Source organism: Clinocottus analis, unplaced genomic scaffold, assembly GCF_023055335.1.
Source record: "Clinocottus analis isolate CAN_PGR_092001 unplaced genomic scaffold, fCliAna1.0.p SCAF_2, whole genome shotgun sequence".
NCBI classification, from domain to species: Eukaryota; Metazoa; Chordata; class Actinopteri; order Perciformes; family Cottidae; genus Clinocottus; species Clinocottus analis.
In genome coordinates this window covers 15,544,528-15,616,616 of record NW_027175931.1, presented here as the reverse complement: position 1 = coordinate 15,616,616, position 72,089 = coordinate 15,544,528, and positions in this window count along the sequence as shown.

Sequence of the window (72,089 nt, the reverse complement as noted above, 5' to 3'; positions counted from 1 at the left end):
ACCGTCCCATCATGGGTGTCTGTAGAGGTTGTTTTTGCTTTTGAGTTTGTCGCTCTGCCAACAAAGTTAGTAAAAAAATCATGTCATGTGCTCTCTTCTACCATGTATTCAAATCAAGCTGCTATTGTCTGTGCCAGTGGTCCATTAAAATAGACCCGAGTGAACATTAATAACAAACACTGAATGATGTGGCTGCCTGTGTAAATATTTCCTGACTATCATAAATTGTGATAAAAAGGTGAAAAAATACCAACCACTAGAACTTGCTGTCGCTTTAGTGCGTCATCACTTTCTATTCACTTGGTATGAAAACCATACATATTAAAATACATAGTAATACACCACACAAGTGAACAGGGAAGATTTAGTGCACAGATAGGAGCCCTCGCCAAGTTGGATAAAGATGACATATTTTCTTGTCTTCTCCATGAACACGTCAGTCTAAACCCTGGAGGAGGAGTCATCAGTTAGTGACAGTAAGTGGGTCATTCCACTCTGCAGGGTGCATGGGTGGGCGTCCAGACCACCCAGAACCTGACGCACCCAGAGGACGAGCAGGGAGGTGTGTGTGTGTGTGTGTGTGTGTGTGTGTGTGTGTGTGTGTGTGTGTGTGTGTGTGTGTGTGTGTGCGTGCGTGTGTGTGTGTGTGTGTGTGTGTGTGACTGGGGTTTAGGAGATGTATAGAGGTGCTATACCCAAATGACAAGCCCACTGGTCTCATGGCAAGACACAATTAATGACCCGTGCCAACATTACAGGATGAAAAATCCCCACTGTCCGAGCATTGCCCGCCCAGCCTGGCAACTGGAATTCTTCATTAGGTCTGGAAACAGAAGGGAGGGTGCGAGAGACTGTGTGTATCATCTTTGGACCGACATATTAGAAAATAAATGTTGTATAATGTTTTGTTTTATGCAATATAAAGACCAGTACATTGGTTCAGTAATAACTCGCTGACTCTCATATCTTTTTTTTCTTCTTCCTTGGGCAGTACAAGTGAAAGTCAGATCATCAAAGTATTTGCTTGGTTCCATGGTATAACGAATAAGTGATAACATTGTGTTGTCAAACATAAACAGAGCCAAATAGCATGTGAATGAAAACAGAAGTGGTGAGTATGGACTGTCTTTATTCACATGTTATTTGTCATTGCTTTTGTCCCAATTACTAATAAGTGATAGTCAATACCACTCAACTCTTCTTGCAGATGTTCGCAGTAAAAGTCAAGTGGCACAACCAGCATCACTAGTGTTGTAAAGAACCAACATTTGTTTCATGCAAAAAGCTAATTCATTCATTTGTGAATAAAAACATTACTTGTGTTGAAAAGAGAAACTTTAAGAAAGCAGAGTGGTACAAAATAAATGTTTTACGGTGGCCTTCAGGGTCAAAACCGTAGAACATTTCACAATACACAGCATTTCAAAAAACACACATCATCCTGATATCGGTGCACAAGGCATTGATGTAAAATACGCATCGGCCTTCCAGCTCCAGTGTGAACCATCCACCTCATTATCAGATGCTCAGAGTGACAGATGGGTGTCGCATGGGTCAAACAAGCACACAACTTTCACCCAGGTGACCTGTGTTTGTAGCCGATGCAGACAGAAAACTCTTGTTTTGAAAAGTTAAGCCCATTAGGAAGTCCCTTAAACTTGCATCCCTGTAACCAAAGGGCGGCTGATCTGGTCTATTTGTCTTTGAGAAAAAGACTTCTTAGTTAATTTGTTCCCCCAGTAAACATTGTAAACATGAGTTTATGTCTCAATCTCTAGGTTCAAGTTTTTTTTGATACAGCATCATTTTCATTTAGTAGATTATGGTCCCAATTAAATTAAAATACATAAAGCCGGGAATGCTTCAGGTCAGGGCTACAAGGTGATTGACAGGCCACTAGCATGATGCTGTCTATCTGTTGCTCTTGTTTTTTCTTAGAACTTGAACCTATTCACAGTGTCTTTTCAGTTCCTGAAAGTTAAGTTTGATTGCTTATTCACTCTGTCTCTCCTCCATGATCTGGGAGGATATTATAACAAATATCATTGAATGTCTCTTTATTTATTTATTTGGGGTATGGGGAACTTTTATTGCATTTATTAGTGCAGAGAATGAGGGAAAGGGAGAGAAGATGACACAAAGCAAAGAGCCACAGGTCCGATGTGCCTCTGCCAAGGACTCTGCCTGGTGAGCTCGTACGTTTTTACAGAGAACTTTGAGCATTCCATTCTCAGTGGAGATCAGGGGGATCTTTCTGTGGCCCTGGCTGCTGAGAGCAGCTGCAGACTCATCACACCTTCTTGTACTCCACTCGGCCCAGACTCAACCAACCACTGTGCGTCACCCACATTCTCACCTCGTCATTTCACAAGCCACAGAGCCAGGATAAACAAATCGAACCAATCTCAAGCGTGGAAATAGCTCTCAGAATAACAACTGTGAATGTAGAAATGTATTATCTTCACCCTCCAAATCCAATTTATTTCATGCATATCTTACCATCTAAATTGAATACAACACAAGCTTGTGCGGGAAATCACTTTCAAAAGACTTTCCTTATCTTATCGCGGGGCCCTATCTTATCCTGGGCATCTGGCTTTCTAACCATGCAGAGGCGTCAAAGTGTGCGGTTCTCTGCTCGGGGTTGTCTCTGTGTTTTCATTGGTCTTCTCACGCAACATGTTTTGCCACATTCACCCACAAGACAGTAACTTTTAAACAAGTGTTAATTGGCATTTATAAAGTTAACACATTTTTAATTAAGGGCTATTATCAGATTATAAAGGGCTTTTTCATTATAGCAAGATAAACGTAGTTAAAATATTGGGCAAAATGCTCGAAAGTGACTGTTTCAAAATCATTTTGTAGGATCTGGAAAGAGAAGAGAATTATTTAAAGAGTAAATTATCTCTCTGTGGATAGTACTTAATAGAAGTTAACAAGTGCTCTCTGACAAAATGAAAACCTTAATTAAAAAAGAATGATGTTGTTGTTAATTGAATTGAATTGACAGGCAGAGAGTGGTCCCGGCTCTCTGGAGGTGAACAGTGATTTCAGGTCTGCAGGATTGACTTTATGTTCAGACTTTCACTGAATCTGAAATAAGTGTGAAGATGTTGTGCTGCAATGACTTCTACATACGTTTCTGAAAAATATTGACTCAAAGACAGATTTTGGAAATCCCTGACCTTTTTTCCTGTGACAATTATGCTAAAATATCAGCTTTACATCAAAATATTGGCTCACTTCCATTAAATTGACTTTGCACATTGCTGTTGACAAGTGGTCTAACCGTCCTTATGAACATGTATCTTTTAAGCACCGCGTTTCGAGGAAAATCAAAATGATTTGTTTGATGCTTCGTCTATCCACGGCTTTTATACTATGGGAAGTCAGATTCAACCACAGGGCCCGCTCTTTCAAATGGTTCCCAGGCCTCAGCCCATTGTGTGGGGGGTAAGAACGGGCGGGGGGGGGGGTTTCACATCGTTCCCACACTGAACGCTTCACAACCCCAATGGCTGTTTACTGATCTACCTAAACAGTTCCTCTCTCACAGCCACACTCCCACCTAACCTTTCCTCCTGCACCCACACTTCTTTATCAGACACATCAGCACACACAGAGAGCCCATGTGAACAAAACACCCCCATTTTGTTGGTTTCATATGAAGTTCAGGATGGACGTGTGAATTAAAAAATACAAGAGTTCCACAGAGAAGCCGCTGTCTGTGTTCGATCGGATCGTTTCTTGTCTAAACATCGGAAATACTTTTCAAAAGTTGTCATATGAACCGTCGCATGAGGATATGTTTAATGAGATTCAAACATCACTGATTGAATAAATTAAACTTGTTCTTTTCTGAATGTGACAAAATTGTCAAAATGTCAAAATGGGTTCTGTGAAATAAAAGGCTTATTGTCTGCTGGCAGAAATCCCCAACTCCAAAGAAAGTGTGAGATATGAAAAATGCAATATCAAATATATTGCTTTTTAAAAACATTTTTCTTTGTGTTTGTCCGATTCTAAAGCTGTGTTCTAGCACCAGTCTTCACAAACACATCCCTAAACCTCCAGCATTGGGTCACTGTGGTTTGTGGACAGACCAAGAGCATGCCTCTCAAAATGTGAATCATGACTCTTTGTCAGACATTAGAACACCACACTATGTTTGATGGGGACACATATTAAGGGGATCCTCCCCCTACAACTATGAGCATAAAAACACTTAATTTCCTGCATTCTAATTTTGCATCAAGTAATAGTGGAAATCTGTATTTATGTCAAGGGAAAGATTATACTCAGCTTCCAGGTAAAAAGTCTAAATATATAAATTCAATGGAGCATAATGCAGGAAGGCCTGGAGCATTCTGGATTGCTTTCAAATATGTATTTTTCTGTAGAGCAACTTTTCTCATGTAATATTATCTCTGCTTAGTCAACACACACATGTAAGTGTGGTTGACTGTGTCTCCTCTTATATGTCTTTTTGGGGGAAGTAACCTCTTTAACTGTGCATGTGGCACCTATTCACCTCAATGACACATTAACCCAACCTCGTACCTTTAGGGTCAATTTGATCACATTCAATGTTTAACGTCTCTAAATAAATGATTGACATGATGTTTTTGCTTAATGTTTCATGACATTTCCTAAGTTAACTGGGTAAACATCAAATTAACATGATGATATCACATCGCTGTTCTTTGGGGTCAATTTGACCCCAGGCTTTTTTTCACTGTGTAAAACAAATAAGAAATATCAACATTTTACACACATTGTTTTTTGTTTTTTTTGGATGATATTGAGGTCACTATAACATACAACTGTATAATCTTCAGAAAGTTTTAGGGCCCTAACTTACATAATAAAATGTCATTATTGTCTTGATCCCTGGAATTAAATAACATGGCATGACATAGCGTTTAATATTATACTATTATTATATAGTTGTCACACAGTGTCACTGGACACTATGGACACATTCCACATGCTTCCGGCACCTCACACCACAGAGAGCTGTCACACTGGTGGCAGTTTCATTCAGATACAGACTTTTAAGGTAATAATTATAAAGGATTAATAACTACAACATCACGAATTTCAAGTACGAGACTCAAGTATTTACACAAAAGTACATACAGCTGCAGAGGAGATGTTCTTAATGGTGCAGGACAAGGGGGGCACCCGGATGTGTTCTGTCTGGTTAACAACATCGATGAGAGCCCTGACTGAGGAACTGCAAAGGAAAAGGGTCAAGCCGAAAACAAAGATCGACATGGAGGGAACTTAAGTAGAAAAAGGAGGATATTTAGTCTGCAGTCCGCTGCTTCCTCTGTCACTCTATTAAACAGGAGCATCCTGTATCCTATACCCAATTCCCCCTCCCTCATTTCCTACCTTCCTACCACACAAACACTCCTCCACAAATCCCTTCACGCCAAACTCACTCAAGATTAAGCATGTGTGAAATTGAGGACTTTCTAATACACATGCCCCTTCTGCTCCACACACACACACACACACACACACACACACACACACACACACACACACACACACACACACACACACACACCAGTCCTTCTCGGGAACAAAAACAGAAGAGTAGGTAGTGAATGAGTAAGCAGCAGATAGGAAGTGGGGTTTGTCTGGAACAGAGGCATTAATATGACCACTTCCTGGTCAGTGTGAGTTCTTAAGGCTGTGGTCACGGGATCTGAACATTCAGTACCTTCTGAGAATATTCATGTGATGATTCAGGAAGCATGAAGTGTAATCATTTCAGTCATGAAACAACAAATAGCTATTCAAGGACTTCTAAGACAGGACAGAGTCACAAAATAGTTCAAACACACAGAGGTTGATTCTCAAAGTCAGGGATGTTTCCTTGGTAGTTCTGGTCCTCCAGAGAGAGGAAAGACTCCTCAGCACACATTGTAACAGTCTATGAAAGAATTAGACCTGCTTTTTTTAAACTTTATTTAGAATAATTAAGTTAATTACATTGTAGAATCGTAAGACTATTAAGAATAGATCAAATCAGCTGAGATTATTTTATTTCTTTACAATACAACAATTTATACACGTGCAAATCATCCAATGAATGTGCTCTCCTCAAAGCCACAAGACTCCACTACACAACTCTGCAACTCCACTTATTATTCTACTGTAAAACACGCTTTATGCCTTCTAACCATCACCCACTTTGGTTTGGTTGAAATCAATCCTTCATTTGCAGAGTTGTGAAAGAAAAACTGTCATTTTGCTCCCCAATTGTAAAACCACACTTCTGTCAAACTCGACAGAAACAAACAAACAAACAAAAAATCGTCTTGTTAGCACTTTTCACTTCCAACAGTCACCTGATCTGGTTCAGTCGCTGCACAATGAAAGTCAGAAATTTCTTTTAAAGTAGTCGGCAACTGGATTGGCAAATTGGAAATTTGTTCAGAAACAACTTTTGTTGGATTGCTGAAGTGAAATAACTGAAAGTTTATTCGCATTCTTTCACTTTTCAAATCAGGGAACAGGAAATGCATCTTTTGCATAGGATTGTGGGGGTTTTAAGAGTTCGGAGGAGACGTACGTGCATTCTTGAAACTTCTCTGAATGAAGGACGTGGTTAAGAATTCCACGAATCCTCAACATTGTAACAGTCCTTCAGCACAATTTGATGACGCGGCATCCTTGAAATTCAGCCTTGGAAGAAACCCTCTTTGAGTTTGTGAAACCACCAAGTGGACAGTCGGACCAGTGTGTACTCACAGCAAGTTTGAGATTGCAGTTATCATAAAGACTTTGACAGTTGGCCGCACATGCTTCTAGTACATGTAAGAGCATTTGACTGGTTAGCTCAAGGCCGCTGCTCTGTGCTGTTCTCATGCCAACGGTTTTCCTCTTAGATTACACAGCTAAATTTAAATTAAACCAAAATGGTAAAAAAAAAACGTCACTTACCTGAAGTTTGACTTTACAAGTGGACCATTGTAATCATGTTGAATGCTACCAAACCTTTTTTTTTTACAATATGCAATAGATATAATATATTGATGACAAAACTTCTAAAAAAAACAACAAACTGGGCGAATCTTCTATATAAATGCAAATCATAGGTTGTTTTGAGAAAACAAAATTTCAAAAAAGCCCAAAACTGCTGTATTTGGATGTATTGAACACCATAAGTAATATTCAAGTGACATTTGGTTTGCAACAATAAAACATTCAAACAGCATCAACCCTGATATGGAGCAATATGTGAAACTACTTCCTATTGAAGACTATCAAGGTACTTAAGAACTCTATGTTTGAGTATCTGTGTGTCTACTGTATGCTGAATCTGTGTTTTTGTTCATAATGAAAAAAGAAAGTAAAGTGTAAAATAACTTGACCGACGTTGGTTATCCTCAAGTCTTTCCCAATTACTGGACAATATAGAAGTGTACACATCTTCATATAGTGAAGACAGATATGTTTTTTGGTAACTTTATAAACACAAGGAAAAACAGGGTTCAAGAGGTTGCGTAACTTAATTGTGGCTTTAATGAAAACAACTTTATCTGACACAGTGTGACGAGCTGAATAAGTCAAGCGTATTTAACTATGAAGCAATCTATTCTCGCCCATCAAGTCAGAACTCTTTGCCATTGTCTTCTAACACACACACACACACACACACGCACACACACACACACACACACACACACACACACACACACACACAGTGTATGTGATTCGGCTGAGTAGAGAGCAGACATTTGCTCGGTGTGAGGGCCATCGCTGTCGTATTCCTTTGTTTGCAACACATGACACACTCCCTCTCCCACTGTGTGGTAATATGGCTATTTCCTCAGTCAATTTGCCACTCTCAGCATCCAAGCACATGCAAATATAGAAGATGACACCAATTGGGGAATTGTGCTCGGCTGTAAAATGTGTACCAACTGTTTAAAATCCAGGTTATTGTTGGATTTACATGAAACTGTGCCAACAAAAGAACAAAGGATCAAGATGATTGTTTGAATTTTAACATTGCACATTTATTTTCGCCTTACTACATTGACAAGTAACAAAAGTAATAGATAATTCAAATTCAAAGACTTCTTTGTTGACAGACAAGTTAAACACAATCAGAGTTTTTCGTGAAACTTTTTTCCTGGGTACCCAGAAACCATCACAAAGAAATTGCCTTATATATAAATCCTGAGAGGAGAGAATGTTTGTGTTTCTGATTATTTTTTCATTTCTGTATCACCTTATATTATCTTGAATAGTTAAAAAAATCCATTTAGATGAGATATATGTTTGATAAACTTTGTTGAATATGTGCAGTATTCAACTTTATTTTATGCATGTTTTATTGAAAAAATACACAAATGTTTCTTGTTAAGATGGAAGTTTATTTTTAGAAGACCGGTGGCAATCGATTTTGCACAGACCCCTACATTTTGCTATTAAGATTTTCATAGGGTCTCGAGAGTCAATCGAAAAGTCTGGGACTTGTATTGTTCACACAGTGAAGTGAAAGATGTGAATTCAAATGAGTGAACATTGGCTTTTGTTTTTACCCTACACAAAACACTGAGGTCTCCTGGGAGACAGTCCCGTGATTATTTGACCCACCCATTCACAGACTTTTGATCCTAAGTGTATTTGTAATACTGTATGTATATAATACATATACAGAGACAGAGAGAGAGAGAGAGAGAGAGAGACAGAGAGACAGAGAGAGAGAGAGAGAGAGAGACAGAGAGAGAGAGAGAGAGAGAGAGAGAGAGAGAGAGAGAGAAACTGCAGTTTGTGTCGTGTGTGAAACCAAAAGTCTGCAACTTAAATAACATAACATGCATAGTTATTTGATCTTATGCTATGATGTTTTGCTCTACCTAACCAAGTGGTTTTGTTGCATTTTTTTTTAGGGATGCAGTATTTGCTGAAACAAATAAATACATGCACACACATGGTATGAGAGATCTGCCAGTGAGCCCTGATGGAGCGCCCACTGAAGAAGCTTCCACTGTTTCTGATTATTCTTTATGCGTATGGAGAACTTGAGCAGTAGACCTGAATCATGAAATATACTGTTGTCAAAGGAAAGGTTGGTCATTTTTCATCTTGGTCATTTTCGGGAAAAAACACATTATGACATATGGATATATTTTAAGCAGTGTCCAGTTAAAACATGTGATTTTTATCTGTATTATTTATGAACAAAACAAATAGAACAATCTTTGCACTTCACCCAAGTGATGGCAAACACACAGAAAACACTAACAGCTGTCCAGCAATGACAAACAAACACACAAACACAAACACACACACACACACACACACACACACACACACACACACACACACACACACACACACTTGCATACACACACTCCTTCCCCACACCGCCCCCTACCGCTCAGGTACACACTCTTCTCTCCGTTACTCCCCACATCCCGCTCCCCCCGGTTGCTAGGCAACATGTTTCTTGTGCGGACACCCACCTGCCTTCAGGCTTCAGCGCTCTAAATTTGGTCTTAATTGCAAATTGAGTGGGAGAACAGGCCGACGCCGGCTGAATGAGAAGCAGGCAGCCGAGGCTCGGCCGCCATGAAGTGACAGAGACAGTCAGAAGGCACAAAGGAACACATGAAGCTGAGGCTCGGAGGGAAATGCACCAACACAAGTCAAAGTTAGGGGTTCTCAAAGGAAGAGGAAATGAAACAAGAAGTCTGCATGTTGCTGCGGTAGTCCTGGCGTCCCGTTCCACACAGCGGGAACAGTGCTGAGCATAAGACATAAGACAGTCATTGATATTTCAGTTTGGGTCACAAGCTCAGGAAACCTACCTCCTTTTTCAGACCGAACATCATCTTTTTTATTCAGTTCTGTAAAAGGAAAACAATCTTTTATTTGAACAGAATGAAAATTATGGAATTTGGAAGATGAAAACAAAAGCTCTAGTTAGACTTTACTATACAAGCATTGCAGCTGATTGAGATGAAACAAGGCAATTATATAAAAATCTCTGGGCTGTTATGTTGTTGCATTGGTTTTATCTTTAAAGAAAATAACACGCTGTATGTGTACCACGTCAGTTTCTCATCTCCGACCATGTATGTATTTCTTTAATTTGTTTATTATCATTTACATAACTTGCAAGTTGCTGAATTGATATGATGAGAATCAATAGAGTTTACTCTAAAATTGTATCTCTACATGACCACCTGTCAATGTTGAGAAAAAAAAAAAACATGCAAAGAGCTGTGTGTTCCTGTGTGCTCTACACCTTATTCCCATCTTCAACCTTTTCAATTCGCCTTTGGAGTTGTTGTGTACTTACCTGCCTGCATTGTTGTGTGATTGTGCGGCGGTGGTTCAGGAGGTAAAAGGTGCTCATCTAATCACAACCTTGGGGAATCGACCGTTCTCGAGTAAGACCCTGAATCCCACGTTCTCCTGATGGGCAGGCCAGAAAACTTTGTCCGGCAAGGTAAAAAGCTGCCATTTTACATTTTTATGATAACACCAAAACATAGGTGAACATGTGATTCAACAAGCCAATCAGATGTGGCTTCCCTTCCTCTGTCCCGTGAAGGTACATTAGAACGTCGCCATGGCCTTTGCCATAGGCGCCAAATCCTATTAAACAGAGCAGACTGGACTGTTTGGAGAGAGCCTTAAAAAGAGCGGCTCATAAACGGAGGCCTTGGAAGTCCCACTGGCAGTAACCAACTTCTGTCTCTGACAAAAAATGACAACAACAAAACTACACATAAACAAATCAGTCCTACATTTGTGGATGGCAATTTGCGTTCAGAGAAAATTTTCGGTTTGAAATAAAAACAAAATTACTTTTCCTTTCCTTTGGATCGAAAAAAAAACAAAAACATCCTGATTTTAATGGAACACTTACTCTCAGCATCTCTCTTGGTCCAGGTGTGACAGATTGAAACAGCAATGTGACACCACACAATTCAATCTTTATGTTGACATGTCATCTTGTAATCATCTCAGATATTTTTTAAGTTGTTTTAATGCTAGAATAAATAAAGCTAGATTTGTTCAACACATAATGCTTACACTCAAGTATCCAGCTGATTTACAATAATAAAGCACTAGCATCAAAATAAATGAAACATTTTTTTCACAGTTATTTGTACCATCATGAGTTTATGTTTGTCATAAAACTTTTCTGGCTTTTTGAAGTTTCCTCACAGCCGAAATATTACAGAGATACATCGACAAGCCAAAACCTCTTCAGAGAGCACATATCGGAGAGGGGCCCTGTTCGCTCAATTCAATTACCACAACCCTATACACAATCCACAAGAGACAACGATGCACCGGATGCTCATTTCAACTCCTCTTTCCCCAAATCCCCATAGAAATCTCCTTCGGTTGGACAATGCACTTTTCCCCATTTGAAAAAAAAGAAAGAAAATCAATATCTGGTTTCAATACATGTGGAAGCCGATCAATACCAGCCCCGGCTCTCTTTTTCTCTGCCACACTCTTTCTCCAGTTTTCCCTCCATCTCTGGCAAATGGTAAATAGAAACAATGGTGTATGGTTATTGGGAGGTCAGGGTGCAGCCGCAGGAGAGAATAAGGCTGCTGATGAGAGTGCTTGAGCTGGAATCACACAGGCATCGATGCCGTTAACCTCTCTGTGGAGCGGCATGGACAAAAGAGCTGGAAGGAGTCACACACGCATGCACACACACACACACACACACACACACACACACACACACACACACACACACACACACACACACACACACACACTTATTTAACCTGCATGGGGGAGAAAATCACATGTTTAGCCTTCTGCATGATTTGGGTGTTTTGTGGTTGGTGATGACTTCATTTCGCTGCGAGGACTAGAACGCCGGCTACAGATGTGAGACAGGAAATCAATCAGAAGGACGGAACACCATGTGAAGTGTCCAAATTGGAGAAAGGTTGAGTTGTGTTTATAGCACAAATTATGGGTAAAATTATGCAGAAAAGGATATTTCAACATTTAAAATATTATGGAGGGAAAGGTATCAGACAGATTGAATGAGTGCAAAGCGTCATGGTCACTTTTATACATTCTGTTTATGACAGCGGCTTCATGAAACAGCCATCAACATCTTTTGTGACTTTTTCCTATGATGTAATTATGATTTTTATTTATTGTGTCCTCTCTCCTCGAAGAGAAATGTGATAGTACATTTGTGAATGAGCTTTTCTCCTCGTCATATAAATGAAACAGACTGAGGCTCAATGTCTACATAACACAAACATTCTAAGCCCTTAAAATGATGTCTAAATAATATTACATTTGTTTCGCAAACTGCCTTCAATTATAAAAGTAATTGCTGCCTGCACTGTTTTATTATTCACATCCCATCCTGCTTGTAGTTAAATGTTAACAAAGTAAACCCTCACTTTTTACATTTAATATTTAACCACTGCTACACATTCCCGAAGTTTTCAACTCTAACTAAACCAAAACCTAAATATATTCACAAAAACCTGAATCCTGGTTTAGTTCCTGCGAGTCGAGCTTTAGGTGGGGAAGCCCATTAAATATGTTAATATATATCTACATAATGGCGATAACAGGAGAGTTTAAATAGATCATTTGTAGATGACGTGACTTGACACTTGAGGTCAAAATGGCCGCTCATTTTACTGTCTACGTCTAACTTTCCAACAGAGGTGAAAATGCCATGAAAAAATGCATAAAAAATGAATAATTTCTAGTCAATCTTGTCTTTTCTAACATTACAATAGTTGGTTATAGATTGGCAAATGTCCTTCTGTCACTAAGGAGCATAAGACAAAGTAAAGGGGCTAAAAATAATTTCAATCATTTTCAGCAAATTTGCTGCACTCGTTTCAAGATAATCTTGCAGGATAAAACAAGATAGTTTAGTCTGATGCAGTTAACTACATTATAAAATACGGAAAGGGAAAATAATCAGGTTTTACAATGTTTCTTTCCATGTTGCACATGCTCGGTTTAGAGGTAAAATGTGTTTCAGATTGTCCACGGCAGTGTGACAGACTGGTTCTTTTCTTGGTACATTATATTTCATTATCGACTGCCCTACAAACCTCTGCAGGTATGTGTTTACTCAGTTAATTGTTGAGTGACATTAACCGACTTGCCAAGGTGATAATTCATCCTGTTTTACTGAACACACTGCAAGGCCAAAAATATTATTGCAAGCATGATTGATAAAGATTGGGATGTCCGAGAAGAGCTTGGGAGCACTGCACCTCAATAAACAGGGGAGGGCTGACCCTATCAGTGAATCACAGCAGGGGGCTGTTGGGACAATACAATGACCCTGATGACCTGCCCTTAACTGGAAATAACAACAGCTATGTTTTTATTCTTTTAAATATAATTTAAAAATGTACCCTTTAGAATATATTTACCGTATCACAATGATGGCAGTTGCATTTCAATCTTCAAAAGAAGGATTTAAACCTGAGAGGGATGCCATGAACAGACAACAGTCTTTGTCAGCTGTTCTAAGTAGTCTTTGGAGAGCAGTGGGATGGGTGCCAGCCAGCCTGGGCATCATGCGGTCCCCCTCTCAGCCCGACAAGGACCCCTCTTATCCTGCCTGTCGTGGTTGCAAGTGGGCGGGCACAGTGGGGGCCCTAGGAAGATCTATGGGACCCTACGGTGCTGTTGTCTCACCAAAAACAAATTACAAACAAATTGCTGAGGGCCAGCACATAATTCCAAGACTCGTGGCAAGTTTATGACTTGCTAATGTTCCTAATTACATGGCCGTGAAAGACTTAATTAATTGAGGGGTGCATTGGAGACGCAGTGGGGGTGGGGGGAGTTAAGAAGAAGGGTGCAGAGAGTAAGAAGGAAAGAGAAAAAACTATGCCCAAAGTAAGAGAAAGAAAATAAGAGAGTGATGAGAAAGAAAAGTGGTTCCCTGTGTTTGTTATCATGGTTCCAGTGCATTGGTTTTTACTGCCTGAGGAGAATTTAGTAGCTCTCACTATTGCGTGCAAAAGAAAATGTGAGTCTCCGGGAAACGCGACCATTACGATCAACCCCTTGCTGATACCTAATATGCCCCGCGTTCCCCCCATGACTTTGCCAAAGTGTCTGTAATCATATTATTGTAAATGTTGGCGCAGTTAATTGCATGGAGAGGAAAATGGGCTACGCTTGGTGGGTTATGGGGAATTTTTTGAAAGTTTGTTTGCCCTCTGGAGTATTGGAGGCACTAATAATGCTGGATTGGAGGCGAGAGCGCGAGAGAGAGGAAGATGGAGAGAAAGGAAGCAGGAGGAGGGCAACACTTAGCCGGAGTGTTTCTTCTGTCACCGCTGGGTCTGATATGATCTTAACAAAGAAAGTAAAAAGAATACAGCATTGTTCATGTGGATGACTGCTCTTGAGTGTTGTGAATTCACCAGCGATTCGCAAGCAATTGATGGATGGTCATATGCATGAAAAGTTCCATGTCATCTTTAAGTATTACAGCATTTATACAATGTTTAAAAGGTCAAATGAATTATTATGTCCTTATTTGACGAAGTGATGCAAATAGAGGCCGACAGTGACATTTCCACACATGCATACAATCCATTAAAATATGTGTTAACTGTATTTGTTAAGAACAATCATTTTATTGTGGAAGTGTAATTAAACAAATTCAATCCAAAAAAAAGTGTTGCACATAATTCCTATGTGTGTGTGTTACAGTGGCGGGCTGTGCATTTTGGACCCAGGCCTTCAGCGCCGTCTGATATTGTTTACATACATTTATGCAAGACAGGATGCTGCCCCATTAAAAAACAATGCATATTGTTTACATCAACAAGAACCAGTCACATTTAGTTGTGTATCCGATGGTTTATCTTGCGCCTATATTTAACTTTATCAATAAAACAACAACATGATGTTGCTTAGTTTGCACAAGTTGGCAACCACTTTTATTCTCGTGCCACACTTCACTAACACATTTCTGCTTCTTCAGTTTTTCACTTCACAATAAAAGCCCCAGAAATATACATCAAAACAATGCTTCGTTGTGTATATAGCTTAGCATTATAACAAAACATGACAAAACAATCCAATAAAAATGCGGCTCTGAAACACAGCACCTCTCTGCAGCCGCAGAAGCAGCCTCCAGCTGTTCTCCTTGTGCTGTCTCTCAGCTAGCCACAACGCCAGCACCCACCGACGATGCCACCACACCTGGTGAGGTGGCTTGGAAAACATTACATTACATTTCTTTTCATTTAGGCTAAACATCCTACTGCTTGTCTTATGTGCTTCACTCGCCACATGCTGTAAACCCTCCATAACCCTCTATGCGAAAGTAAGTCCCATCTAGCTTTGATCTAGCTTCTAGCTTATTCTTCTTCTCCTTCTTTTTTTCACGTGTATGGCATCCAACAAAAGGTGCATTAAAGGTGGACTGACTGAACCTCAGAGGCTTCCGTCCTCATTAGGGAATAGGAAGCCAAAGCTTTACTTTTGAAAGGATTCATTGGTTTTGTCATCTTTGACTGTGCAATCACAACCAACACGTGCAGGTGTAATCCAAAATGCACCACACGAAGCGCTGCAGTCTGGTATCCGAGGAACTACTTTCTGCACCTGAATATTTACATCCAATGCTGACGTGTAGTGCCGATGCAGGAAAGCAGAGCTCATGTCCCATCCCAGGTCTTCACACAAGCAATCTACCCCACTCCATTATGTTTTTATTGTCAAACTCTAACCATAGCACCGTTGTTTATTTGCCATGAACGTAATCTTTGCCTATTAACTGCATCACTGAAACAAATGTGCGAACATGTCCACCTATGGAAATACCTAATGTAATACAAAATATAATATGTATCTTTTCACTTTCTTAAACCAGGCAGGAAATATGAGACAAGACTAACTTGAAAAGAATAAGTAGATGGGTTTTTAGGACTGGCTCGTGATGTCCTCGGTCCAGCTGCTCTTCTGATTGTAAAGCTGAGGCATGTGGGATTTGTGTTACTGGGTTATACAAATAAAATGTAATGTAAATTAATTGAATTGAAATATAATGTATCTTTGCTGCATTGTGGCAAGTGTTCCCCAGCCTGAAGAGGAAGCTGGCCGAATGAGATTGTATGCTATCAAGCTTATGTACAAGTCTACGGACATTTGGAAATGTATCCAACCTTTTTATGATGAAGGTTGGACAGTCTTTAGAAGACATCAATTCTGATTACACCTGATTAATTCTGCCTTCATTCTCGTCATTATTGGAGTAAGAAAAGAAGCCAAAACATGACACACTGTCATAATTAATTTGTTAGTTTGTTCCAGATAAATACTGACAAATAAATGTCCCCTGATGCAGTTTATATATCAAAAAGGTTACATCTTTGATGCCCAAGAAAATACTGCATATGCACACACACTCGCACAGACACACTTGTTCACGCTTTCTGTCCCTCTACGTGATTGAAAAGCGGGCAAGCCAGGCCCGACCACTCTGGGTTCACCCAAGGAACATTACTCATTTTCCAGCTCATTGCTGAGGCTCATTTAGCAAAGCCTCCTCCCAACCATCATCAATATCTCTCTTAAAGAGGCCTACGAGCTGGGAAGGTTCAGGCTGCCTTAACTTGCTGAGGGTCACGCTTCACCATGCCAACAGTTCAAGAGAAATGACAAGAGACTATACAGACTTCTTTTCTCTCTCTCTCTCTCTCTCTCTCTCTCTCTCTCTCTCTCTCTCTCTCTCTCTCTCTCTCTCTCTCTCTCTCTCTCTCTCTATCTCTCTCTCTCTCTCTCTCTCTCTCTCTCTCTCTTTATAACCTGTAGCATCATTGTTCTTTACATGTACAGTTGTTGTCCTGGATGCTGAATGCTTGTGGATTTATTAGGACTTCTGGATGATCATATACTACTGCAACAAGACTCATCAGTGGTTTCCTTGGAATCTTGTTTGGACCTTCACTTCATTGCAATAATACCTATTTTAAAACCCACTTCCTTCACTCATAAGGTACCAAGAACTTCAGTAGGAAGCTCACAGCGCTGTTACCAGGAAAAATAATTGCAGAATTTGCAGTAGGAGCAAGCTCAAATCGTAGCACCGGCACCTCCTACAGACATTTCCTGTGGCATCTCTCAGGTGCTGCAGCACTTGTGAGTTGCCACTACAACTTGCCACTATGAGTTGCCACTAGTTTTTGCGGCAGTTTCTACTATTTGAGGCAGCTGCCACTACTTCCCCCTGCAATGTAAGTTTGTGTTATTGTTTTCATGCATATGTTTATTATCAACAAATGTTTGTGCTATTGTTTTCATGCTTTCCCGCTTAATTTAAGCATATTTGAATTTTAAGCTCTGCAGCAGAAAAGAAACTAACAGGATTCCCTCAGTAGCAGCAATCGAAGAGGGGCGGTGTGAAGCCGGAACCAGCCGGGTACGGTCTTCTTTGAGTCAGGTTGTTTGGGAATGAAGCCCTAAGAGGATGGCAAACATGCGCAAGGATATATGTTTTATGAGACGTCTTTTCCTCTGAAGCGTCATGTGAAGCGTCACGTCAGTGACTGCGGCCGACTGATCACATCTGATCACAGCTGATCAGCTGTCAGTCCTCTTTAACAGCTGATGGAGTTTGTGTCTGTAAACGTTTTCGGCTCCGGACAATTTTTAGCGAACATTCTAATAAAAATTCACAAAATGATGTAGAATTTGATTATGTTTGCTAAATGAATGTTTGCTAAAAATTGTCTGGAGCAGAAAAGAGAAGACCGTACACAGCGCAACCAGCCCCGTTACCGGCTTCACACCGCCCCTCTTCGCTTGCCACTACTGAGGGAATCCTGTTAGTTTCTTTTCCTCCGCAGAGCTTAGAAATTCAAATATGCTTAAATTTAGCGGGAAAGCATGAAAACAAAAACAATACTTTGATTGTAATGGTTGGAGAGAGAGAGGAGAGAAGAGAAGGGAAGAGAGAGAGACGACGGTGACGACGACAAATACGCGCCGCCGGACGGCTCCAGTCCCGCCTGTCATTACATCTTACCCGGATACAAAAGAAATGTTTTTCTGATTGGCTGTTTAGCTGTTAAACAGCACACCATGCGACTTCCGTTTCAACTCAGTTTCTCGCTTTCAAAGTAAAAGCACCTTAACTCAAAACAGGAAATCAGATACATTTTGTTTACGGCAGACAAAAAAACATGCAACAAAAACAAAATTAATTGACAAACCGTTTCCAACTTTAGAACACATATTGAGTTACTTACACAGTTCATTATATTGATGAACTGTGGGTGCTGCTTCACATGCTTTGACTGTTTCTGAATATTTTTTTAATGTCACTGTTTGAACATGGACAAAAGAAGGAGTGGCTTGTCCCTAACAGGGACCCTTATTACTGAACAAGCTGTTTATGTTGTTCCCTGATAAAACACACATGTTTCTTCTGGTACCTGTTCATAAAAAAAGAAATTGATTCATATACTGTTGTTAACTTGCTGATAACATACTTTCTTAAAAATAAAAGCGTGCAATACACTAGTTTTTACTTCATAATTGAATTTGGCACATAATGCCATAAATCGCTTTTAATCACAGAGAAATCATGCGATTAATCAGTTGCATTGTTTTAACTTTGCCTAGCCCTGATGTATATGGTAGTTGAGTGATGTAACAAAATCAACCCCTTTTTATTTCATTAATTTTATTTTGAAGGGTTGGAAGCAGCAACATTTCTCACAACTGTTATTTTGACAAGGCCAATTGGCAAAGTCATCAAGATGCTGGCATGGTGAATATGTTGAGGTGACCTGAAGCCTCTGACCAAACCAAGAGATGTATCATCAGTAATTTACATGTGGACCACTACAAAGAGTTCGGGCGAGTAAGAGAGAGGTGGGAGACCATCGGGTGGATGACAGGAGGGCAAAAGGCATCATCCTGCTGTGATGGAACGCTGACTTCAGTGGTGTGTGATTGGCAGCTTGACTGGTCCTTGGAGGTGTGTTGTTAGTCCATTTGTCCTTAAACAACCTGATTCATCTGACATAGTTTTTAGCACGTCAGCATTTGCAGAGTATTAACACAGCTTGGCCGTGCGGTAGTCAAGGTTAAAGAGGGTATTGTCATACAATGACTACTATTACTACTATTAGTACTACTTCATGTATAAACTACTTATGTTACAACTTTAACAACTACTATGAAATATACTGCTACTACTGATCAATTAAAATACTATTTCAGCAATAAATCCAATTCTACTGCTACAACTACAACTATCACCACTAGTTAGGCAAAACTAAAAGAAAACAAATACTGCTACTACCTCTGCTACAACTAGTGCAACTACCACAAGAGATCAATGTGTTGCTCCGCTACAACAACCACTGCTGATAATATTTTTACACATACACCCACTACTGCACCTGATGTGCAACACAGTCTCACGGAAGTTAGTGAAGAAGTTACACAATGCAAGCTTTTGTTTTAGTGCTGAGCAACACTAATTTATCATTAATTTTGGGTTGCGCACGACACAACGGTACAAAAGGAAACACAGCCACTTAATTTGAGGAAAACAGCTTAATTGGGCTTAAAACAACTAAATACAGTTAGGTATAGGCAACACAGTGAACGTGAGGTGGAGGTCATGTCACAAACGCGTATGTGGGGTTGAACACCAGCCGCTTGGTTGAAAGGCCTGTTACCTGCCCACCAGCTCAACTTTCCCACTTTTGACGACATTGATGCTGCAAAGGAGAGCATCTAGTACATCCTTTTCACAATGTGCTTTGTGTAGTAGAAACTACACAGTCAGTGCGTTTACATGATGGCATTAATTCAAATCTTGCTTTAGTCGGACTACGCTCTCTTTCGGGGCAACTGCTGTTATCGTAATATACATGGCAGTGAATAAATCGAATCATTGGCCGAAAGCATGTCATATCCGATACGAAAGGTGGCGCTGTTTTCATTACATCTAGTACATACAGCCATTTTCGCTTGACCTCTTCACTCTTCATAATGAAGAGAACCCCGCTAGCTTCGGTGTAGTCGGGGAGCTAGCGGAGAGCAAACAGGGAACTAGCAGCAGCGCTAGCTGGTTACAGCAGGGAGCTAGCAGGGACACCCACCGAAGGTAGTATCGTCTTATAACCCGACTTATACGTTTGTTTGTTTCTGTCGGCCGTGACAACTTATCGTCTCTTTCGACTTCCGGGTCACGACCTGAGAGGGAGGGACGGGGCGGCGGGATCTTGAGCATGAGCAAAGGCGCATAGTCCAGTTCCGATCTGATTCACCGTTTACATGCCAAGATGTCCGAATTATCAACCGAGTCGGATCGAGTTATCCAGGGGTGTTAATCGGATCGTAGTCGGACCGCAATTATTCGAACAAAGGTGTTTACATGAACGGGATAATTCGATTTTAGTCCGACTAAGCCAGTAATTCGAATGCATGTAACCGCACTGAGTGAGTTTGTATAGTGAGTGGTGTTTCTGATGGCTGCAGAGTGCCTCCAGCTGAAAAAGCATGGGAATGAAGTGGAAAATGCATATGATTAGGCAAATATGATCTCTTTTGAGTGTGTGTGTGTGTGTGTGTGTGTGTGTGTGTGTGTGTGTGTGTGTGTGTGTGTGTGTGTGTGTGTGTGTGTGTGAAAGCGGGAAGCAGATAGAGATAGAGAGAATAACACACTCTAAACACACGATTACGTCTGCATTTCCGCATCCAACATTTGTTTTCATTAAATTGCCATCCTGGCGTATTTGCTTTGGCATTCCTACATTTCACAGTATCTGCATCTGCTTTTAACATTGGATCACACTCACTTCCAGAATTTGATACCAAGGATGAACAATATTTTCTTTTGAAACTTTGATAACTTCATGTTTACATGTTTCACTATTTTTGGCCATAGTATATGATCTATACTTTCTTAAATGGAACTTGAATATCCAGATGGCCCAGTTAGGCAGCAGTGATCATGTTCTTAAACACTATTCATGTCCCCTATTTAGTTGCTTTCCTAAAAAAAACAAGGTAAAATTACTGTTATTTTGATAAAAAACACTAACAATCTACTTGGACTCAAAAACATGATTGGACTCGTACAACGAATAAACAGAATTTCTCGTCCCACAGGCAATTTTGCACACAGGCAATTTTATGTGCTTGCGGGCGACCTGCACACATCTATTTGTCTATTATGGCGGTGCATGGGGGTAGGGGGGCTGGTATTTTTTTGATCATATCAACAACAACGGAGACACGGGGCATCCATCATGACCTGACCACCTCTACCGCCTGCATGTACTTGAACGGGCCCAACAAGTGGTAGCAATTTTCTATTTTCATTTGTTGACCACTTGACCATGTGCTTTCCCCGGCTCCGGCGGATGAGCTCTCATTCATGGTCGACTTCTGCTCTGCACACACCTGCGAGTTTTGCTCTGATGCACCGGCTCCTGTTGACAGAGTGAAGGCAGAAGATTGCACACAGACTCAGACATAAACATTAGGCAAGAGATCCACAGAGAGGAGGAAAGCAACAAACACAAAGTCATATATATGTATGTATATATATATATATATAAGGGCTGTGAAATGATTAAAATTTTTAATCAGATTAATCACAGGTTTCTGTGGATTAATCATGATTAATCACATATTACCGATATTCTCGGTGTATTTTTGTAAAAACATAAAGATTTATGATAAAAGACGGATATATACATTGTCATTTATATAATGGGGTGCTGTTGTAAACAATGCAGCTACAGGCCGTGAGGTGAACCCCGTTATCGTTTCATCCCGCTCCACAGTTGTGTATCCACGCGATTTTTAGCTCATAAAAAGAGAACGAGTCGTGCTAAAGTACCAAAAAAAAGTTTGTCGCTGAAATTCCAGTTGATTATTGATGCAGCGATGTTTTATGCCGGACCAGTTTCTTTAGAGCGTAACAGGATATTCGTCGTGAGTGGAGGTGACAAGGTGCTCAGTGTTGCCAGATTGGTGATGGCTCAAAATGGTTGTATTTGGAGGATAATTATTGTGCATCTGGCAACCCTGAGATCGGTCGATCAATGACAGTTCTCTCTACAGTCAGAGTCGCGCAAGAAGGGAGATCGTAAGGGAGATACCGTTTACAGAACTTGTAAGAGCGAAAAAACTAGTTTGTGAAAGACCCAGAGAAACACAAATATCACACGAGGGGCGTTCCTCTTGAACGCCCATCGCCGACCAACGCATGCTGCGTGTTGATATGTTACTTAAGCTGGTTGTGCTGGTGAAACGACAACGTCTTCCTGAGTGAACATCTGACATCTACGTCTGACTGCATTAGAGCGGAAATAGTTCAATAGGTATATTAGAAGCTCATTCTGTGCATGCGTTAAATGCTTAAATAAATTAACGCATTAGTCCTGTAATTTAATCATAGCGAGTTAACGCGTTATTTTTTTTTCACAGCTCTAATATACACATACATATATATATATATATATATATATATATATATATATATATATATATATATATATATATATATATATATATATATATAGTCTGGGCCAGAGTTCTTGCTAACTTTTGGGTGAACTCCCTTTACTTTAATCATCCGCTGACTGACTAGCAACATATAGGGACTTAACGTGTCAATCATTTATTTTTCTTTCTTTTTTCGCAGACTAATAAACAAGGAAGTGGATCAGATAATTGATTGCAGAATGCTAGCATTCTGGCAGACAACATCAATAATATACACATCCAAACTATTAAACATACTCACCACTCGTGCCATTGACGGGCATCGCCCCATCACCATTATCTTAATGTTCTTGATCACTTTGTGTTGTGTCCATTTCTCTTTTCTGTTGAGAAGATAAGTGAGACTTTTGTTTGCTTTGAGGCACTGCTGGCCTTACAATGTCATTCATCACAAAACATATTTAACTAACGAGGAGTAACTACCTGCATTAATCATGAATTGCAGTATTAAAACACATTTATAAAGTGTATATATAATTGTAATGAATTGCAAATATATTAAAACGACCTTTAAATCTTTATTTTTCCTTCACTAACACTTTATAAATGATCTTATTAATCATCTATATATCCTTAATACTTAATTTATAAATGGGGAATCCATTATTTATAAATGTATGAAACACAATCATGAAATGCATATTAGTCAAGCGTATTATTCAAGAATGACACATGAATAACTGTGTTTATGAATTGCATACTAATGTGTTTTTAATGAATGTTGGAACAATGCTTTACAAATGATGTGAAGTGTTTATTAATGATTTACTAATGCTATATAGTGTTAAGTTATTATATAGTGTGACTGAAATGTCATGTAAGTTATGTGGAATCTCATGATTTGCTCTATGGAGTAAAAGGTTCACTGCTCTGTGACATTGTTCTGAACCTGTGCGGCCCTCAGTGATACACTGAGGCCCGAGGCTTGCACTCAGTCTTCACCACTCTGAGACCCTGTTCTGGGCCCTCGGTGCACAGCAGCATCCTGCTCACTCCTCTTTCTCTACATGTTGGCTCTGCTCCCTGGAACCACTTGCTGCTCTCCGTCTGGCCTCCTCCTCTGCTTCCTCCTCCTCTCTGTCTTCCTCTTGTTTTCCCTCCATTCATCCAGCGTTTCCCCTCTCCAGCAGCCCAGACAATTGGACCCTGGCTGTAGCCAGCCGCGGGGCCCCTCAAGCCCATTGAGTCTTTTCACAGCGAAACCCAGGGGCTCTAGGGTAAATCCTACAACTTGGCATGCTGGCGTGCCAGCTAAAGGGATGCCAATGTCCGCCAGCATTGCTGCACTCTTCATTTGCAGCCTCCTCTCTTTGTTTTACAGTGTCTGTCTCTATGACTATATGTTTCTATCTATTGCTTTGTCTCTCATATTTCTTGGCTTTCCATCTTCTTTCGTTTCTCTTTGTCTCTGCTTTGGCACATAGTGGAGTGTTGCATGTCTCATCGTCACCAGGTGTCCCACATTTAATTTTAAAAATGCATTATCCCAGTCAAAAACTTTAAAATTAAAAACTACTGACAATAAAAAAAGTAAATGTTGTAATAATTTGTTTTCACTCCTATAAAGTTCTTGTTTTTAAATGTTGTGGGTGTATGGGTTCTCTTGTTTAAAACCCTCTGAGACCCAATGGCTTATTGTGATCCCGGCTGACATCCTGACTTTAAGAGGAGCTAGTGGTTTAGCGAGAGTGAAAGTCCTGGACCAGCCAAACAAGATGACCGAATGGTCCATTAGTACCAACTGAGTCATGCTCGCTTGTCGGGAAGCGGGCTGAATAATGCTCTGGAGTAAAGCTACATGTTGGCCTCTCAGCTCAAGATATGAGAATGAAAATGAGTTCAATTGGTTTTCCGAGTGTCTCCCCTACATAATGTTCACGTTATGCTAATCCCAGCTTTGTATTATAAATGTGTTATTTTCACCTATTCCATATATTTGTATTTGAATGTATTTTTATCTTGATGTCACATTTAATTGTATTGGATTGTCTATGTCTATGTGTCTTGGGCAAGAAACTTAACCCCAAATTGCTCCTGTAGCTACACGGTGTATGAATGTTATATGATTGTAGTTACTTCTGATGGCATGTGACACCTTGCATGGAAGCTCCTCCCATCAGTGTATGTATGGGTGAATGATGTCATGTCGTGTTACGGTGCTTTGAGTAAGTCCGAAGAAAGAAAGAAAAAAGGAATAGAAGAGTATGTGTGTGTTTACTTCCACCCGTTATTGGTACAATAAACTATTATCATTATTACACAGTATTTCCATTCCTACTACTAATGCACACAATCACAGCTCACTCGAGTCAAAAGAGACGAGCACCGTAAGTCAGACACAATGTGCAGGAACACACCCGTAGATGCGCTGCCCTCTGCGTTATCAGGGAGTAGAGGCCGGTGGAGAGGAGGTGGCACGCGCAGGGCAGCTTACAGCCACATAAAGGCTGCTGGCATGAAGAGTGATGGGCTGGGACGCCGTCTCCGCTATTTGGCCTTCATTTGGTCGATGTGACCTCCACCCCGCTGACCACCCCTCCCCTTTCATTTATGCCTTTTTGTAATCATTTGCATATGGCATTGGCTGCGCTCTTTTTTTTTATTGAGGTCATTTTTATAACTGCTGTGTGGCGGCCATGACAACAATAAATCCAGTTTACTCCAGGACAAGGATGACCTTTTCCCTCCCACCAATCAAGCTGTTACAGGTTGAGTCCACACTCACAGAGTCCTTTATCTTTTGTGGTCCTGTGTGGTTAGCAACGCGATGAGCGGGGGATCAGGCAGCTCAGGTCCACCCAACTGTATGCGCGCTACCAAAGTAACACAAAGTAAATTGTTTTGAAGGTTTTTGGGCCGCTTTTTTCAACAACAAAAAAAAAGTTAGTGATAGCGTACAACAAGTAGTTAGCGGATTCATTTTCAAGGATCCTTTTTCGCCCCGCTCATGTTGGATACGTTTTTCTTTTCTTGTATGCGATTGAATGGGTGTTTTGAGTTGTGGAACGACATGTCCTATTATGCTTTAGGGAAAATAAACTTTAGAAGTATCAAATGAATGTGAGAGACGAAACTAGTAAGTTAGTTGTTAGTTGTTAGAAGTTAATTAATTATTCACGTAGGCTAATTTAGCAGATCCTTTAACAATTTTAATGAATCTTGTGTGTTATAAATGTGCTGAATGTTAAAATACAGTGGAAGTCTTGCATTAGCTGCTATTAGTACCTTGTTGTGATTCTGCATTTCTCTTCTTTTTGTTTATCATACTGATCCGATGGATACCCATCAATACTTTAATATAGACCATCAATACTTTAAGTATTATGTCCGTGCTCTGGTTTGAGTACCAGTATGACCCTGAGGGGGTTAATCATCATCAGTAAATCATGTGACCATGAATCAATCTGAATTTTCTCTGTTCTTCTCTCAACCTACAGTATCATCTTCGCCACTTTGGGTATTCCACACCTGACTTTTTCGCTTTGAGCCACTCCATACTTCCAGTGATTGCTACATCTGCTCAGCAGTCTGCACCTGCAGCCCTCTGAGCCTCCCATCCCTGAACTGCGACCTGATCTGAGACAGCTGCTGCAGAGGATTAAGTCTGGTCTTTAAACAAACACAGCTCCACGGCGCTCGGCAGGGGCCAGGGGCAGGGGGCCAGCTCCGGGGGCCCGCTGAGAGTGAGCCTTCCCCGGGGAGCGGTAGAGAGAAGGGACCCTGTGTAATATGATGATTCCCCTGAAGCTGCTCACCGTGGCTACGCTACGACGGACTTGTTTTGCCTTCACAGGAACAGGACAGTACAGTTTATCGGTTCAAATGCACAGTGAAGGCAAGGTCGCTGTGGCTGCTGTTGGCCTTTCAGCCTTTACAAGGAAAGGACTGATCACAGCTCTATTTCAGATAAAGGTGAAGTGTCTTCCTCCTATACCTTTTGCAACCTTTGTCATCCTGTTCCTCTCTGCATGCTGCCCTGTGTCACTTCAGACAGGGGTCACCTCAGCAGATTAACTCTGAAAACCAGATCCAATTGGAACAAGCCGTGGGGAACATCTATCACTTGCAGATGCAATCATGCTAAATGTGTCTATTTGCATCCCACTTTTTTTTCCAAAAGAAAGAGGGGCGGGGGAAGAGGGTGGGTATCCATCTCTCTTGTAGTTGACAGTCCCCATTAAAACACTAAGCATGCTGAGGACTGAGCCAGCGAGACGGCCGCAACTTGTTTCTCACACTGTTGTGACAGCGAATGCAAATAGCCTGACTTTCCCCTCAAAGAGAGACAGAGAGTGGCAGGCAGGAAGAATGCAGAAAAAGAGGTGTGGGGGAAAAAATGGGTGGTGGCAAAGCAAAATGAAAAGAAAAAACAAAAAAATCACTCCGCCCTCCTTTGGTCCCTTTTAATGACTTCTCCTTCGTTGGCTCTGCCATCAAAATATTATATCAATAATTGCTGCCGAAAAATTAAACAAGTAAAACAATGAGACGGCCCCGGGGGCTGCCTCCCCCCTCCAAATTAGTCTTTGCATTTTAGAAGAAGGTCACTTCCTCCACCCCTCCACCCCTTCATGGCCCCCTCCTCCTGCTTCCATCGGATCAGTGACACATTCTCCGGCGTGATAGCGCTGACCTGAGTTTGAATTTAGAGTGTTCATTAATAGGATATTATGCCATATGCTCACTGCACTGTCTTATTGTAATGTCTGGCACTGGTTTAAGAATTTGTAATTAGTGCTGATATAATGAAGGGACTGGAGGGGCTAATGCTAACTGTGGTGCGAGAAGGAGATTTGCACTTTGAAATGTAAACTGGTCAGATTGGTCATCTACTGACCCATTGGCGCACCAAGTGCACTCGGGGAAAAAACCTTGGTCATGGGCTGTGTTTAATAAGGTTCTCAGAGGGAGACCTGGCCTAAAATGCTCAGCCTGACACCCATTAGGTGCTACTTTTCGATTTAGAAGTAAAATAATCTGATCTATATGCTTCACTTAGGACAGCCCAGCTGGCGGGGACAAAAGCTGATATTTTACGTTTCCGCAAACCACTGATGTGCTGAATGGTGACGCTTCTGCTCAGTCAGATCAGGTGATGCTTTTTTTATTGAGTTTCCGCCATTGCAAGTTACATTAACTATAATAATAGCTTTACCGAGCGAGAAACTCCTTAGTTCAGGTGGTGTTCTGTCAAACCAACAGCGTTCACATGGGGACTGTTGTTCCTGTCCTGTTTGGATCCAACAGTAAACATTGATTTTATGGTGACATAAGAAAGTCTGCTAAGGTTATTATTTATTCACATAGTTACGTTCCGTTTCTTTTTTTTTCACAACAATCATGACGGCTTGGTTGCCTGAACCTAACCAATCGCTTCACAGCATTAACCACACGTCATTGTGCGTCTCTGCAAGGTCACTACGAGGCTGTACGAAACGTATTTGTGCTTCAGAAATGCTGATATTCAACAAATCAATGGTTTGCAGAAGCGTACAATGACACAAATTATTGTGGTAACCGGGTGAAATGAGTCCTGTCCTGATATGTCCTGTCCATATTTAGAGAGATTGAAACTTGAAACTAAACTTGGTCACTCCTTTACACTACTGGTGGCGGGGTGTGTCGAGTTGTGCATTTCTTTTCTTCTTCACACAACTCCTCTGCATATAGTCAAGAGTAACCCCACAACTGAGGCAGTGATCAATGCAGGTCTTCGCTTCGCCTTGGAGGAAGAAACTCTTTTGCCGCGAGATGTGGTCGGACTACACGTCAAACTAACTGGTAAGTTTGGGCTTTGGTGTGATTAAAAACAAAATGATATAATATTAAAATAAAAGGAATATACATGCGTTTACTTTACTGCCTACTACTGCTAGTATTTGTATCATTATCATATTTATATAATCCAGGTCATTTAGTGACCACGCCTTTCTCTTATTTCTTTAATATTCTACGAGGTTATTTTGCCTCGAATTTTTTGAGGAAACACGGCATTATTATCTACTCCACAAAGTGCTCCGATGAATTTTATTGCAAACATGCACAGAGGAAGTGGAGTTGGAAAGTGGAACTTATAATGAGAACCTGGTCCGACATGTTTAGGTAGCAGAGTCACTTTGTATGAGGTCAGGGACAGATCAAGGTTTTGGATAAATCTTGAAAAAGTAAGCATTCATTGCACTGCTGAACTTCAATATTTGCTCTGAGTGGCTGAAACATAATCATGAAAACCGTCGCAATCAAAATATGTTGGCAGGGAACTTTTGTATGTATGCATGAATATGTTGTCATTTGGCAGACAAGCAATGTTTCAAAATCAAACTGCATCGTTTCTAGTTTTCTTGCTAGTCAAATATGGAGGCCTCATATAAAACTCTGAGTTTTTAGAATAATTCTGACGATGCAATCTGACGCCCTTCAGAAGTGAAGTGTTTTCATTGACTTCAACAGCACCCTTCAGTCTTGCAGTTGAATTTCTTCCCGCAGCGATGTCCTGGTGCGTAGTGATGCTGAGTCCCATCACTCCGCCGTGGCGTTTTTCTCGCGCCCCACCGGCACTAATTTTCATCCATAATGATCTTCATGGGCGGCATTGAAGAATGAGGGTTTGAGCGGCTTTCGCCTTGGCCCTGTCCCAGCACTCTCAGCCCTGATGTGCCGTCATAATTATGCTGTCCGTGCTAAATGCCTATTGTGTAAATGTGCAGTGCAGCTGCCAACAAAAGCAGAAACTGGAGGGATTTTTCCATCACCAGGCAGTAAATAATTGCATACAATGTGGGTTATGGTAAAAATCCATCCCCATAGAAGATATAATTCTGGGAGCAATGTATGGAATAAGACAATGACACAGGAAGCCATGTGTTGGCAGCTGCAAACACAGTCACACACAGATTAGGAAGGAGCATTAATGGGATTCACATTTATTGGAGGAGAATAGCTGCTATTTCTGTCTTGGCACTTAGAGCCATCTTTTTTTTCAAGTTTAAGGAGAAAGGTTGTTTTATATCTGAACAATGATTAAACAATCCAACTGTTTATTGTTGGAATGATAAATATTTTTAAGATTGTGGGCAAAAAGAATTTAAACTCATCTCTTACCAATAGTTTGAGTAACTAATCCCCAAGAAGATTAAAGAAAAAAAAGTTCACTTGTGATGAGAAAATTCTGAAAAGAATTCCTCAAAGTATGCAATTTAATTTAGTTTAGATTAGAAAAAAATGCTTCTGAAAATGTGAAGTTGATTCAATCTCTTCAGTTCAACCTTGAACTTCCTACAATCCTGTATATGCTGTAAGCAGCACACTGGGAGGAGACCATGTTGAAATGATAGTTTTCTAAGACAGGAAGCAGAAGGCGCTGGCGCAGTGGTCATCTCATTGTCGTTGTCCAACTCAATCAAAGCTGTTCATTTCTAATTGGCTCAGAAAGCCATGTGACTTACTTCAGCGTAAACACAGCCGTTCATATCTGTGCAGTATTACATGTCACATTCTCGGGAAGGCTGAGATTTGATTTTTGGAAAAGTTCCCGTGTGTAAAGAGCAGAGCTCGGCGGAATAGAGTCTGCTGCTCTCCTGCACATGACATTGCACATAAATATTCAATAAATTAGCTGCAGCCGTTTTATAGATTGATCAGTCATCTCTGGCACACTGACAGGCAATGCTGGGGCTGAAATATTAATGCTGACAAATTAGGGATTTCTGAGTAAATGATGTCACATTGCACGGCTTCACTCAAATTGACTCCATGGCACGAGGGCACATTTGCCAGCTCGGTAATATACTCGCTCCCCATTCCCCTTCCCTCTTGTCTGTAACCCTCTGTTTCGCTCTTGCCTCAAAATGACATCCATTATTTTATCATTAAGCAACAGTCATTCTTTTCCTGCAGCCCAGGAACTAAGAGAAAAGAGAAAAATAAGTACTAAAAGGCCAGATCTCAGCTTGGCCAGGTTTCACGTGGCAACTGGAGCTCCTCTCTTTGTGACCCACGGCCCCTCTGTAAAATGGCAGTGTGTTGCGCTGCTGAGGCAGGAATGTGACGGACTCTCTGGGGAAATACAGCTGCATGTATGAGGCCGAGTCTGCTGGGTCAGGACAGACGGAAGGGATTGTCTCGGAGGATTTCGACCAGCTCCAATAACAGACGGAATCACGCCTCAGCTCACTCACAGATATGTTGGGATGACTCACAGCTATTGTTAACACAATTAGACAAACTGCATTCTTCTCCATGCAGTCAGCGATACTGCTGTGGGAATTATTTCGGGCCTTTGAGGAATTAAGACAAAACAAAAGTCCACAACTCAGAGTTTAGTAGTCTGAGGGGTCGTGAGATTATTATCAATGAGAAAACAATCATAAGGTTCAGGGCTCCATGAATTCCATGTATCGATAAAATCATGAAAATCAACCAAAACTGATTAGAGAACATGACATGCTCACAGAGCAAAACAAATAAAACAAAATGGGATTTTTTTTTTCACAAGCACAAATACAATGTGGGAAAAAGAACCATTTAAAAAGAAAGCATTAGAACATAAAGTGTGTCAAAAACATTTCTATAAGACAAATGTTTTATTCATATCTTTTCTCGTCCTTGTTTTTATTATTATTATTATTATTATTATTATTATTATGAAACAAAAGATCACATATGGTAGTGATATTATCAACCTGTCTGTGGATCACATTCAGCATTGCTTTGCTTTAAGGAAGATAGTGTAACGCGTCATTCACGCCGCCCGGAGAAAGTTTGCGTGTTTAACAACAATGAACACCAACGTTGTGGTGATACGTCACTCTCTCACACAGACACAGCTTTAAACACAGCACACAGCGCTCTCTGCCCACAATACAGGAGGGAAAACCTTTTGCCATATCTGGTCATGTAGATGGTAGAAGGAATAAAATGTTGACAAACATGTGTGCTGCAGACGTATTGGTCAAAAAGCTAGAATATCTTTTGAATTACATTTTTCTGACAGCATTCAGTGGCTTCAGATTTCCGAGACTCAGTCCGACAATATATCCAAAAATAAATCCAACACATGGTCATTTATTAATGGTTTATATCACACAAAATCCATACTTTTTCAGGTCATATAAAAACACAATGGCTCCATTGGTCATTAAACTACTTCTATGTCCACTTTGTCAAACAAAGAAACTTTAAAACCTGAGCTTGTGGTTTATGGGGTTATGGTTTAAGGTATGTGCTTGTTTGTGTGGTTTCCCTACATTAATGTTTAGAACTGCCTGGGTTGATGAGTCTAGTTGTATTTTACATGAAATGATGTCCCATGACTCTCACATCTTTCAAATTCTCAAGAACAGAATGCTTCTTAAAACTCTTTCCAGAATATGTTTTATTTTTTCTGATGGGGGAAAAAAAACTTTCGGCAGAATACTCCTAGCTACATCATAACATTTGATCAAATCATTATTTTTGCAGCTTGTGTGTGTCCATCTCACTGAGGGGATGTTGAGCGTTATGCAACACTGCTGAGTGAGACACACGGCACACCTAAACTTGTACCGATGCATGCTTCTACACTTTACCCTCGTGGTTTGTTTCACAGACACAAGGGAGAACAGCCTGCTCAGCAATAAGCCTCAGCTCATCTGCTGCTAGTCAGCGGGTAATGAATGAGGCCTGCGTCTCAGATCAATACTATCTGTGAGGAATCATCAGCAGGCCGGACAGCCGCGCGCGCGCGTGTGTGTGTGTGTGTGTGTGTGTGTGTGTGTGTGTGTGTGTGTACTGGAGCTACTCATTTATGGTTCCTCTCATATATAGGATGACTGTTGCTTGTTTGTGGGTTTTGTCAGCGCTGCATATAAATCTGGAAGGGGTGGTCTCACATTATATGGGTGTTCACTAATCTGAAATAAATGTACTGAACATTTGACAGATTATTCTCCTCTTGAGTTATTTTGGACTGGAAAACTGACGAGTGGAGTTGAAATACAGTATGCAGAACAGTTAGCTCAGTGGAGTCTTCAGTCCATGCAGAAAGCCTGATGGAAGAAATTTGAGGTCGAGGTTCATCTTGAAAATGATGTAATTGAAAATCCAAAAAGGATTCAGTTTTTATTATATGATTATTAGTTAAATTTAAGGATGTACTATATATATATATATATATATGTATATATATATATATATATATATATATATATATATATATGTATATCTCTGCATATATATATATATATATATATATATATATATATATATATATATATATATATATATGCAGAGATGGGCAGTGTTCAGTTACTTTGAGTATTTTGTAATTTGTATTTGATAGGGCCGTTAAAAAAACAAATGTAATTTGTAACAAAATTCTTTAGAGTGGAGTAATTTTGTATTTAAAATACTCAAAATACTTTGAGATTTGTGTAGATTATATAGCCTGAACCTGAATGCTCTGCGATAAAAAAGTATTTCCTGTATTTTAAATACAAAATACATGTATTGTATTTGAGGGGTATTTGTATCTATATATGTATATATGTGTGTGTGTGTGTGTGTGTGTGTGTGTGTGTGTGTGTGTGTGTGTGTGTGTGTGTGTGTGTGTGTGTGTGTGTGCGTGCGTGTAAGTGTGTGTGTGTGTGTGTGTGTGTGTGTGTGTGTGTGTGTGTGTTCTACAAAATTGTAGAACACAATAATATTATTAACCTTTTAATACTGTATCCAGTATCAGTGAATTCAAATATTTGTACTACCTGCTAAATACAAGGTAAATGTTCGCTATGGTAGAAATTGTAATATTATATTAAGATTTTTTTTTAAATTATTTTAAAACGATTCCAAAGTATAACATAGTCAAGGTTACTATGTTATTAACCCTCTAGGCTACCACTACCTCAGTGTTCTATAGATTTTTAAAAATGGCCAGATAAACAAAAAAAGAAATAGTTGGCAATGCCAGATAGTTCATGTCAGACTCTGACTGGTATATAGTATAAAGGTATACTTCAAGCAACATTATACACAGATGATATGGCTATGATTTATTGGACATAGAGTCTTGTATCAACCATCACCAACACATGCTGCCTCAAATCCTTTCCGTAGGGGCTTTGTTGGTCAGTAAAGCTTAATTATATGTCATTTTTGGAGGTTTGCACTCAATGGGTGAGTTTGTGTTTGACCATATTGAGCCACACGCAGTTTAGTTCTGACCACAACGAGATAGAGGTTATTTGGCTCAAATGGTCAACAAAGGGGCAACCCTGCAAAGAGTAAGGGTTTAATTCTCACTGTGCGGATCCTAAAAAACTATCCAGAGTAGAACAGCGTTGACAGATGTTATGTGCTATGTGTATCTGGAGTGTGTTCTCTGACCTGGCTCTGGCTTCAACAGATGACTTTTACCTCAAACATGTCAAGCGAAGTTAAAAAGAAAAAGGAAACAGTCTGTGGTCCGTCTATCAGCCGTGGTAAAGAATAGAAATGGATTACAAACTTCTGTCTCCATCCCCTCCCTGTTCTTAATGCAATCACTTGCCTACACCGCCGTCTGTCTTCTTTTTTTGATGCCAGCTCGTTTTTGTACGCAAATTACTCCGTCAGAACTGGGCAGCGCCTGTCCATCACGCTGAAGGAGGAGGTGGAATGTCGCTCAGACAGCTGACTGACAAGAAGGCATGCAAAAGGGAAAAACAAGATGAGGATGGACAGAGCGAGAGATGGAGGTAGAACTGAGGGAGGACAGGATAAGAAATGGAAGCACACATGATGTAGAGGGCAAAAGAATGGTAGATAGGAAACTGGTTGAAGTGAAAGGGGGCAAAAGAGGAGGAAAAAAAAGTGGGTCTCCCTTTTTTGTGGAGTGTCCCCTGGGTGTGGCAGTATCAAGTCAATCTGGGGGGCTAATTCGTGTCAGGGTTTGAATCCTATCTCCTCGAGAGGCGAGCAGAAGGCTGATAAAAATTGAAGTGGAATTGAAGTTGGATGCACAAGAGGATAGAGGGGCACAACAATGGGCTGGGGGAAGGGAGGCTGTGGCTGCTCCCTCTGACACGCTCCCTTTCCACTTCCAACACTTCTGACCTTGCCCTGCAACTCCTACTGTAACTTCCTTGCTGTTCTTTGGAAAATTCCAACATATTGCTAGTTGGGTCTTTGGAGAGTTGTACAGTTTAAATCTTTCATATCATTCATGATAACATTTGAGATAAATAGAATATCATTTAGTTTTGCAGATTTAAGAGAATTTCAAAACTAAATATCAATAGTACTCTGACACAACTAAGTGATATTTTGGAATATAGTCGTAAAAAACAAGGAATAATATTTAAACTACTTATATAGCATTTATTTCTCGCCTTTGACAACAAGATACCTCACAGACCCTATCAATGATGTGGAACATCTCTGTTTCACGGCAGACATTGTCATTGCAATCAGGCTCTGTAGGTGTAGTGAGCAGTGTGCGTATCCAAATCCTCGGACTGCAGCCACTGATTCAGTGCTTCGAGGAGTGACAGAATCTTGTGCACCATGTGTGCATTACACTTGAAGCGGGGTTCAGACATGGCTCGTAGCACTCCAACTATTTCAATTTGCATGTCTGCACCTTGAGTTTAAGTGCCTCTGATTCTCTGAATAGTCCTTAACTTACGTAACAATAATGGAGACAGTAGGAAGATGCCCCACCCTTACCACCGTTGGTCGGCTGTGGCCACAGGTGGATTGGGTGGTGCTAGTGGTGTCTGGCTGGAGTTACTGGATGGAGCGTAATGGACAACGCTGTGCAGAGTAACATAAAAAGAGAGCAGAACAAAAATGACCAGGCCCTGAATGACGACGGGATCAGTTTTCTGTGCCGCTGTCGTTGGCTGCATTGTGACGTTGCCAGCAGGCGGCGTTGAGTAGAGATCCTGAAAGCGAGTGGCCATCTGCACTGGTGGCAAAAAAGACAATGGAAAATAAAAGGGCAACATATTTCACAGCGATGGAGTTGAAGGTGCTTCTGCAGGCCCACGGTGAATATGAGCACGTACTTCACTGCAAAGGCAGAACAGTTGCAGCAGCGAAGGAGAGAGAGACGGCATGGGAAAAGACTGCTGCCCGAGTCAACGCGGAAGTTTGAATGTACTATTCCACTGACATAACATTTAACCGTAAGATCGTAGCATCCTATAGTTATGAATATAAGTAGGAATGAAATATGATTTTCATGTAGGTGCAATCCAACACGGGTAAAACGGACCTGGAAGCAGCCAAAAATGAAATATCAAAACATACTTCAAAAAAGGCATATATTGTTAGGCTATGACTGTGCCTAATTTTAATTCAATTTTTAAAAATTAAACAAAGTAAATATTCATTCAGTGGCTACTTGAAATAGTAAATTAATCCCCTAATATGTTGTTTTTACACATCTTCTCACTTAATACCCCAGATAGGAGACACTTACACATTTTCATTTTATACCTATTAAAGTTATTTAAAGTGTGACGCTGTCGCCGACACCAACACACATTAAAATACTAATTAAAGTATTGAGGTTACTTTTCCTCAAAGCTCTACAAACTGTTGCCTTTCCGAAGTGCTCTGCATCCCCGATGTTGTAAAGAAAACTACCGTTTGCAAAAAAAAAACGTAGCGCGATGCATAAAATGTGCTCCGACGTAAGTGCACGTCCCCAGGAACGGCTGTAGCGTTCTAACAGATATTCCTCTGGAATGAGAAAACGTCTCATCTGGTCACAAGACTCTCTCGTGACGTAAAGCATTCTGAATCGCGAAGACTTCGATGTCAATCGGATTTGGTAGGAATGGCCAATCCATGTCTACCAGCTTTCTTCATGTGGGAGGAGACAGGTAGAAACTCTGGGTTTCTTGTAGAAAACCTGCCAGCGAGAAGGTTATGTTCACAGGGTCTGTTGCTATGGTGATTGACTCGGAGTTTCAGTTACCTCCCTTTCTGGAACGGAGAACTCAGAGTTTCCCTGATCTCAGGGTTAACTTACTCTGCGTTTCCACACAACCGCTTTCTGGAATACCCCACGTATCTAATTGTTATGGAAACCAGCATATTGTATCATCCATGAGGTTTAGCTAATCTAATTCACTTGATTACTTTCATCATGTGGTGCAATATATAATACATTTATAAATGTTCATATACTATTTGTACTCTGTATATTTCATATTGCTATTGTATTCTTTACTGTTTATATTTATTTTTTTTACTTACCGTGTGTCACTGCTGCTGTAATCCCGCAATTTCTCCACTGTGGGAGTAATAAAGGATTATCTTATTTGTATCTTAACTGTAAGAAAACTTACGTTACATGTCAGTCGAAGCAACGAACGAACAGTTTTGAAAGAAGTCAGAAACCTAAATAGATTTTCGCTGGTGATTGAATTAGCGAGACACAGGTTGTAGAATTACAAGACACGGGTGTTTGAATGAGAGCCATGGTCTTGTTTTAACCTTAGATATAAAAACAACCTCATGAAGTGCAGTGTGGTCTTTCTGTAGAATTTGTAAGGAAGGTCTGCTCAGATGAAAAATGTGCACATAACCAAATGCATTTGATGGTTGAAGCAATGTAAATAAATCCTATTCAACCACCTTTTTGTCCAAAAGAAGCCTTTGTGCACAACAGCGTCATTCAAAATGTTTACAATCAAGAAGTCAACTTGCATGGTTTAGATCAGTCATTCCCAAAGACTGGCTCAGGATCCACAAGTGAGCACAGGGTCAATTATATATATATATATATATATATATATATATATATATATATATATATATATATATATATATATATATATATATATATATATATATATTCCCCATCTTTAAAACCTTTTGTTTGTCTTGTAACATCGCAAGTGAAAAGACAAACATGTACATGTATACAAGCTGAATGGCCAAACAGGTTATGGAGCATATATATATATATATATATATATATATATATATATATATATATATATATATATATATATATATATATATATACACACACACACACACACACACTTGAATATCCATGACCGTAATGAGATCATTTATTCAGCTTTTTCCTTCGGCTAGCCACTAGCTTGCCTCTGTCCTCACTCTCACACAGCTACGATCTGACATAGGCTGCGGTCCAATAGTCCTTTTTGGTTAGGAACCTTCCTAACTGAGGGAAATGACCCGGAAGTACCTCAGTGGCCGCCATGATAAGTGCCGGTCGAATTCTCTAAACGCAAAGGAAAGGAGCTTCATGCCTCCCAACTTAGCTCCTTTAGCTTAGGAACCACTGGACCTTCCTTAGCGAAAGGAAAGGAGATAATGCCAACCCACAATCCCTTGCGGCGGCAACATTTAAAGTTACGTTTCATTCGGCCGTTAACGAGAACAAACGATCATGACCGACAAACGCAGATCATTTAAATAATAATTAGCGTAACTTGTAAATACTTTCAATAATCTGTTAAACCGGCTGGAAAACTATGAACGATACGTTGCTGTTGCTGAACACGGCTGTAAAGTGATGAAACAGTTCAGCCCTCATTCTTTTATTTTACTTTAGTTGCAGAAGTTTTATTGAAAGAGTTAAACTGGTTGAGCTCTTTAGCCTGACTCATGTTTATGATGATCATCTTTTAATCCACTATTTTGTTACATTACAATAAAGCACTATCAAGTTGTGTGGTGTTTCATAAACTGTTGTCTGCATATTTTCATGATCAGATTATAATCTGCATATAAACTATAACAACATAGATGGATATGTGACACACACATGACACACATCGTTGGTGGGCTAAAGTATTTCATTCAGCAGGTTTGAAACTGAAAAGACAGTTTAGTAGCTTTGTACTCTGTGTAAAATCCCTGGGTTTCACTTTCATATTCCTTCGTTCATTTCTATTCCAACCTCGTTAATAAAGTAATATATGAACCGGGTTGTTTAATCGTCTGCATGACGCAACACTGTAAGAACACAGACGAAGTATTTAAGATTCTTATTGTGGTGGAGATGGACTACAACGTTGTAGTTTCACCGCTGCAGACAAACTGACGTCACTAACATCGCCTGCCGTCGCGTCATAACTACGTCGCTTCGTGAAAGTGTAGTCGGATTCTCTAAACACCGCGGTTGTCTTTCCCTAACTCCTCATGAATTCTCCTTACCATCTTTCCTTGACCCCGTGACGTTTCCACAGAGGTCAAGGAAAAGTGCTTAGGGTTAGATGTTAGGAAGTGATTATTTGACTATTCGACCGCAGCCATAGTTGCGGCTTACTGCTACCAATAACAACACATTGTGTGAATTACTTTTAAGGGGTGGGGACGGGCATGTCGCAACCTCTAGCACCAGGTCTAAAAACCTTCTTCCTCCATTTAATACATGTTTAAAGGTTAGTTCAAGGTTTGTATTATTTTGAAAGATCCCTCTAATTAGTGTGAAAAGAGACAGATTAAGTAGCTAAGCAGAGCTGTTAACGTCGTCCTTAATGCCTTCAACCCCACTGTGGTAAAAAATCAAAGTGTGAGCCATTATCTCATTTGTTTGATTTATCGCGTCAAAAATACAAAGACGCAGAGTTCTTGAAGAAAGATGGACGCAATGGGAAGCAGCCTGGGTAAGATTATGATGACAGGTATTAACACTGGCACTTAGGCACGGGTGGACGATACATACTACGACTAAGTTAGGTTGAAGCAACACAACATTGTGCCTTTGGACTGTACTCTGCGTGTGTCTCCGGCGTGATGTCATGGCTTTGTTCCAGGTCTTATTCCACAAGCTTTACTCTTTTGCTTTCTTTCTCTCATCCCAAAACAACCCCCCACCCTGACATTCCTCATTTGAGCTGTATTAATACCAGATTCCACCTCCAGATCACTCAAAAACATAGCAGAAAATTAAGCACTCAAATTTACAATCAGACACGCACCAGAGGCATGAATGAGAATGAGAGGAGGGGTGGATGGGACCTTATTTAGGGAATTTATCTCAATGTTTGAAGACAACATAGCAGCCGGCCGTGGTGGAGGGTTCAGGGCAAACCCTAACCCTATGATGCCTGACCTGGATCTTTCTAAAAACACTTTAGGGTTTATTAGGAGATAGAGAAAAAGCTCTCCAAAAATGAAGAGATAAAGGTGGGTAGGGCATTGTCCAGACAGACATTTCAGACCTAAATATTTGATCTTTCGCAGCTCTCAGACATGGATCAAACTAATTAAATTAGTCTGCCTGTCATACACTCAAATAGATAAAACGCAGATACACACTGTGATTAGCACTGTCTCATTCCTCTTCCTAATTCAGAAAGGCCACACAAACACTTCCCAAGCCTAACACCAAGGCTCACACCAATTTAGATCCGAGTGTCACCAGTGGAACATTTGTATTGTCACATTTTAAAAAGAACATAATGCTAACACCTATTTTAGTATTTTGCAATTTCCTTCGTTTTGGTGCAGATGAGAATGTGTGTGAAAATATCAGACAGTCTCATGTTTTTCTTATTAAGAAGGGCAGATTAAGAGATTTGCCATTCGATGCTGAAGCCCACAACTGTCAAAACAGCAGGCAGGAAAAGCAAGTTCTTTTCTCCCCTCTGGAACATCCCCCACTAAGAATACATGAATACAGATCTGTGTGAGTGGGCATATTTATGAGAGATGAATGTTTTTGGGGTGGGGGTGTGAGTGTCACTGCATATTTGTATGTATTTTAGGATTAAAGCAGATCACAGTCTGTCTAACAAGACGCGTGCCATTTTTTCCTGATTCGCCTCCAATTGTTGTTGATTTTGGGATGTTGTGATCAATGTCACAGTGTAAACTAGATCTGAGGAGGAAACTGATCTACGTCAATCTAGTGGAGGGTCATCTATGAAGAACAGCAGCTGTCCAGTGTCTGTCGACACTGAGAATCTCTAGGAGCGCCCGGCCCACTTGTGTAACTGTGACCTTTCAACTTCTCTGCAGCACAAATGCCTTCAGCTGCCAAAGTCACGGCCGCGGCTGGCAGCACCGGCTTTGTCCCGGACGTCATCCTCTCCCCGCTGCCCACGGCAACCCCACGATCCCAACCCCCACACCACCACTACCCCAACAAAGCCAGACAAATGATTTCGATTTGTCCTCTGCAGTCCGGGGAAGAAGTTATCGATACAATCCGCCAAATGATGTCAAGGATTTGTCAGCAAAGCTTATGAATGACAAAAACAGCCCACCTCCTTCCACCCCCTCCGTCCCCCTCTCAACCTAAAAACACCTCTACTGCAGGCAAGAAGATTGAGAGCCAGAAAACTTTATTGATTTCTTCTCCCTGCATCCTCACCCTCACCTTCTTAAATAGAAGCTCAGGCTACAAAGGCCAGAGCAGCAGCTTTTGTGTGCTAAAATGTGGCTAAAAGCTTTCTGGAAGGTTGAGGGAAAGGATTGAATTGGATACTGCATCTAATGCTGCCTCCAGCAGATGGGCTTTACAGCCCACTGAAGGAAAGGAGCCTTGTTTGGATCGCAAGCTGGCTGACTGGTTGTTTGACTGGCTGGCTGACATCTCTGCATCCCCCTTCCTTTAGCTTGGGTTGTTTGTGAAAAAGATCAGTTGGATGGTGGGTAAATAGATCAACTTTGTGCTGCTGACAAAAGAGGGTGTTGGAAGGGCAGTGGGCTGAGCTGATGCCATTGAGAAGCGGCCTGACAGAAGGGTGTGATGCCAAAGATGGTGTGTCTGGCTGGGAGAGGACGTGCTAAATGAGGGCTGGCGGACGGTGCAGAAATGGAGAACAAATAAAAAGAGGGAGGAGAGGCGTGGAGCATGTGAATGCCAAAAGTGGACATAAAAGGAGAGCAATCCAAGAGAAGAGTGATTCTATGGTGCCCAAAAACTGTCCACCATATAAAGATACGAGGATTTTACGTAAGGGGCATTTCTGAGAGTCTCAAGACCTCAGTGTGCTTAAAACAAAGTTTGTTAGTTAGTAACCAACTGAGTCTGTGGTGACACAAGGAGCTCTCAGAGGGAATATTGTGCTATAATTACAAGATAACCAGATCATATCTCAACACAAAATAAGATTAAGAACAAACACACCAAGTCATGTTGTTTAATTGCATAGATTGCTGTATTCTTAAAGAAAAGGGGTTACTATATGTGCATTAAAGGGTAACTCCATTCACATTACACTTACAGTTCAGTTTAGAGAGCTCCTGTGAAAACAGTTGGATCATGTCGTCTGTGGCTCTGGAAGCGCTTTCTAAAGTCTGTGATAATAAACCTAAAAATGTCATCTCAGTTAGGAATTGGAGACCACAAATTCAGTCAGGTAAGGTTACCTCTGCATTCCTTTAAAACAATGATGGCTTGTTTTCTGTCCGTCCCCAAGCTTTATGGAAGTGGAATATTAATCTAGTAATTCCCTATACAAAAGTAATACATACTTGTATCATCAGCAATCATATAACAGTAACTTTGACATGTCTCTGACAGAGATCATGATATACATCCTAACCAAAAATAAGAAAATAAGAAAATGATAGTCTCATCTATCCAGTTACTTATTCTATATACTAACCATACAAACGTCTCAGTGGGAATGATTGTTTCGTCAATGTGGTTTTAGCCTGAGAATCAGTCCAGTTGTTATTTTCTCCTTTGTTCATTCACAGCATCATCCTCATCACTGAGTGTACGGGGAGAGCCTGGGATAGGAAACGTACAGAGTTGAAAAGTCAGACAGTTCAGTACCGAGCCGAGTAATTGTTGAGTCATTGCTATTGATCAACCCTCCCTGAAAGATCACCTTTAACGCACCTAAAACCTAAGGGGGGCAAAATCTTGGAAATAAGGAAGAAAATATGTATTAAAGGCACACAGTCTTACCCTCACTCTCCCTCCCCGCACTTGGCCTCATCCTCATCATAGGAGAACACACAAGGACTCCCATCTCCTGAGGTAAGCTCTTTGGCAAACATAGTGCTGATTAAAACAAACAGCCCGGCGAGCCCCGCTGCTGGGGAGGACAGGGCAAACAGGAGTAGTGCAGCAGGAGGCCCGGAGATGGCATGAACCAGACTGCAGCGCAAAGCAGAGCAAAGACAAAGCTTCCTGTCGGATGTGTCAGCACCGACCCAGAGAGAGCAACCTCAGTGCTGCATGGACCAATTTAAAAGTGATTGGTTTCAAAATGTCTGCTTTTGCTCAAATACCATGGATCTGAGTGCAACTGTGTTAATGGGCCTGCAGCATGGGACAGTTTCATCATTATCAAAAATTCAAAAGCAACATTTATTTGCCAAAACAATATCCATTGTCAACAGTTTTCATTGGTATTAAATTAAAACTGCTGACAGGACATTCAGGGGAACATCCAGAGAAACTGAAGATCTGTATTTTAGAAGTCACATTACAGAAGAATGTTAGTATATTTTTTTTCAAGGTTGTGCGCAACACCAAAACATTTCCAATCACCCCATTGATTTAAAAAAAATGTTTTTTACAACAAAAGTAAGTATGTATGGATGCCTGCACAGTTTGATTGACATGTAATCTGTGGTAAATGCCACATAGAACCATCACGGCGAATGCAGGCGCGTCACCATGAGGAAAAAAATAACGAAAACGACGAAAAAATAAATAAATAAATAAAATGCAGCAGCCTAGAAAGAAAATTTAAAATGTTGGAATGTTTCAAATTGTTTCGATCTAACCGGGAACAAGACTGACACAATCTGCTTTAAAAAACAGATTTGATCAAGACACATAATGTTTGTTTTTTAAATAATACAAATGGAAATGCGTCATGAATAAAATTGGAACAATGTCCAACACACTTCACTTGATTTTACTTTATAAAAGATACAATCTCAACTGAACAATGTGCCATGTATAATAGTTTGATTATGAGATACAAGATTAACTTACATCCATGTTAAAAGATGATGACAGGCAAAGTCAAGCGGCATGCATGTATAGTGTTAACATAACAGTGAAGCTATTCAAAAACAAAACAAATCTGACATAGATGTGAAAAAATGAACTAAGGGAGAGCAGACATTGAAGCAAAAAAGTCATAAGGAGAATGACCTGAAAAGAAAACTATACGTTTAGAATATTGAGCTTTTTTTCCAGACAGCTGTGCATGTTGTCTGCGTGCCAAAGAGATGAACCTGGCCTCCTTGGTTGGAAAAAGAGGTTGAGTTCCCTTCTCACTGGCTGTAATTTCTCAGCATACGGTTTTAGTGTCAGCTTAAAAGAGCCCAGAATCCTGCCAGACTAAGTAACGGATCTCCAGGCATTTACGAGGCATGTGAAATCTTCCTCCATGTTCTCATTCTGCCCTAATTCAATTAGGCTCCTCTCCAAACGAGCCTGGGACCACAGATTCTTTTCTCTCTTTTTCTGCTGAAGAGGAGTGTCAGACGGTTGCCGTGGTGTCAGGGCTAAATTTACCCCTCATCACTTCTGCCTCCCCATATCTTGTCTGCATGCTAACACCCTGATAAGCATCAGATGCTGCAGCGGTCAGCCAGGATCCGATGACATCAGCCAGGCCAAAGAGTCAACTGAGCTAGCTCTGCAGCGCTCAGGAGAAACCTCTGTTATTGGTCATCTCTTATCCATGGAGATGATGTCATACTCATCCCCATGTCACTCTGAAACTTTTTCTGTCACAACCCACTTTGAAGGAAGAAAACTGTCCACGCCTCACCACCCCAACAACATTGTACCAAAATGGTCCATGCTGAATGGTTATTGCAATAACAACATTTTGTGACTGCTTTTATACATAATAGAAATAAGACAATTGCAATCACTTTTAAGGAAACCAGATTGCGCCATCAGCCAAAAACAATGTTCAATCACTTTGTTAGAACAATGCAACTAAAGTTCTACCTGTGCAAAAAATAATAATATTTGTTTGAAAAGAAATGCTTATTGTAGAAAACAATAAGCATTGTTTTTGCAAAACAAATTTATTTATTAACAACGTAGTTGTATGTCTATGCACTTTGTACTTTTGTAATATGTGAAGTTCTCAATAAAGTTAAATTATTAAAAAAATATTCTGCATTTCCCCTCACCTGCGTGCCACACATTTTGAGAAATACAGAAGTCATGCAATGTGTGATTGGGTCACTAACACAGCAGCTACCACCCATACAGCAGCGCTAGCCTGCTTGCAAGTGGATATATATATGTATATGTATATATGTGTATATATATATATATATATATATATATATATATATATATATATATATATATATATATATATATATATATATATATATATATATATACATATACCCGTTTCATCGTAGGTTTTCTCTGGGTTCTCCGGATTCCAACTTCCACAGTACAAAAACATGCAAGTTGGGTTTGAATGTATGTGAGTGTGGTTGGTTATCTGTCTCTATGTGTCAGACCTGTGACTGACGAGCTGTCCTGGGTGAACCCTGCCTTTTCCCAATGTCAGCTTCTCCTCCTCATCCAACTCTTCCATCGCTTTCTTATCTTACACTTATTTTTAACTATTAAAACATGTCCCAAGACTGCCTAACAAAGGATTTGAAAACCAGGTCCATTGGAAAAGAGATGACATGCTGCACGCAAATCCCCAGCAGTAAAATATATGCTCTGCACAGAGCAAGATTATGAATCAAGCATTCTAGGGACACATTACACACAGAGTTCATTATCATGCAAGGTCTGCAGTGACAGTTTGTTGGAATTGTTAATCCATTGTTTTTCTGCTTATTTTTTAAGGAAAGCAGAGATGAGTAGCCACTAGTGTTGTACGAATAATAATAATAATAATAATAATAATAATAATAATAATAATAATAATAATAATAATACTTACACGGACATTTTAATGACGTGGCCGCTTCTATTGTAGACGTTGTGTGTGTATATATATATATATATGTGTGTGTGTGTGTGTGTGTATGTATATATATATATATATATATATATATATATATATATATATATATATATATATATATATATATATATATATATATATATACCAACATGACCAGTAGTGAAATGTGTTATTTAGGTTATTGATGTCATTTCTGTATTTCTGATGAACTTAAGAGCAGCTACTGCTTCATAGACACACTGAAAGTGTGTGTAACAGTCACAGTTGACATAATGGGTCGAAAACTTAAAGAATTAGCAGATGATCTTTTCTGGAGATTTGATTAGTGATGTAATGGCTATTAGGCTGAAATGGTCTTTGTCAAGTCAAGGACTGGTGGCTGTGTGATAGTGAGTCTCAGCAGTAATCCCCACTGGGAGTGACATCCAGAGGAATGGCTACAAAATGCTGGAAGCCCATGTGACCTTAGCTGACACCTACTGTTGACCTTGGTTTGACTTTTGAGTGAAGTCCCCAAGCTTTCTAACAGAAGCCCAGCTCCATAACACACATTCATCTCAGTCTGCTTTCCCCATTAAATAGCCTCCACCGCTTCATATTTACAGAGGCTTACGAACAAGGCCAGGGCACATGGCTTCTCCTCCTTGGATACCCAATCTGCCTGCCACTTATCTGAGGGATTACTGCAGTAACGGGGCCAGCTACCGCAGATTAGAGACAAAGGCCAAATTAAAACAGGGCCTATCAACAAACACCGGGACAAGATGACAGGGAGGTGATCCAATTACACTGATAACCCTCCGATCCCCGGCGTGCTGCAGGAGACACTGGAACAAACAGAGGTAAACAGACACACTCCGACACAGCAGCACATGTCGATAGAGATACATACACATGCATGGACACATCCACAAGTGCCAGTCAGTTGACAAACACAGCGACATTGCAATACAGCTTTGGAAGATTACAGATGTCTTGTTATCCATTGAAACAAAGTACTCGTTATTGCTACAGAAACCAGCATCCATGACGCCACTGGTTTCTGAGAGGGGATCTTTGGGTTTGGTATCATTCAAACCAAGGGGAAGAAGTGTTAGAGGCTGAAACACCTCATTCAAACAAACGATATCTTCTTAGGGGCCGATCACACCAGACGCGACTTTTAAAAGCGCAGCCGCTTCAAAAACGCCTTGACAAAAACACGGCAGGCAAAACAGCCCGGCACGCCTGTCGAGCGGCGCCTGCACATGCAACGGGGCAATGAAACGTAATTTACAAAATTGATTCAAGCAGACTCTTGCCCTTGCTGTGTTCTAGAATGAGGAGGAGAAAAAAGTACTGAAAAAACATTTTTGGGGAGTTTTTGGGTTCACAATATTTTTTTATTTTAAAAGGAAAGAGTATACGGCGAATACCACCATCTATTCTGCGAATTGTGTCTCGATGACGAGAGCTTTCAGTTATACTTTTGGCTGAGTAGCAGTCGGTTCAAGCGTCTTCTGAGCAGTGTTTCCATTTAGAATTGTAAAGCTCTTTGTAATTAAATACCGCTAATATTAGCGCCTCGTTGCCATTTTCTTTTAAATTCCCCACTGTTCATACCACACGAAGACAGCAAGGAATAAAGCTCGCCTCTTGCTTGATCCAATTGGCTGCCTTGGCCGAGCGTGACAGAGATGAGCTGCGCGACTCCGCGCCTTGCGCTTATAAGTTGAGAATGTTTTAACTTTTAAGCGTGCCAAAAAAAAAAGGCAGACATCCAGCGTTTATAAGGGGCGCATGAAAGGCCGTACCATATAAAATCAATGGTTTTGCTAGCGACGCGATTTTGAGAGTCACGTCTGGTGTGATCGGCCCTTAGACGGACATTGATACTGCAGACTTCCATTAGCGACACATTGTCACTTGAGCTCAGCATTTGTAAATCTCATCCATCCAAACTTATCTATAAATCTTATTATGTATGACATTTGGATGAATACTAGTAATTAATATGATTAACATATGCATATTGCTCTCACATGTAGGTCCAAACAATTCCAAACTGCAGCCCACCTTTTGTCTGCAAAAGTTATTGTCTCAGGAATGTTGCTTGAATTGAAAACTTGAATTATTAGTTGGACTCTGGAGCCCTTGCCATAAAAAAACTTCTAGAAAACCAAACAGAGGGAGGCTTGAGTTCTGCTTTGTTGGAATTTCCGCACAATGTCAGGCCTCTGGAGAGTACTGTATGAGTCGTTTGAGGTGCATTAAAAGATACTAAAACTCTGCAACCCTGAGTAGCTGCTACACAGGACACAGAAAGTGTGCATGGGCCCAAAAGGCGAACCTAAGGAGATGAGCGAAAGAGACAAGATCAGCAATGATGACAGATAGAAAGGAAACTAAAAATAGAAAAAAAGATGAGATAATAGATAATACTGTGTCAAATAAGCAAATGACAGTAATTTATAACAAGGAGCTTCTTAAAAATGAAATAAATTGTCTTTGCGGTTTTTTCATCACTGCACTGTAATGACAGTGTCATATCTTTGACTCCAGCCCTAATGGAAAAGCCACAATCCAGGAACTAACTATAAAGTGAGTGACAAGGAAGTATGAGCTCACCGTGGCCCTGACACTGCCCTCAGCGCCGACAGCAGACAGCCGCCAACCTCCAACTCTTCTCTTGGCCAATCGTGGTCTAGCTCATTACCGCAGCAGCCCCATTGTGTTAATTGAAGCCACGCTAACTACACCGCTCCTCTTGCTCTATAAAATCAGAAGACTCGTCACCCTCTCTGGCCGCTTCTCCCTCCAGCTACACAGGTAATTGAATTGTGGCAGGTCTCTCAGTAAGCTGGCTTGTTTTAATAACTTCACCAGATTATGTTTAATAAGTGAGCCTTAAACGGTCTTTTCGCCAGACCAGGGAGGATGAGGAAGGTCAAATGTGATAATAGAAATGAGGAAAAGGCACATTTTCCTGGCCCTGCTCTAGGGACAGATGTAATCACCTTGTCTGTATAGTGTGAGGTTCAACTGAGGGCCACAATGCCAGAGACTGTAGAGTTAAGGTAGATCAGCTCCACAAGCTGTCCTTGTCTGAACGTCTATCATCATACCAGCTGTCACGCCTGCTGGGTAAATATTCAGGTCTGACACTCTGTTCAGGCTGTTGCAGGAGACAACTAACAGTAAATACTATGATAATGTTGTGGAATTAAATTTACAATGAAATGAAACTTTACTTTCACCTTGTTTTCTTATGTATCTTATTTACCAACACGTACCTATGCATTTTAGAAAAAAATAAAGGAATGTTTCATAAAAAAGGCAGACCGGACGTAATGCCCACACGCTCTACTCTGGAAAGTAGAGCGTGTGTAGATAGATAACTCTGTTATCTATTGGTTAGACCTTGGGTCAGTTTGTCTGTTACACGTGAAAATGTGAACTAATGACGATACCAGAGGAAATGTCAGGCGGTGATTACAATTCATCCCAAAAAACATGAATCCCTCCAGTTGTTGTTGAGATAATTGATTCCAAACCAGAACTGCAACCTCAGAGGAGATAGTGAGGAAAAGTCCGTTTGAAGTGGTGGTCCGACCAACTCGTTCCAAGAGAAGCTAAAATGAAAACTAACCATAACTCCTTAATCTGGTTTAATCCTACAACGTTTCACATGCACATGGTAGTTGGACCCTGTTTTTCCGTTTACTCAGAAATCATAGTTGGAATGTAATAATTTAAAATAATCTCTGGCCTTCTTTGCAACAGCTTCCCCCTCATGTGGCACCAGACTTCTCATCTCAATGTAAAAATATGATTTGGATATTATTGAAAGAATAAAGTGGAGACAATTTTATACTCCTCAATGTCACTTGACAAAGCACATGCTAAACTGTCAATATTACTAGTTGGCTGACAGGTAATTTGGACACAGCTATTCTAAGATAGCGCCATGTCATACAAAAGATAAGAGGCCACATACATGACCGACAATATATATAGCGGAGTATATAAAATATGTGAATATTGACATATTTCATTATGTTTTATTTGCCATCAAAAGCCTTTCTTGTCTCTCCGTAGTTTCCTAAAACGTTGCTCCAGTTGTGATTGTTTTGACTGGCTCTGTTCGATTTAAGGTCATCCAAAAGTTTAAAGGTTCAAAGGTCAGACTGGGGTCGAGTCTTATCAGTCTGGCCTGATGGTTTGGTTTCACTGATAGCCTCGGCAGCCTTACCAGACACAGCGCCACTGGAGGGCGGATCAGTAGAGGCAGCACCAAAAGGTCAAAGGCCACGCCGCTGAACAAATAAGAAATATGGGTGCCCTGTTTCAAGTTGGCTCTAAGTTTGAGTTTTGGGAAATTAGATATGGACAGAGATTAAAAGTGTAATGGATTTTGAGAAAGAAAGCAGTATAGTGTGATGGAGATGGGAAGAAATGAAGAAACTATTCAGAGAGTGAAAATAAGTGGGGGAGACAGATCTGCAGTGGGGAGGCCAGGTGTTGGAACAGAGTAGGAGAACGGCTGCAGACAGATGCAGAGTAAATGTAAGCAAGCTGATCTGCAGTCAGCGGAGCCGGGTGGCCAACATCGACTGCACCACTGTCACATAGACGCCTATTTGCATAATATTGTGTTCTCAGTGGAGTGACGGCTAGTGCAGGTAGTTATCTGTAGGAGCAGGACATACATGTTCCTGTGTGTGTGTGTGTGTGTGTGTGTGTGTGTGTGTGTGTGTGTGTGTGTGTGTGTGTGTGTGTGTGTGTGTGTGTGTGTGTGTGTGTGTGTGCGCGTGTCTTTCATTCAGGCCATCTCTTTCCGTCACCTCGCTGGACAGGTGGCATCCCCTAGCCCTGTGATTAGCATGTCAACGTCTTAACATGTCGATGGGAGCGCCGCTGCAGGCATCTACATTCATATATAAATGTAAATTCAAACCCTCCCACCATCACACACCTGAACCGCGGCGCCTGACAGCTCAGGATTGATTTGGCTGCTTCCCATCCACCGAGACAGCTGCAAACGGAAGCCGGGATCGCCTCGGACACCGACAAACAATCACAAGGCGCTTCAAATCATACACAGGGATGGGGTGCAGGGGGAGGAAATGACAGTCACAAAATGTCCCAATCAAGAAAACTTTGTATAAAAGCCATCCAGGAAACTTTTGACCCTTTATTTCTTCTTTCATATTCTAATGACGCGTCTGTGTGGATGAGTCCTCATCAGGGCTCAGAGGGAAATGACAGGCCTCATCAGATTCTAGGAGTGACCACTTTGTCAATCCCCACACACTGATTTGGGAATGGGTTAGGATTGTGGGGAGACCGCTGATTTTATTTTTGTTTTGTCTGAGGGGTAAAACGGTCTTTTTAACGGGTGCATGAGTTCTCAACTCAAGCGTTCAGCTTTGAATTTGTAATGCCAAGAAAATAAGGATTGCAGGATGAACATTTTTCAGTTTCTTTTTAACATAACTTAGTACTGTTTCTAAATGTTGCTTAGATTAAAACAAGATTTCCAATACAAACTATAAAAAAGATACTTTGGGGTCTCTAACCGATACCTATTAAATGCGTAACATGCAGAACATTCTAAGATGAGAATCTGGTCACTGTTGGTGAAGAAGTGTAACAATTCTTCAATAATATAATAATGTCAAAACTATGTTTGTCATGTCTTTAGAATTGAAGTGCTAGGAGCATGGCAGCTAAACCATGTGTGTATGTACTGTAAGTTTTACCAGCCATATGGAATGTCAGATTTGTTTTTGTTAAAAAAAAAATTTAAAAATCTATGTTTTTGCCCATTGACAGCCATCAGTGAGCAGAATGCAAAATCAACCAAAACACATTTGTTGGCAGGATTAAGAATAGGATACATATACCGTGCATTTACACAGACACGTCAATAAAAGTCTTGAATTACACTCAACAATAAAATGTTTTTCAGCCGGAACCAAAGTGTTGTGCATGCTGACACGGTAGCACAGTAGCATGTTGAATGGATGGCAGGAGTAAGTTTTTATGTGCACTTCCACTCATGTTGGCTGAGCTAGAGGATGGTCTGAGTGGAGGGAGGTGGTCAGAGGGTCAGTACAGAGTGATTATGGATGACCTCTTGGTGGGGGGGAGGGTTGTTAGCAGTTTCGAAGAGGAGGTTGGGGTTGCTTCAAGTGTCAGAGAGGTGCAGGACAGGAGATGAACCAAGCTTGGCCTCTACCTGCCACCGACCTGGACGCACATGTTAGTTTAGATGTGATTGCCTCTGGAATTGCAGGCACTTACCGGGTGAACCCTCCACTGCTCGGTAAGCCCAGGGTGTATTACATGCCTCCTGGAGATAAAAATACATCGAAAGTCACTGAATGCTGACCTCTTGGGATCAGTATCTGTCTAACTGCATCCAATCTATCAGCACTGTGGTGCCTTAAGGAATGCTTTTGGAACAACTCTTTACGGTTTTTACTGGATCATAGTCATATCAGTCAGATTTGCTTCGTCTTGAACTCGTCTGGCCAAATGGCAGATGAACGACACTTGCAATAGCAACGCCATTCTTGCTTTTTCTATGCCGTTTTGTCTTTTGTGTTGTTTAAGTTGTACTATGTATTGTAAACTCAACCATATTGTTTTTTCTATCTTTAGGCTTTGCTGCCTAAACATAAGTCTGTCCGTTTCTTAGTATTGACGAAGCCTAGGAAAGCCTAAAGAGTGTTATATTGATATATGGAAGGCTGTATATTTATGATCCTTATAATTCATAAATCTCAAGCTCTGTCGGTCTTTATCAAAGAGAGATCACCAATCATTGCCATCCTTTCCCCTGGTTTGAGGTCAGTTGCTGAACTTCCGTCTGTCTCTGTGAGATTATCGGTTCTTTGAGTTTGTGCAGGATGTCGTGATATGTGATGACTTACTACTAGTAGCTTTTTCTTGGGGTTCAAACAATATCACATGTTTTCCATCAGATGCATCAGTTGGATATCGAAGAAAATATGTTTTAACCCTCTCAATATTAGTCTTATCTCCAATGTTTTTTTTCAATTTTAAAACAATAACTTCCTTTCAATAACAGTACATTTGACTTGATGCATCACTGACACACTAAAGTGAATTACTCGTTAGTTGTGTCCAGATTACAAACGATATGAAAACTAAATCTTGGGAATAAAACAACCTAAAATATAACTAAATACCATTTTATCAGCTTTCAAAAGATTAATTTTCCTGAAATTTGCAAACCAGTCATTGTCAGATTTATATTGTTATGATTGTTGCTTACTATTGTACCAATGTATTTTTGAACAACATTAACCAGGATGCAGTTAACTGATCCCACACATTGGCCTGCAATACATTCAGAAGCTTGTATTTTGGAGATATGAACATGATGGGAGCATCTTGCTCTTTATAATGAATGTGAATTCCATGTTTCCTACTTCCACTCCTTGCTGCATCTTTAAAATATATCTACTTTATTTTAAACAATTAATCATTTAATGTTTAGTGCTATGAATAACCAGTAATTTAAATGGTTGTCAGTTTATGGTAAATATTCAACCTCCTTACACAAACATTTACCAAGCTGTGTGTGTGTGTGTGTGTGTGTGTGTGTGTGTGTGTGTGTGTGTGTGTGTGTGTGTGTGTGTGTGTGTGTGTGTGTGTGTGTGTGTGTGTGTGTGTGTGTGTGCCACTACAGCCACTCCAATTAAAAAACATGGGCAGGGAAGAGGAATGTGCAGGCTTTTCCTTCGAGACCAGAGTCAATACAAACACTGAATGACACGCTGATGCAGGCTAGGAGCTCACTGCACTGATGCACATGCAGCCACACACACATGAATGAACACACAAACACACACACACACACACACACACACACACACACACACACACACACACACACACACACACACAAATGAACTAGTCAGCAAAACAAGTTAAAACACACAGACAGTCTTTCAGTCGAGATACAACCAAAAAGATGTCTTTTGTTTCGTCTCTTTTTTCATGTTTTCTTCTGCATCTTGTGACCAACCTAATTGAGTTGTACATCATCAAAATAACAAGTTTATTTCATAATGTCAAAATTCTTTTTGACAAAGCTGGGGAAAGGCATAATTACAGCGGAAATTAAAAAGTGTGCCCAAATGCGCTGTTGCAGACAGAAACAACAAACATATTACATTTCCCCTGCAGGCTCCATCAACACTAACTGTACAGTACGCTGCATTGAATAATAATGTATTTAATTAGCTATGCCATTCTTCAGTAGCTTCTTTGAATGGGTTATGAAATGGTTTAATTAGAGAAGAATATAAAAATATTTAAATTGTTATTTTTTGTATGTGCTTTCCAGAGTCAGTATTGATGGGAGCAGATGGTATTGGCAAGCTGCATCAGTGGCAGGCGGCGTGTGTGTGTGTGTGTGTGTGTGTGTGTGTGTGTGTGTGTGTGTGTGTGTGTGTGTGTGTGTGTGTGTGTGTGTGTGTGTGTGTGTGTGCGTGTGTGTGTGTGTGTGACAGGGCTAGTTTCAATTCATACTCTTCCTGCACCTTTGATAGTCAAGTGGATTACACCTTGTGTTCAAACAGAAAGGGAGGAAAGAAAAGCAGCAGAACACAAAATGGAATTAGGAGGCTGCTTATAGGCCCTGATTCATTTATTGTTAACTCCTTCCAGTTCATTAAACCTAATCCCTGTTAGGATGGTGAGTAACAGAGGACCTGAATGGGCCCAGGCCGGCTGAGGGGGGGACATGTGGGCCTATTGTGGTCCTTCTTGGGTTAATCCTAGTCCCTGTGGTGTGTTTGTGTGCTTGTGTGTGTGAGATGGGGGAGAAAGAGGGAGTCAGCTGGACAAGGGGGTGAGCACTTTTCCCCTGTTGTACTGTGGTCTGTCTGGGGGGGTGTTGAGTCCCACCCTCCACCCTGAGCTTGTTTTATACCCCCCTGAGTTCCTGTGACAAGCGTGAAGCAGCCCTTTCCTTTTGTGAATCAATCTGGCGGGGCTCTTCGCGCCTCGGCTGGCCAGACACACACACACATGTGTGTGCGCGCGAGGAGGGTCACCGATGGCCGTGTTAATACAGATGTACATGCCAATAAGGCTTCTTAATCAGTACACAAGAGGGAGGAATTGACTTTTAAAGAAGACATACGGTCACGCTTTCTTTTGACCCTTGTGGAGCCATTCTCTCTGCGCCGTGCTGACTCTTTTAATTTCCCCTGTATTGCGATTCAGGCCACACTCTCAACAAACTGAAGAACAAACTGAACAAAGGAGATAAGATCTGTAAACACACAATGCTGTTTATGTTGTTATTCCATTCACAGTGGCAGCTCCAAATGCGTTACACATCCCATTAAAGATTTAGAACAGGATGAGACAAAAATGTAGCTCAATTTAAAAAAAATAGAAAGTACTCCTAAATTAAAACAGAAATATTCTGAAAAAAAAATGTAGATGGTTAAAAAGTGATAATTGTAGGCAATATTGAAAGTATAACAAATAATGAGCTCTTAAATTAAAATATGTATGTTTTTTTAGAAGTATGAACCTGAAACTGATTGTTTAAGGTTCAGGCAATGAAACAACTTGGTGAGGTTTTGGAAAAACTTGTGGTTTGAGTAAAAATAACTAAGTGGAATGTTTAACTGGTTATAAAACTGTATGAGTTTATTGCTGATGTCACTTGATCACAGACACAAGTGAAGGAGGCCATCAGCGAAACATTCTCTATTTCGATATAGTTATTCTCAATGCTTGACATCTGGTCTAATTCTCTGTGAAATCAGACAAAATCATGAAGGTTTACCAGACACTCCTTTAGCTCAGGCTCCAGCAGGGCCTCCAGCAGAGCTTCCAGCAGGCCCCAGCCCGCCATGGTTAGACCCAGACCTGCTGTCAGAGCTCCGGTGGTGCCTATTATGGCATGTGTGTTAACTTGTGTGAGTGAACAGGAATGAGAGCAGTCAGACCCTCTGCAGAAGCTGATTCAGCTTTGGCCGGTTTAGACAACTATTGTGTGCAGTTACGAATTTGAATAAAAATCGAACTAGTGTGTAGCGCTTATAGGCAATATAGGCAACTGTGTTGACTTGTAAGCATGTATTTATTCAAACAAGTCCTGATTTCAGTACTAAGTAAATGGATCTGAAGCTTTGATATGTGATTGGGTGTTTATGGTCTAAGTTAGGCCTTACTGGTCACAAATACAGATTTGGGAAAACACAAAACGTGTTCATATGTATATATATATATATATAAAAGAAAAATGAACAAAACAACAACAACAACAACAACAACAAAACAACTAATATATATATATATATATATATATATATATATATATATATATATATATATATATATATATATATATATGTATATATATTGTGTAGTTGTTTTGTTAGCTTTGTCTGTTGCCTTTTTCTAGCGTCAAGATGAAGACGAAAGGTTCTTATTTTTTAGGACAAAATTATTTTAGCACATCCAGTCACTAATATGTTCAGTGCATTGACACCAATGGGCAGGGTGGAATAGAAAGGTGACCTTGGATACAAATAGAGCTAATTTTCCTTTTACAATGCATTTTCTTGACAATCAAATGTTTGATTCATCTTGAATACATTCCCTCGTTGGTTGCAATCCTACAACAAAAAAGACAAACACCCACAAAACTGTATTTTAAAAACATATATGTAAAGCCAAGCATTCACAGTCAGTGAACCAACAGTGAAAGGCTTTAATTGTTTTTTTCACAACTGAGAATGATAGCATAGAGCAAGAAACACCACACAGACCAGCTACGTCTTTAAAATGTATCACTATAAGTGCAGAAATCTTAGACATAAAATTTCTTAAGACAAAAAGGTTACATTTATAATTGTGTAATGATGTGCAATTGAATGACAGTTTGATGTGTAAATGTGTGATTGGTAAACTTTTCTTCAAATACATTGTTGCTATGTTTTATTGATATTATCTTTACATCCTGACGGATTTATGAATCAAATGCTCTGATCAAATTTTTAAAAAAAACACCCGGTATCTGTGCTGTTGTAGCAGTTTTAGCATTACATTGGGGCTGAATGAAATGACCTGTCTGTCTACCTGTCTGACTGCGCCCCGCCCATGCTCTCATTGCTCCTCCCCATGTCTTCCACAAGCTCCTAGTCCTGCATGTTCTCTTACTGGTTTTCCTAAATTACCAACCCTAGTTGTAATCTCTGGTATTAGTGACGGTCAGTCCAATGAAAGCATGTTCCACAACCGTCACGGTGTAATTGGCATATCATTATGTTGCCTGCACTGTTCTTTTCCAGAACAAGGCTGTGTACTTGAAAACGTCATTTGAAGCTCGGATGAGGAGGTTTTCTTCAAATTCAGGTTTGTGACCAAAATGATGCTCATTTGATTCATATCGTCATCAGCCACTAATATTCCTCTGAGCAGGAACTGAACCTTAGTGTCCTCTGTTAATGGCCAACACTAAAAAAGTATTTGTGTTGTGACAACCCACGGTGTGGGGATGATCAGACTGGGTAAATTAATATAAAGTAAGAAAGATCAGAATTAAAGATAGCGGCAGTGATGGTGGAAGGAATTAACCGATTAAGTGCCGATTTGTCTTTGTAAATACATATTTATTGAAGGAAAAATGCAAGTTTTCTTTTCTTGAATAAAAATCTCTCCAGATCTTCAAGAAACAAACAGGAAATGTTTTCATTGTTCGAAAAAAGAGAAAGCAGAGGGTGTTGTTGTGGAAGGTGTTTTCAGTATATTAGTCCCTTCTTCTTCTCCTCAGGACTGCAAAGACTCTGCTTCATTGATATCTTGACACCAACCTATTACTCCGCTCCTGTGTTCGTGGTCACAACGCAATTATTTTCACACAAAAAAAGTACAAATTATTGTAGAGTAAGAATAATTGCAATAGTGGTCTTCCACTCTAAATAAGAATAATTTCTTATATATTATTTGTATCACATTTGTTTTGTTCTGTTCAGTCCAGTGGACTGAAAATCTCAAAGAGAAAAACACACCTAATTAAAAAATAACAATAAACAGTCTGAGCTGACTAATCTTTTTTTTATTTATATTATCTTGGACAAATAACCAATAAAGTGATGCCTTACAACACAGTGAATATACTGTATTTTGTTTCAGTGTTGTCATCAATACTCAGAATATCCTCATTTCCTTAAGTATGTGTACATAATCAATAAGATGCATTATTAGCTGATTGCATCATCAGAAAATCAAACCACAACAAACATAATAAATAATAGCAGAGTTTCCCTGATTCATTTCCCTATTTCTCTTTCGGGATATTTGGATCCCTCCAACCTTTCCAATGGACGAATAAAGATCTAACATGATATTTTTATATATTTAATATAACATATCATGTTTATTTCAAATGGAGTTTAAATACAAATTCTGAAATTCACGTCAATTAATTGAAAAGGCCTACCGGGTTATTACAACTCACCACTGCAATCTACTTCAATGTGTCTCTCTTCTGAACGAATGACGAATTGTATACACTTCTACTTTGTCTGTCTTTGTAATTATGACACTGACAGCTGCTAAGGACCATCATTACTGTCCTTGTTAGTAAAACACAGTTTACTAAATCAGATAAATTGGTCACAATTATAAAGAAGAACTGCAAGGTGTATTTGTCTGCAGACATTAAAAAGCACAGTGAATGAGCCAGTGCATTTAGCAGGTTGATGAGCTGTCGTACGTCTAGTTCTTAAGATATGTACTCTCAGTGGGTTTCTGCCTCGAGGTGTGCTGATCTTGCAAAGCCACAAATTCCTCTGTTTTTAAACCTCTATTGCAAGCTGGTTGAAAAAAATGTCATCTCATGCAAGGGCATTGCGTGGAGTTGCAAACAAAAGAAACAAACATCTCGGTGGCATATAGAAGGCATATCAATGAAAAGTTGATTGCAAAAGACTTTCCAGATTGAGAGGCTTCAGAATAGAACAACAAGAGCATTTTAGTTTGTAGCTTCAGACAGACAAAGATCATAAGCTGCAGCATCCTGGAGCAGTTTGCAAAAGCACCAGACAGCTCAGGAAAGGGAACACAAGTTCTGTAATCAAAAGTCTTAATTCACTACTTTGTTGGAGAGAATGCAATTGCTTTAGACACTGAGAAAAAAAGTGTCCTGAGGCAAACCAATCAAGAAATAACTATTGTACCACGTTGACACAAATGCCTCTGAATCACCATGAATCAAGTTGGACAATAGGGCCACAATGGTCCCTAGATTAGCGCCTATTACTTGGATGCATTAGTGGCTCACACCCGTATTAAGAGTCCTCGTTTAATACCGTTCAAGGGGCGGTCCAGAAATCCCCAAGTTTCTAAATTGGAATTTCATTCCCCCAGGTACTTCTGTTCATATGAGAAAAGTTGGAATGCATTTGATCTGTCCTAATTTCAATTAATTAGCAACAATGGTTGCTCGGGGAGTCCCACAGGGCAGAGGGAAAAATGGGCTGAAGGGAAGCGAGCGTCAGAAAAGTGATGGGAGAAGTGGCATCAATAAACTGTTAGAGACTCATTAGCAGCCTAAATGGCTCTCCCAAAGTCACGACACTTTAACACGGGACCTGGTGCCTAATTACTGGCCCTAGTATCCATTACAGGCCCCTCCTCTGCTCCCCTCCCTACATTCCTCCTTTTTATTCCACCCATCTCAGCCGCAGTGGAATGGGCCTGTTAATGATTGCTCTACAGAGCGAGATTAAAGGGCCATTGTAGTGGGGGGGTGAGTGTGGGCAGCCATCACCAGGAAGTGAATGTGTAAGTTGGTGTCCATGTTGATGAAATCTTTCAGGGATGGAGAAGTAACAAAAGTGGCTGCTTGAGTCAACCTCTTCAACTCTGCCAGAGCCACCTGTGGTCCATCATTACAAACACGTGCATTGCTTACATTGCTTGATCAAAATGACAAAAGATCATTCACATTGAAGTCAAGATCCCAAATGATTTGGATGTTAGCTGAAAATGATGCACAAAACTCATAATATGGTTCCATTTGCTTTAGTGGTAGAGCAATGTCTTATCAACAAAATCAAAATTGAACTAAAAAAAATAAATGCTAACATGTAAATAGCTTATATGTATCAAATTGGCATACCTTTTTGTGTGAAATGCACAAATGTGCACAACCACTTTTAGTGACAAAGCATGCTTTTTAATGTTGTTTAGGAAATAAAAAATGGACCATTCTGTGAAAGTTACTACACACATTTGATTTAAGTAAAAAATAGTTATCTCAGTTATAAATTGCAATTAAGTAAATTCAGTAAAACTGCTAACTTACAGTACAACAAGAGCATGATGTTCAATCCATAACCGACAAACTGACAAAGCTGTCTTTAAAATGTAAAGTGAAGTCAAGCTCTGACCGACTGAGGCTGAAAACTGTATGGATCTGCTCCTGTTTGGTGCTAGTGTTCAATTGGCGTCCTATAATTTAATTGTGAAGGTGATGATGACATCAGCAGTTTGAGATGTTGACACAAGCACGACCCACAACAATGATAGGGCCATCCGAATGGGGCAATGGCTATTTGAATTCATGTTTGTTAGAACTGTGTGCACAACATATTGAAGCATATTGTTAATCTGTGTTATTGTCTGATTTTGAGGCCATGTCTTGTTTATGAGTAGATAAGCATGAGGTCTATATTACTGAAGTTTATATTGTGCTTACTTGGTGCATTTTACTGAATAAAACTGTAGAAAATTTAATAAAAACACTTGACGACTCAAGTTAAAAACCTATTGCTATCAACATCAGATGTTAACCATTCTCAATAAAACTCATAGAAATGAAGCGCAGACAAGACAATGCTGACGACAGGAGATAAAAAGAGGAAAAGAGAGGTGAGTCGAGGAAGAAGGGGCTTCAATATCAGACCATATCTACGGTAAGGGTGGGGGGCAGGGAGGTGATGGCGGGGGTAACCGATCTCATCTCATGTCCTCTCTCTTGCTCTCTGAATGGGGTCCTAATTGGAAGGACTGTGTGAATAGGCAGCTGGCCGAGGAGTGCCTGTACAAAAGAGCACACAGTGAGACGGCGCTGGAGATGAGGCCTTCTGTATTCAGCATCCTTAACCCATCCCATCTATAAAAAAAAGAGCTGAAGGGAGAATAGGAGAAAGAAAAGGGGAGGGGGGGGGGGTGTGTGCAGGGGGCTAGGTCATGGAACAACAGAGCAGACTGGAGTGGAAATCAACGAGAGAGAGAGAGAGAGAGAGAGAGAGAGAGAGAGAGAGAGAGAGAGAGAGAGAGAGCAGATGAGAAATAGAAGGTAATCACAGGAGATTATCTTCTTGTGATGGAGGCAGAGCTTCAAGGATAAGTAGGCTATCCTGAGGAGGACGATCCCAAACCAGTCAATAAAGCCCCATGTCTGGAGCCCTAATATGGGCGGGTGTGGTGGGGTTGGCGGTGGTGCTTGAGGGGCAGTTAGGGCAGTAAGGGGCCAAAAGTGGTCCTCATGATGTTGGGGTAGTAACACTTTGGGGGCCCTGTGGGCAAAAGATTTCCCTGCATGTGTTCCAGTTCCCACAGAAATACACTAGTTGAATGAACCCCCAGGATGCATGCAGAGTGTGTGTGTGTGTGTGTGTGTGTGTGTGTGTGTGTGTGTGTGTGTGTGTGTGTGTGTGTGTGTGTGTGTGTGTGTGTGTGTGTGCGTCTCTATAGGTTCCGGACTGCCGCGCTGCCGGCCTTCGTTGTTTGCTGATACACTGAGAAGGCTCGGAGAGTAATGGATTACATGAAACGGTGTTACTTAATTACGTTGCAAAAAAAAGTAACCGTAATCTGTTGCAGTTACGGAGAAAAAAAGACATAATAAATATACGAATACATTTCTTAAGAATGATTACAATTTCAAAATACTACAACTCAAACCTGTAAATGTAATCATTCCCAAAAATCACAACTTGTAACCAAATGTTCTCCTTAAATGCATATTTGTTGTATTTTAGCCTTTTAAAAAACTATATTTAACAAAACACGCACCTGTTAAAGTATGCTGCTGCTTACAGTTGAAATCTTGAATCTGTATTTGAGTCCTTTGGCGAGGACAGCATTTCACAGCAGAACTGTTCTACTGTGATGTTGTTCTCCCTTTCTTCTTTAAATAGCAAATTAGCAGCAACACAAATTAGCAAACCTTCAGCATATTTCTCTTATCTTAAATCTTTATCTTAAATTGCATATTTGGTATTGAAGTAACCCAAAAGTAAAAGAAAGTAATCATATTACGTTTCTTTCATATTGTAAAAAAACAAACAAACTATAAATCATATTTCTTTTCTGTTTTCTCTTGATTTTCAAAATCAAGCAGGAAGTGCAGCTGAACAGACAGGCAGTTAAAGCAGACTAGGGTTACTGATTACATTTTTCAACAGGTAGCTTGTAAGTGTATGGGATTACATTTTCAAAGTAACCCTGCAGCGCTGCACTTGGAACAACACTGGTTCACAACCTCAGAGAGGTTGTCTGTGGTTGTGCAGATAATCACTGTTATCTGTTCATGTGACATGACATTGTCATAAAAAACACGGCACAGCAGACTATGAAACTGGATTTCACAACTCTGGAAAGAGGTGATATGTGGCCATTTAGAGTCAGGGATTGGATATGCAGTGTCTGATGTCAACACTACAGTTTGTAAGTCTTGTTGTCACATGAAAACGCTTCTGCTCCTCGCACATCCAAACCCCACTTCTCATAGGACTGCCTGAAAACAGACAGCACCATGTCTTTATGCTATGCTACGATAAGCTAAGCTAACCAGCTGCCGGCAGTAGCTTCATATTCACCGTTCAGACATGCTTGTGGTATCAATCTTGTCATGTAACGTAGAACTTAAAGCAGCTTCACTTGTAAAAACTGGGAGACTAAAACTCATCACTTACTGCGCACTGCAGGATTTAGCCCAGAAAACACTTCCTAGACACCATATGTTTAGAACATGCTTCCATAAACTGGGCATATGGTGCATGTTACATTCTTCAGTACAAGGAATTAAAATAAATGGTGATTTCTAATGGTGGTTCTCCGAAATGTTGAGTTATAATTTTCATAAACCCCTGTCAGCATCATTCATCCAGTTAACGTTGTTAGCTGGATGTTTATCCCAGTACGCTGTTGGTAGTTCAGCACTGGTTTCAATGCTTCATCAGAATAATATTATTGTACGTACTGTAAGTGAACAGCAGGCAATTGTTTTCTATGTATTCAGGTATGGGTTTGTCTATTCATTGTTCTTTAAACTATGCAAAAGTGGTAACGCTCCAACAGGGCTTCTGCTGAAACATCACGCGTGGGTCATTTGAGAGAATATGGTGCATATAGGATGAGGCAGGTTGGGGGAAATAGCACCCGAGATGACCTCCATTTTATAGAATGGTCACAGGCATAATGGAAACTCCAGGAGGTAAGGAGATTGACGAACACAACCATGTCAAACAAGTACATTTACACACACACACACACACACACACACACACACACACACACTGACACGGGTCTACAGGAACTTGGAGATGCATCCTCTGATGCAAATGTTTAGAAACTGGATCCCAGTGAGCGATATGGAGGGAAATGCAACACATAAACGCTGCATAAACGTTTTCTTTACGCTTGAAACAAATGACCCATACAATCTTTATAAATAACATTCTTGAGTGTTTTCTGATTAGTTCCAGTGATGGTGCACATGCGGTTGGGTATGTAGCCCTTACCAAGCCACACACCGTGAAATAAGGCGAGCCAGTCAGTTTCTTTTTGAGCCGCCCAGATCAGAAAACATGGGATTCAACAAGCTAGTCAGCTTTGGCTCCTCTCACTACATCCTATGCGGGCTCATTAGAATATAGCGTTTTAGACAGAGTATGAAGACGAGGATATTCAGACAGACAGTATGAGAAAAATAATGTGTTTTTGGAACTATGAAGCATGTAAACATGCTCTAGTAGAGACCCAAAAACAGAAAACAAGCATTACATGTCTCCTCTGAAGTTTGAGTTTGCCAAACACAACTTCTTACTTGACAATAATAATAATAATAATAATAATAATAATAATAATAATAATAATAATAATAACTATGATTATCATTAATAATATGTCTTATTTCACCGTGTTTCAATTTCATTCAGTTTGAAAAAAAAAAAAGCACTCTTATGAAAACTTCAGGCACAGAGTCTCTGGGGAAGAGGTATAGTTAGTAATCTGCATTGAAGAGACATGTATTCATCCAGAAGGAGAGAAAGAACAGGAGAGAGGAGCTCAGTGTATCTTAAGATACACTGAGCTCCTCTCTCCAGCAGTATAGGCCTATAGCAGCATATCTCGGGGCTGGAGCAGGGCAAACCTGAGCCAGCCCTAACTATAAGCACTGTCAAACAGGAAAGTCTTAAGTCTACTCTTAATTAAATGAGGTGACTGTGTCTGGCCCCTGTACTGGAAGTGGAAGCTGGTTCCACAGAAGATGAGCTTAATAACTGAATGCCCTGGCCCTATCCTACTCTTTAAGACTCTTGGAACCACAAGTAGCCTTAAATTCAGGGCATGCAGCTCTCTCGTGGGGTAATTTGGCACTATAAGCTTCTTAAGATATGATGGTGCGTCACCAATTAAAGCTTTGTAGGTTTCAATCGATCAAATAGGCTGTTGTCTTTCACTGTCCAAGGGAATAGATTGTAAACGCTCATCTGGATCCGTACAGTGTCTCTCCTCCTCTGTGACGCTATCTTCTGTTGGTCATAAAGACGTGATGAATGCCAGCAAATAAACCATCTGTTTCCCCACAAACTGTCAATTAGAAGAATCCCACCTTATCCATCACAGCGGTGCGATACCCACACTGGGAACCGTGGAGCAGCTGTAGGGCTCATCTGTGCACTTGCTGCTGCTATGGGCAGCATGGCGGGATACCTTTGCGTACCACACAACAGATGTTTATGGCTGTGTGTGTCTGCGCTGCTGTGCGTGCGTCAGAGGGTGTGATTTCTGCTTTTGAATTTATATCTGTGTGTGTCGCTAAATGTGTAAATATGTGCGTGCATGTTTGTGTGCACGACGCCAGCCGCCTCTCCACATCTCTGCCATCTGGATAATTGATCGTTTGCTATCATAAAAAAATAAAAGGAGAGGGAATGTGTCATAATGGGCCACTTCTTAAACGCCCCTGTTTTTATCTGTTTTCCACGTCTGTTTTATTTGTGTGGGGAGCTGCCAGTTGTCATGATGATTATGAAGAGGGTATTATGGGGAGGGATTATGCATCATCGTGCAATGTTTGAAGATGATCAATGACCTGAGGCTTTCAGTTGGCATTTAAGGGCTCAGCACACAACTACCTACTGCTCCACAATATGTCACCGTGTCACACCTCATGTGTTAAACAACAAAACACCTGGCAGTTCCACCGACAGACCAGCGTCCTATACTCTCTTTGGTGAAAAAGCCACACATTATTTTTAAAATCTTTGTGTGACTCCATAGTTACAAATTGTCCCGTTTCTTTGTGTGGTAAATACAACCCACACTCAGATTTGTCATTACTTTTGGGGCTCAGGGGCAACAAACTTTAGTTTACTTCCATAAAGTCGTGTATTGTCACTAACCAATGAGCAGTCTTGGTTATTCCATCCCGAAATATAAAAGAGAGGTCATGAAAGAGTAATTGGTTGCAGCAGTCATATGTTGTGTCCTAGCAAATATATTCCTTCTTAGTTTAACAACACTATAAGAAATGGAGCACACAATCCAAGCCCGACATTCTGGGACAAACAGCACTCTGGAGCCGCTCGGTCACTGGCTAGAAGGTACGTTAAAAGGTGAATAGAGATCAGAATATTGGAATTTTGTGAACATATTAAAGTCAAAGTTTTTAAAGATGGAAGTGTAGATATTGCTTCCAGACATAAATCAGTAAATACTTTTTTGCATATCAATAACAACTAGGACTGGGCACGTTAACGCGTTATAAATATGTCAACGTAGCAATTAACTCCGACAACTAACTCTGCACTGTCTCTGCAGAACAGTGCGTTAACAATGTCCTGACAGCCACATGCAGAACAGTTGTGGGCCTTGAAACACAGTCCAGCAAGTGCTGCTGAATTAGAACAGCCACAAACTGAACATGGACAAAAGTAGGAGTCGTTTGTCCCTAACAGGGACCCTTACCACTGAACAAATTGTGTATGTTGTTTCCTGATAAAAGACAAATGTTTCTTCTGGTACCTGTTCAGAAGAAAATAAGAAAACTGATTCATATACTGTTGTTAACCTGCTGTTTCTCCAGAGTGCTGTTATATTGTTCTGGTAACATTACTTTAAAATAAAAGTGTGCAATACACTAGTTTTTGCTTTATTATTGAATTTTGCGCATAATTTTTTGCGCTGTTAATCACAGAAAAATCATGCGATGAATCAGTTAATTTTTTTCATCTTTGCCATCATTAATTTAAAAAAATGTCCCTTTGGGGATTAATAAAGTACATTTATATATATATATATATATATATATATATATATATATATATATATATATATATATATATATATATATATATATATATATATATATATATAACATGTTCATGTTGTATTAAAAACAAATATATATATGATAAACTTCTATGTAAAAATACTTCTGAATATAGATAGGAATGAAACTAGTGTTTTGTTTGGAAGAAAATTTAATTTACAAATATGTATTGTAAAATTGCATACATTTTGGCGTAAAGTGAATAGAGTAAAAGCTAGACTAAACTAGACAGCAGGAAACTTCCCCAAAGGATAGCTTACTTTAAAATCCTCATTGTTTTGTATCACCAGTTTTCTGAAATGTTATGATGAACTATTCACTACTTCTACCAATAAAGTGGCATTATCAGCAGTAAATCAGATGGTCCGTTCACTCGGCCTCGTTACATCAAAATAAAGGTTTTATGTTATTGTAATGATTAGGTGCAGTAATATATTGTACTAATGTAACACTGCGACAGGGACCAGTGCACTTCATCCATCATCACCAATCACCAATATGAAATTAATCAATTATGTAGATATTCAGAATAGTATTCCACTGATTGAAGTCAGACATATATTCCGAATGTAGGTCATCGTCAGGCTCTCTGCCAAACACACACAAGGTGTGCAGCCTGAGTGGAGGCAGAGTTTCCCTTTGCTCCATGCAGTTCATTCCCACACCAGCAGCACACTCAAAGTTTGGATGGAAATGAACTCATTCTAGCGTTGCTCTGGCGTGACTGCATGTGCTTCCCCATGGGGAGCGTTTATTGTGAGTGTGCAGGCTGTCAGTGGCAGACCGGCTCATTCAAACAGCCTGGTGCCTGGCTCAGCACCCACTGCTGAGAGAAATCCCCTCACCGTGTGTGTGTGTGTGTGTGTGCGTGTGTGTGCGTGCGTGCGTGCGTGTGTGTGTGTGTGTGTGTGTGTGTGTGTGTGTGTGTGTGTGTGTGTGTGTGTGTGTTATTATCATGTGAGATATAGACTTATGGACCTGCATTTACAGGTGACATAAAAACATGTATTAAATGATACCATGATTAGGCTGCTACAAAACTACATTATCACAATTATTATGAATACAAGCTACATAATATGATAATAATCATATTTTAAACAGCATATTATAGTGTCACAGTATACTTCAAGACTTTTGCATATTACATTATTAAACAGAACCAGGTTTGTCTTTCAGGGGCTCTTTGATCTTTATTTTATATAAATATACGATAAATTCAATTAAAACAAATACATAAACTATATTTGACATATTTGACCAAATCAGGGAATGCATGTATTTCATAAATTGTATTTTCTTTTATTAAGCAGAGCATTGTTCTTTGCGCTGGTTGTTATTTCTTGGGCTGGCAGAGCTATAGCATAGAGTGTAATTACAGTGTTGACGTCAACACACAACACTCATCAATGGCACACACTAAGTTATGTTTATGCAATTGCCAATATAGTCTAGATGCAAGGTACAATTTTTGTTCCTGAAACTCTATAACACACACAAACACACATGCGTCTTCCAATATACAGCAACATTTGCTCCGTCATTTAGCCAACACTATTGTCTTTCTAATCCAACTCTGTTCTCAGCAATATCTTTTCATCCAGCCTTCTCTCCCTCGCTGACCCCTCCTCATCCTCCTCTCTTGTTCTCAGATAGCTTCCTCCACCTCTCTCCCTGTGCATTATGTAGATAACCCGAGGACGCCATATATCCCCAGCAGGTCAAACGGAGGTTGCAATCACACACTGTGACAGTGAGAGCCAATCCCAGTCCATCATGAAGGAGGGGAGGCGACATGTGGCTCTGGCTAAATGTGAGCGTTCGTGCGTGTGCGTGTGCGTGTGCGTGTGCGTGTGTGTGCGTGTGTGTGTGTGTGTGTGCGCATGCTTGTATGTGTGTGTGTGTGTGTGTGTGTGTGTGTGTGTGTTTGTGCAGCTGGGTTTCGCTGAGGTCTCTGTGGTGAGCCTGTGAGACAATAAGTTGAGGGGGGCGTCGGACATGGGAGGAGGATGGGGGACAGAGAAAAGGAAAGGAACTTTGATCACTGGTTGAGGGAATGAAGGAGAAAAGAGGATGGACAGAGTGTGAGCTGAGGACTAACGGGAAAATGAAAGTAATACGGAGTCAGAATAAGGAGGGAGAGGAGATGCCAAAACAAACATCAAACACTGCAGTCTCTGAAACGTCTTTTTAAAGTTATTCAACAAATGTTTGCAGTTTAATTTTTTCCCCTGGATTTTGAAAGGAAATCAAGTCAGAAAGTGAAAACTTTGTTATTTGTATTGAAGTAGACGTAAACTTACCGTACAACATTAATGCCTCTGTTGAAAATTCCTAGAAGTGATCAGAAATATGTAATGTTTGAATTCCACAACAAACACTGATGAAGTGAGTGCAGCTTGAGACCTGTTGGTTTCCAGGTGCTTCCTGGTTAAAGTACAATTCATTCTATGTTTTGTTGAGACATGGAACCACTTAATAATTATCAACAGATAAGAAGTTTAAATGATATTTGAAGGGATTCATCCAGTCGGTCACGTTTATATGAACATTGCAACAGTTTTTCCTAGATGTCATCATTCCTCCTGTCTGTACTGACAATTAAGAGATGATGGCAACGCTCTCAAAACTTTACATAAAGGTAACATGAGTGGATTGACTGCAGCTCAGCAAGAAAATACCGAGCCTCATATTAATATCAGAAAAAGTTTAGATTTAGAGTGAGAGTTGTGGATTTTCTCCTTGTGACTTTGGAAGCACATTAGCGATGGCTCTGTTCACAGGTAGTAAGAGCAGAGGAATGATCCCAGCAAGCACACTGTTTTAAAAGTTCAAGTTTGGGGTGCTGAATTTTAATTGTAAGTCAGTCATGGAAAATTGTGAACCAACCTTTGATTGCAAAATAAATAATAAAACAGAAAGTGATTTTGAGTATGTATATATTTTTTAATCTAAACTCTAAACATGTGCATTATTTTCCCTTTTATTGGTCCAGGAGCTGAAGGTAGCGACATCACATGACCAAAGCTCTATTAGCTCTAACCAGACTGCAATAATAACCAGATCAATTAATGAACGGTTATAGATTCATTGGAGAGTCAGGTAAATATAAAACTTGACCGGATGTTACGATGCCTGCAGTTTGCCTCTGTGATTTACGTTCACACTCGTCATCCCGCCCGTTCTATTAGCTATAAGTCATGACAACGACAGAGGCTGTAACATTTGCCATCACTCTCCAACACTGCAGCTCCCTGTCTGTTTATTTTACTCCTCACAAGCAGTTTTTCTGGCAAACGTTGACATTAACCCAACAAAGTACAATTGCTAACTTCGGTATTTATTCATGATTCATTATTATGTCAGAACTACCTTCCTTCCTCATGGTTCCTAGTGCAGGTCATGACCACTTCTGGTGCACATCCTAAGGCAGATATGTCTGTGAAATGAACAGATAGAGCTACAGATATATATAGTACCTGAGGTGATACTAATGGTGAGTGTAAAACATGGCTCATAAAGTTTCTATCAAGCCATTCTCTTGAGAACGCCAGCAACGACCTGAAGGCCATTCAGAAGTCACTGTGGATGTTGTTTGGATAACCACTGCCCTTCATTTGTTAATCCTACCTTTCATTTTAGGGGCTTCAGAGGCTGAGATCAAGGCTGTGTAATCATACTGTTCGTCATAACGCAGGGACGGAACCAATAACGGATTAGTCTCTGTGTGACTTCTGTCTCTTGTCTGTCTATCCATCACATAAAGGATCTCCAACACATCCTGCATGGCCTTTAATGTCTGGCCCTTTAGAGATGCAGGACTCGAGAGACTGGACAAAGTGTATGGAGATAGTGTGAACCTGAAAGTAAGTAAACATTAATTAAACGTAACATTCCATTTATCATGACAAATTATACATCCTTCATATTCATTGACAACAAAGAGCAAGACAAGCTTGGAAACGTAATGAGAAAAAAAGAGCCCAAGATATCAAATGAGATGGGACTATTACTATCAATTGACCAGATATTATGTTGCATATTACAAGTAGGAGGCATATGACTTCAGAGGTTTTTGTTTGGAATGGCCATTACTGTAAAATACACATAAAACCAAATATAGTTCACAGCTGAGACTGGCATCCATAGCAGCAGATAACCGTACATTCATCAGCATAATTGAGTATTTTCTGTGAAGTGATGGAAATATGCTTTGCTAAGTTCAGAGTCACTTTTCATCAACATCGTACTGTTGATTATAGGCTTATGTTTATTTATTAATCAAACTGCTCACAGCACACAAATCATTTTTGAGTGACAAGACGTGATCGGCTGTTCTTGAACGTGACTTTGGACCACAGCTAATCCTCCTGAGCGCAGCCATGTGTCCGTAGCGTTGTGTGTTCATGATTATTGAACTGTTAACATCTCAGATGATCTTTCATCACATCCGGTTGCTAAAAGAGCTCTGTAACGTTAGCTATCTGACAGCATAGCTTGGGGGGACCAGATCTGGACACAAATATCCAACGAGGCAAAATCCCGGACGTTTTTGGAATCCCTGCCGGACGCATTTTTCAGGTCTCGAAAAGAAGACATGTCCGGGAAAATGGTGTGTGGATGTATCATTGGTCACCTCACTGTGAGTGTTTGTGCTCTTTTAGACCTCGCTCACTGTTCTCTCTCTCTCTCTCTCTCTCTCTCTCTCTCTCTCTCTCTCTCTCTCTCTCTCTCTCTCTCTCTCTCTCTCTCTCTGTGTTCTTTACACTGTCATGCAGTTCATGCAGGTTACATTTACATGTGTAACATGTTTTTATTTTTTTACTTCTAGACATGCAGTACCTTTTCAGTTTTTGGGAAAACATTTTCCTAATGTCATGTATCTTACAAAATCATCTGAAAAATGATTGAGGAAAGTATGTATAACTTGTGTGTGTACATTTCATGTGCTGATTAATTCTGCTTCTGTTCAATGTAGAAAAATGAAAATAAAATAAATATCTATTTTTCTTTTCTTTGCATTTTGTTGTTTTGTGTGTTTGTGTGTGTTTTTCTTTCTTCAATTCATGTTTTCTTATGCTCTATTACATATTGTATTGTACAGTATGTAAATTATTGTGTTTGAAACCTTTTCTTTTAATTGTGGGGAATTAAGTAGCATATTGTATTACCCTTTATAAATACACGGTAACATGCTGATAAATTCAGTAAAATAAAAACAACAGTTATTTAAAAATCACATCCAATATACGATAAAATACCGTTAAAATAGATTACAGCCGGTGCACCGTAAAATAACGGTTAATTACTGGCGTCTCTGCTGCCAATATTACACACATACGAAGTCTTGTTTCTCATTCAAAGGATACAAATCTGGAGATATTGTATATTTGTCTTACTTCCATCAAATCCCAAGACCAAACAAGTATTGCGTGTATCAAAGGACTGACACAGTCCTTTGATACGCACAATACTTGTTTGGTCTTGCTTGTGTCCTCCAGCCAGAGAGCTCCATTGTTGGCCAGAAACTTTAGAAATAGGTGAGCCCACTTTGGCACTGGGTGACATACTCCTTCATTACAACACACACACACACACACACACACACACACACACACACACACACACACACACACCACACACATGAGCTAACAGCGAGCAACGCACACCTGCTTTCCAGTTTCCATCGGGTGAGATGTGTCACTAGTAGGTCAAAGTGTTACACAGGGAATAGTCTTCAAACTTCTTATCCAAGCTTCTTCTTCTTCAAGTTAAAGTGGCGGTTCACAACCAACTTGACGAGGTGCATACAGCGCCACCTAAAGTATCTGAATATGTGTGCACTGTGTAGGGTCTATTCTGTCTCTGTGAGGAATCACACAGTGCCAGCTCGCTGGCCGTCACTGTTTAACCGGCAGAGAGAGAGAAGAGAGAAAGAGGAGAGAGAGACATTTAGAGAAAGAGAGGTGAGATGTGATTGGATAAAGAGCGTTAAAGCAGCGTTCAACGGCAGCGAGCAGCGTGCTGGCCCCAGCAGAAGCAGACAGCAAGTC